This window comes from Gigantopelta aegis, chromosome 2 (assembly GCF_016097555.1).
Source record: "Gigantopelta aegis isolate Gae_Host chromosome 2, Gae_host_genome, whole genome shotgun sequence".
Taxonomy (NCBI): domain Eukaryota; kingdom Metazoa; phylum Mollusca; class Gastropoda; order Neomphalida; family Peltospiridae; genus Gigantopelta; species Gigantopelta aegis.
Window position 1 is genome coordinate 52,476,313 of NC_054700.1, and position 72,089 is coordinate 52,548,401.

Here is a 72,089-nt window from a genome sequence, read left to right on the forward strand (position 1 = left end):
TACAACCCATGACTTGACAGTTTATTTGTTTTTGTCCATGTGAAAAAGTTTCTGATTAATAAATTTTACATAGACTAAAATGATGTCCTTAATATTTACTTACAACATTTACTATAATAAGTCGGCAACTATTTTTACTTTTATGTCAAGTACAAATTGGTTATGTAAAGTAGGTGGCTATGCTAAATAGGTTTCTAAACAGCGTAATTAACCAGTATACGCGTACGAGACGGGGGAGGGGGGCGGGTAGGGGGAGCAACTGCCCCCACCCCAGTGTTGGAGAAAATCCCCAAATTCGAGCAAAAAAGAAAAAAAAATCTGGGCAAAAATTAGCTGGCCTGAACACTTTTCACCATGTATTTCCACCATTTTGCTTTCAATATTAGTTGCAATCAATGTACAAATACATAGTGATTCGTTCAAAAACCCTATATAGCTGTGTGGTAGTAATGCTAATATGAATAAATGTTGTTATCAGATTCGGGCATTTTTGTTCAATTCGGGCAAACATGAGCCTGCCACCCCAACCCACCCCCCACCCCCACCCATCACCCCCCGACAGAAATGGGAACCCGTACGCCTACGAACACCGATGCATAAATTTAGGGCCTACTTTTATTTTATTATAATAAAATTACTATTAAAAAACGAAAATATAAGGCATATGGATCTTGAACACTGTACTGTAAAATAGCAAGGGATCTTTCATATGCAATTCCCATAGACAACTATCAATGCTTACGGTCTACCAGTCGTGCGAAAACAACGAGTCCATAGAAGGCAAAACAACAAGTCTATAGAGGACATTCAATTTTCATTTCAAATTATTTTCGTGCTTACATCCAATTAAAGTTCAAGCACGCTGTCCTGGGCATACACACACACACACACACAGACACACACACACACACACACACACCTCAACAATACTGTCTGTCTGTCCAGGAGAGTAGATTAGTGGTTACATGTAGTTGCACCGCGAATCAAAACCTTAACTTAGTCTATCACTGATATCCAGTACCAAAATTCGAATCACGAATTCGAAATTTCTCACCCCGCTGTTAACAAAATCACGAATTATTAAGTGTGAACTGTAAATATGTGTCATTGATCTGTCACAGTACATACTCGGTAATGTCTAAATATAGATACGGTCCCAGCAGATAGATAGATAACTATTTAACGTGCCCATATACCACTAGGGTTTCGAACATGCCGACCTCCGATAAGATTGGTGGCCTGACTCGGGATGGGGGGGGGGGTAGGGGGGAGGGGTAGGGGGAGGGGTAGAGTTGAAAATGGGCAGAATTTTGAAAATAGCAATTAGGGGGGGGGGGGGGGGAGGAGTTAATAGAATTAAAAATAAATAAATAAAAAGTTACAAGCCAAAAATAAAAAGAATTGACTGCTCGGTCGAATATTTATATAATTTGGAGCATTTTAAAAGGACAGTCCAAAAATAAATAAGAGAAAGGAGAGAGAATCGGACTATTTAATAATATTTGTAAAAAAAAAAGAAATAATTTCGACATAAAATTTTGAACGAAGGTCTAAAAGTTTAAAGTCCGATGAACTGCTTGCCGTTGAAGTGTGGCACAAGTTTCCTCCACCTGTGACCTAGCAGGGTTTTTGCTAGCTCAACGATGCGCCGGCGATGATCTTGAGTACTCTGTGGACGGTGTTGTTGTCCATATCCCTGAAAAGGATTCCTTGTCTGTACAGACCCTCCCGGCGCGTCGTCACCACTAGGCAGAGCGTCCCATCTCGTAAGTCCGTATCGTGGATGGCCACCTCACTGCCGTCGGGGAAGCGCTTGAAACTTCCCTCTTGGATACCTCCCGGCAGTGAGCCCACGTGTGGTGTATCACCAACCAAGTACTGGCTCTTGATCTTGCTGACAGCGAGACTCCATGCGGCAAAGTAGCTGCCTCGGCCAGAGGCGGAAGGCCGTGCCTTGGCTGGCTGGTCTCTCGGGGGAATGACGACCTTTCGTTTCGCAACACCAACTTCCTTGTTCGTCTCAACGGAGTTCCCCGTGGGTGGGGGTCTCGACGGAGTCGAACGTGAAGGTGCAGGAACGGGAGACGCCGGCCGTGGAGTCTCGCACATGGCAATGTTCAGCTCCTCTCCTGGCGTCGACTCGTCAGACTTCGTTTGCTGGGTTTCCATCAGCTGGCTTGTCCGGTCGGGCTGGGGGCGACGACACAGAAGGGACCGCCGCTGGCGGTTGAGCCGCCAGCTTTGTTCCCCCCTGTGCCACCCCTGGCGCACGTTTCCCCTCCCTCGGTCCGCTTCCCTTCTTTTGTGGAGCGGTACTCTATCGGGGCGGGGGGGGGGGGGGGGACACGAAAGAGCATGTAACAGCGTCCGTCTTCATCGCCAGCTCGAGTAGAAATGTGCGACCCCAGCAGTTACATATTAACGGGACTTTTGTTTTAGTGTATTTTGATACCTCCTCGTGTGGTTCTCTGCGAGTATCCGATGTGGTGGCATGTGGTCGAATTTCTGTAGCAAACCTTTTAATGGGCTTGGGTTGAGGCTAATGACTTTTCGGACAAAAACATAAGTATTATTTTATTTTCGTTGTTGTATCGAATTAAGGTTCAAGTACGCTGTCCTATCACAAAAAACACCCACACAAACAAACAACAACAACAACAATAAAACACAAAAAAAAAAAAAAAAAACCAAACCCCCCCCCCCCCACAAAAACCCTACCAAAACACCAACAACACAGAAAAAAGAAAAAACAACAACCCAAAAAAACAACCACAACCCCCCCCCCCCCCCCCACCAAAACCACCACCCAAACAAACACAAACGACAACAAACAACAAAAACAAACAAAAACAAATAAACAAAATATCTCACTCTCACTTTTAACCGTTGGGCTATTTCTCGTTCCAGCCAATGCATCACGACTGGTATATCAAAAGCTGTGGTATGTGCTATCCTGTCTGTGGGCTGGTGCATATAAAATGTCCCTTGCTGCTAATGAAAACACGTAGTGGGTTTCCTCTCTAAGACTATGTCCGAATTACCAGATGTAAAACATCCAATAGCCGATAATTAATAAATTAATGTGTTCTAGTGGTGTCGTTAAACAAAACAAACTATAACTTTTTCACTTTTGATTCAGTCGGAACAGAGATGCGAACCAAATGTCTCGCCTTTACCATATAACATTTCCATTTACAGTCAAACCTGTCCAAGCGACCACTTGTAATCACGGTCACCTGCCGTAAGCGGCCACTTGTAATCACCGGCCACCTGCCGTAAGCGGCCACTTTTTAGCACTTACCTTTTCTGGCACCCAATAACCGATGTGGAATTTTGTGTCGGGGAGTCGTTAAACATTCATTCATTCATATAGTATAAATTCATTGCTATCTTAAGATATCCGCCATTGGACCCGAGCAGGATAAAGGCGATAACTAAAGACATTAACCGGTTATTATGTTTATCTCGCAATCCTACGTAATGAGGAAAATAAATAAAATTAACCGTTTTATTTCACGGGGCGGGACGTAGCCCAGTGGTAAAGCACTCGCTCGATATGCGGTCGGTCTAGGATCGATCCCCGTCTGTGAGCCCATTGTTCTATTTCTCGTTCCAGCCAGTGCATCACGACTGGTATATCAAAGGCTGTGGTATGTGCTATCCTGTCTGTGGGATGGTGCATAGAAAAGATCCCTTGCAGTTAATTGAAAAGAGTAGCCCATGAAGTGGCGATAGCGGGTTTCCTCTCTCAGTATCTGTATGGTCCTTAACCATATGTCCGACGCCATATAACTGGAAATAAAATGTGTGGAGTGCGTCGTTAAATAAAACATTTCCTTCCTTCGTTTTATTTCACAGAAGTTGTATGGAGTAGTAGGTCAACGCGTATTGATTGACTTAAATTGTTTCCTAGAATATCCATGCCCTAAAACTAAATATTTCTTATTCAAATAATATATTATATATTATTTTTATTTATTTATTTATTTTTTATATTTTTTATATTTGACATCACATCGTTTGTTTACATTGTAAGGTCAAAGGTCAACATTCATTTGGTCACAAATTTGTACGACATGTGGCAGATACCCTTTCTTGTATTTGTGGCCATCCAGTTGAAGATGCAGAATTTTTTTTATGTTTTTGCCCAATATATGTTGCAGCTCGCAATACCCATTTATTGAACTATTATAATCTCAAGTGTCATACTTTGCTATTTGGAGATTCAAATTTAAGTGTCCAAGATAATATCTCTATATTTAAATCTGTTCAGAATTTTCTTATTAATAGTAAGCGTTTCGAGACCAATTATCTGTGTTATCTTTATTGTAATATTGTTCCAGCCATCTTGATGTATAGCAAATATATTTGTTAAATGTAGGGAGAGGCCTTAATATAGGCACTTGCCTGTTGACCAATCCCAAATTTGATTTGCTAATAAATATTGTTTAAACCAACATTCATTTGCTGATTATAACTCCTTATAGTTCTATCCCACAAAATGTGTTTCTTGTTTTACTTTGTGTATGTTGTTGTTTGTTTGTTTGTTTGTTGTTGTTTTGTTAGTTTTGTTGTTGGTTTGTTTTGGGGAGTAATTACGGCACACCCTATATGTACCAACACACTCAGTAATTTTCGTAAAAGTCCGCTTTTCTTCAAATTGTGCTTCTCTGGCCATGTACTTAAGTTCGTATACATACTTGTTTTCGGTTTCAGCCAGTGCAGGTTCACATAACAATGTAGGTAGTTGTTTATGACGTGGTCTAATATCATATCGATCTGCTTATGCTAGAAAACAAGAATATTAACTTCACGTGTACCTGTTATCGTGGAAATCTAATCACTATGAACCGTTATTTACCAAGTCCTTCCCACGCAACGCCCATGAAACAACCTAGCAATACTGAGAGAAACACTATATTGCCCCTTGCCACGGTGGATTCAGTATTTTAAAAGTGTTTTTGAAGATAAAGGCTGATAAATATAGTAGGTTTGCAATTGGAGTGTGTTTGGGTCCCCTTTTCATAATTAATTAATTAAATTTACATTATGTTATAGCGATTGTCATAAATGTTTATTTATATTGGTGATTCTCTCTCTCTCTCTCTCTCTCTCTCTCTCTCTCTCTCTCTCTCTCTCTCTCTCTCTCTCTCTCTCTCTCTCTGTATCTAACTCTAACTCACCTTTGCGCTCTCTCTCTCTCTCTCTCTCTCTCTCTCTCTCTCTCTCTCTCTCTCTCTCTCTCTCTCTCTCTCTCTCTCTCTCTCTCTCTCTCTCTCTCTCTCTCTCTCTCTCTCTCTCTCTCTCTCTCTCTCTCTCTCATATACACACATAGCTAACTAGAGTGTCCTCTATCCCCCCCCTTTATAACATATACACAGAGCAGGGCTATAGGACATGTGTCTGAATGTTTGTGTTTAATTTGTCCAACAATCGATATTCAATATAATATTCTTTATCTTATCATCTATGACTAAGCACAGTGTGTATTATGAGATGTGTTCCCGACTGGAACTAAGTCTCGCTTTGTCTTGTCATTTCAGCGGAAATACACGAACTTGATTCACGAGTAGAAGCGGACCCAGCTGAACACGGCGATGACGCCTGGGAAATGGGTAAGTTTAAATCATCATCATCATCAGCAGCAGCAACAGCAGCAGCAGCAGTAATAGTAGTGGTGGTAGTAATGGTAGTGGGGTATCCAAGGCTTTTTATCTTCCTATTGTCATCATCATCAGCAGCAGCAGTAGTGGTAGTGGTAGTAGCAGCAGAAGTAGAAGCAGTAGTAGTAGTAGCAGTAGTAGTAGTAGTAGTAGTTTTTATCTTGCTTTTGTTGTCGTCGTCGTCATCATCATCATCGTAAGTAGTAGTATCAGTAATAGCAATAGTAGAAGTAGTAGGTGTTGTAGTAGCAGTAGAGGTGGTAGTGGTAGTAGTAGTGGCAGTGACAGTGGCAGTGACAGTGGTAGTGGTAGTGGTAGTGGTAGTGGTAGTGGTAGTAGTAGTAGTTCCAGTAGTAGCAGTAGTAGTGGTAGTACAATGTTATTAAATGTAGTAGTAGGTGTTGTAGTAGCAGTAGAGGTGGTGGTGGTGGGTGGTGGTGGTGGTGGTGGTGGTGGTGGTAGTAGTAGTAGCAGTAGTAGTGGTAGTACAATGTTATTAAATGTCATCAAATACTTAGAAGAAAAATCCAATTGTGCCATTTCGGATGTTTTCGTAAACTCATTTATTCGACCGTTTCTGACTGACATGACATGTCGTGCAACACGATTTTGTTCAAGAGGCAAGCAAGCGGGTTAATTACTGCATAACCGACACCTGGCCCTAATATCTCGACAGGTGTTCACTGAAAATCAAGAATAAAGCCGTCCAGTCACTAACGCCGTGTTTTCGATTACCATTCACACACGTTTCGCACAGTGAAGTAAAACAAAAATCAATCAAAATCCTAAGTTAGCAGACGAGAGCAGGTAGGTGACAATGTTATCTATAGTTTCATACTTAAAGGGACATTCCTGAGTTTGCTGCAATTTTAAAGATGTTATCGACTAATAAAATGTTTCTACGATTAAACTTAAATATTAAATATATTTTCTTGTTTAGAATATTAGTGGCTGTATATTATACGTTTTTCTGATCGTTCTAATATTTATACTAGGTTAATTTTGCTGTTAGATACACATGTAATAGTGGAACTAATTTTAATTAGATTGCGTTCCATGGGACTACAAGCCAATGCATACGTGGGTAACGTGCTAACGTTAGTTATCGCGTTGAAATGTCATATATACAGATGTTGGACAAGATATGGAAGAACAGCCGTCGAGCCGGGATGCTGTATGCTCTTAATTTGGGCAGTCGTTAGCAACTAATGGTTGGTTGGTTCAAACCGTTTTCGGGAGAGCGCTGGATTGTCGTTCTTGTATACCGATCCTGCGCAACTGACGTAACTCGTGATTTACCATTACAAGGACACGTCATTGGTGGATCCGTTGTCGTTTAGTCGACTGACAGTGGATCTTGTGAAATAAAAAAACACAAAACAAATAATAATAATAAAAACGACTGGCAAACTTACCGATACTGATGCCTGCTTGAAGCATTCCTATTGCTCTCTCATCTCATTTGGGTTTAGAGTGTAGAATTGTTGTTATTTGTAGAACAGAATGGACGTTATTATTGTTATTATTTTAATGTGTTGTACCCACGTGACGATTCAAGAAAGACAACGCCTCATACCAATCCCCAGGGACCTTCAACTGTTTTGGATTGCTGCCATGACACTTACAGGCGTCAAACCGTCTTAGAGCTTCCGTAAAAAAGGACGTATTGTGCTATGGAATTTTGAAGGAGCAAAGTAAATGCCAAATGGAAAAGGTGCGCAATTTTGATTTAAGGAAATTTGGCGCAATTTTGAACGGTTGGTCGAAAATAAAAATCGAGAGCTGACATAGGTTTTGATTTTAGTGAGTCGAGAGTAGCTCGTTAATTAGACCTATATGAGCCAGCAACTGTGAAACTTTTACAGATATACTGCTCAAATTAGTTTGAAGGCGAGGTGTCTGTAATGATTGTTAGCACTTATTTAACAGTTCTATATAATCTTAACAGCTCTATATAATCTTAACAGCTCTGTATGGACCTTATAATTGTTAGTGAAATGTTTATCTTCAGAATCTGCGTAGTTGAGTAGCAATCTAAATCGGGTGGAGATTTCTGGGGATTTGTATAGAGCGTACATGTACCTGCTCTTAAGGGTACGGTTTTGGATGTGTATGCCTGGATATTATTTTTAATCTCCCCTTTGAGATCCCTAGGTTCAAGTTCTTAATCTTGCATATAATAATAGCATACTAATGAACTGTTTGCAAGTCCGATTGGTCATATCTTACTGATTAGGATTGGAAGTCCTTATTATTATATCACACAAAAAAACAACGTTATCCGGTGACCAGATGACCTATCACTCGGCCAATCAAAAGACGGCTGCCATAAATGTATCAGCAGCTTAACGCCGTTGACAGCACTGTGCACGACAAAAGGTCACATGGATATGAACATTTGCAAGTAAACGATACCTGCAGGGCAGAATTCTCAGCACGATTTGATTTCAGATTGGTAGTTTTTATAATAAATAGAAAGAAACACTTTATTATCATTTCTAACCATCTTTTTTAATCCCACTGCCCCCTTTCCTTTTAATCCTTTGAATTCCATCTCATTTCTTCCCGATCTGGCATCTCCTATCTTTCAACTTCTTTTCCTGTCCACCTCCACATCCCAGTCCTTGTCTCTCCAACCGCGACAGGTGTTCGTCTCTTGTGGTTATCCGTGCCACACACCTGTCATTTCCCATCATCTTTTGGCTATGGGGTTAGTCTAATCACTTCGGAGAGTGTTCAGTAGTTACTTCTGGCATTGTTAAGAGGCACTTGTAACTACCTACTATACTCCCCATCTATCTTGATACTGAGGGCGATTTGTAAATAATACTACTTCACATTTATCTTTTCCAGATGTCCTGACAACAATTGCGATCTGTCTGGCTGTGTCTCTGAGTATGCTCTTAGTTGCGTGCGTCGCCTGCTTTCGAGTGGTAAGAAAACGTATGCGCAGGAAGCGGGAAAATGACACCATCCCTGTGATAATCCTTCCGGATCCGTTTGAAAACAAGACAGTATCGCGAGAACTCTTTAAAGATGAATCTTCGGAAGTCGAAAGCTACAAAGCATTGGTCGTCGTTCCACAGAAGTCTCAGATCGACATACACAGGGCCAACGAGGTCGCATCCGTACAGACGAAGATTCCACGTACGCAAAGCATGAGCTGTCTAGAAAGCTTAAATGTACCGCCAGATTTCAGAAAAGTGTCTGAACATTCATCGCACAGGTTGAATCAGACCGTCCCGTCACACGAAGATCTATCACGACTAGGCAGCTGCAACAGCACCACCTTGCACGTCCCGACCTTTGAAGACTTGGACAGAATCGCGTCTCACAATTATTCTCAAGAAGCCTTTCTGAGAGCTCAGTCGACTTTGGATCTCCGCAAACCGTCTTCCTGCTCCATGACTCGGAGTGCGTCTTCCATAGACGTGTCCTCCTCTTCTTCCTCACTCGTCAGCCACGATTGCGAAACCTACGTCATGTTCAGTCTGAACTATAACAGTAACAAAGAGTTACTGACCATGCAGCTGAACGCCATTGCCGGTGTCCCGAGTAAACTGGAGGGGAGTTATATCACGGTGGTCACGTATCTCTTCCCGAAGGAGACCACAGGAATCCAGTGCAAGGCGGCCGCGGCAGAGGAGACCGTTCTACTGCACGTGACCTACACTTTCTCGAACGTGACCAGCGAGGAGCTCGAATCGTGCACGCTGCGGGTCAGCGTCTTCTACTACAACAAGAAGAAACACGTCAAGAGTCACCTGATCGGAGAAGCGTTCCTCGAGGTCGGCGCCGTAGACTGGTCGATGGCGCAGGACCAGCACTTCAACCTCCAGCTTCAGACAAAAAGAGTCAAACGGGTAATTAAATGTCTTAAGCTTGTCACACACCTACCGATTAAAACGCCGACTCGACACAGTCGCGTCTAATTTCCAGTTTTCCCCCGATGAACACACATACACGCGCATTTATGTCCGCCAATGGTATATTTTAAATTGATAAGAAGCTTTTTTTTCCAGCGTTCAACACCTGAGAAATATTTGGCACAAAGTCTTGGTGAGCTTTTCGTTCTCCTGCAATATCAGGCTGCTGCCAACAGACTGAAGGTTCTCATTCGAAAAGCAGCAAACTTGCCGAAATCCGACAAAATTCTCGGACAGCCAGGTAATATCAACGTGAATATTACATAAGTCGATGCAGGGATTTTATAGAGAGTTAAAGTTAAAGATTGTTTTGTTTAATGACACCACTAGAGAACATTGATTTATTATTCATAGACTATTAGATGTTTAACGATACCACTAGAGCACATTGATTGATTAATTAATTAATTATCGGCTATTGGATGTCAAACAGCTTAACGCTGAACGACAACACCGTAATACGTGGTCAGAGCCGTATCTCTACACAATGCAGAGTCGAATGGGCATTTGACAAAATAATGGTTGATTCTATGAATCTCTATCTTAGTGCTTCGTCTATAGGAGGACAGCCACTGCCGAGGAGATCCTTTAGAGATTTCATCCCTCTTGCACTGCAAACATATTTTAAGCTCCTCATTTTACTTTCAGTACATTACGTTCAGATAAATCTTAAGCGAGACCAAGAGACCCTGACGTCCCAGGAAACTAAACCACAGAGCGGAACCTCACCTGTCTGGAACCAGCCATTTCTCTTTGACATTCCCTCCAGTCTCGTGGATTCCATCACCCTAGAGTTCGTCATCATGCGCGGCAAACTGCATACCAAAGATGGCGTCGTTGGTCACGTGGTCATCGGACCATACGGCCCCAGGAGCGGCGTCAACCATTGGAAGGACATTTTGAAATCCTGGGGTCTGGAGACCGCTAGATGGCACAACGTTATGCCAGTGTTCAAATATGTTGATGTCCCTACACGACGCTCTTCGTCTGAGTGGAAAGAAATCCAAGATGATCTTAGACTTAGTTAACCCAGTTAACTCAGAATGTTCCATTTATATGATGAGGGGTGTTGCATAAATGACTACATGGCGGGGGAACAGACCTGAATTTAGCCGGGGCATTTTTTTTTTTTTTTTTTTTTAAACATGTGTAGTTGTGTTTGTCAAGGTTTCCACACATCACGTTAATTATAAGGATGCTATATTAAAAATCGTAAATCAGTGTATTTGTAACACCCATCACCCCTCCATAGAATGTAATCAAACAGTTTCACATTTATTTTCATACATAACCTGATCTCTCTTTCTTAGTCTAATAGGTATGACTATACGAAATAAAATCCCATAGGCGACAATGTTAACGTTTGCGTTTAAAAATACTATATGTAATATATCAACCAAAACTATGACCCATAAATATCAGTACTATAACCCCTACCTCAAAATATTAACTGAAGAAAATGGTATCTTTCATGGCTCATTTTCGATATAACCAGATGTTTTTACAACACTCCTAATTTCGCAAAAAAAATTAGTACTTTTTATTTTTTTACAGGTACTCCATACATGTTCCAAGCACAAGGCTACTTGACACAATGGTACTAGATGAAATAAAATTGCATACATTTTTAGCCCAGATGAAACTTTTTTTTTTTTTTTTTTACAGCCAACACACTCACATTTATAACCAATCACAGGACTTGTGGTGTTAACTTCTCCATCAAACATTGACCCAGCCGGAAATTATTTGGTTTAGTGCTACCATTACAGCCCCGCCCCCTCTCCACGACCTGATAGACTATCTCGACATGGTTACAATGTCAGAACTTTCCACCAACATGTGGTCATTAAAAACAAAACCCCGCCGATATCCATATTGATCGGTCTCCATCGTGTATATAGGTTACTGTTGTAAAATAATTCACTAATACTGTTATAAATGTTCTACGATGATTAAATATGCTTAAAACAAATTCAGGTGCTTTTCGTGTTTATTTTAGTTTTACAATGATAACAGCGATGCAGCACCTCTTCTGGCTGTGCAGAATATCTTAAAGGCACTCAGTCACGGGTGGTTGACCTAATTAATGACCGAACGAAGTATTATCTGAAAATATGAACATTTGATTTGTATCTAAAAGTACTTTATTGAACCATCCACATAACCACCATACCCCACTTATTATAAAAAGAATTGAATTGTGTCGACGGTCTATAATTCAGAGAAAAATAACGGCCATTTGGAGAGCAGATGTGTGACGTATTATTTTTGAGTTACGTGACGGGCATCCCCCGAATTACCGCAGTGTCAAAACGATTTACCAAGATCATGTAACGAGAACACTTGACGGTCTCCTGCGACGTAGGGTAAATAGAAAAAATCCCAATGAAAATGTACTGAATGATAATAAGCTTATACATTAAGGTATGAGTATGTGACGGCAGAACGTGTCGCCCACTGTACAAACATGATATTTCTTTTAATTGTGCCTAATGGTCGTATCAAGCTCGATTGTATTTCTCACACATCCTTTATTAGAGACAACACGGTAATATCCCACCTATGTTGGAGATTTATTTAAAGGCATCTCAATGCCCTAATTTCTTTTAAACCTTTTCATTAAGTTTTTAGACCTATATGATGATGATGATGATTTTTTAGAACTGTGATTTACTAATTATCAAATTATAATTTCGTTTTAAAAGTATTATGCGATTAATAGTTTGCTACTTTTTGTTTTTTAAAATGTAAAATATCAATATAACACTGCTGATAAGATGTAGGGCTTCTGAAAATCTGTCAAGCTTGTTGTTTTCAAGTGCCTGGAGGACAGAGAGAGCATCCATCAGGAAGACGACGTGTGAGCAGCTCTCCTCTCTGGTGCTTATGATGTGGGCAGCACGAATGAGAGCCTCGACCTCTGCAGTATAGTTTGTGCAGTATGTACCTGTAGGAAAATGTGCCTCCTCACGGTAGCCACTAGGGTCCATGATGTATATTCCAGCCCCTCCGTTTTCCACTGCATTTGTTGCAGATCCATCAGTATATACCTGTGTCCATGATGTCTCTGGGTTCTGTTCATCAATCATGGCCAGTGTCAGGGCTCGTTTATATGGTTCACCGTGTTCCTCTCCAGGAATGAGGTGTTGGACCACTGTGCAGATCTTTACATTGTCCAGTTGTGGTTCCCATGGTGGGATGTAACTGACAGTACTAACTTGATGGATTTTATCTGGGAGTTGTCCCTTATGTTGCCTCAGGAGTGATTTGCTGTTTATGAAAGCTAGTTCTTTTGAGTCTGTTGCAGGGATAGTCATTCATTCTCTTGTTCATTGGGCGTTGTGGCAAAGACTTGAACTTACTGGCTTGTATCATGAGCTTTGAGTCCCGACGTTTGCTGAGGGATACGATGCCAGTGAGCTGTTCCATTTTCTTAATAGGGGTTGACCTCATGGCTCCAATTATTATCCTGAATGCTTGGTTTTGAACCCTGTCTAGTTTTTGTTGATGTGACTTTACTGCTGTTGACCATGCACTGGATCCGTACTCAAGATGTGGTCTGATTGCTCCTTGGTAGACACTTTTCAGTATGTTATGATCAGCACCCCACTTGGTGCCAGCTAGTTTTCTCATTATGGCAAGTTTTCTCCGAGCTTTGGCCTCGGCTTTCTCCAAATGTGCTTTCCAGGTCTGTCTCTTGTCAAAAGTGAACCCAGGTATGTCTGTTGGTCCTCATACTGGAGAGGTGTGTCATCAAGTTTGAGGTTGCCTGCTTCCTGTTTTGTGGAGAGTGAGAAAAGAGTGGCAGCTGACTTGTCTTTGTTGATTGTCATGCACCAGTCTCGAGTCCAAGATGTAACATTGTCAAGGGCAAGCTGCATGCGATATGTTGCTGTTGTTGCATACTCCTCCGAGCACCACAAAACTAGGTCATCTGCATATAGTGCTGCATGTATCCCTTTGGGTAGTTGTGTGACGAGGTCATTGATGAAGATCATGAAGAGAGTAGGTGATAGTACTCCTCCCTGAGGTACTCCATGGTGTATGAGTACTTTCATGCTGTGTTGGCCATCTACCATTAATCTCGCCCTTCGGTTGTGAAGATAAAGACTTGGTCCACCTGTACATGTTGCCACATATATCATTTTTTGTAGCTTTGCTAAAAGGCCATCTTTCAGGCCTTTTGCAGATCAATGAAGGAGGCAAGAACAGCCTTCTGTGCTCGGAAAGCATCTTCGATTACTTGTGATAGGTAGGTGGCCTTCTGTGCTGCGGAATTGTCTAAATCCTGCCTGCTCTTGAGTGATGATGTTCTCAGTGTTAAGGAACGGTTGAAGCCGATGGTTGATAATGCGCTCTAGGGTCTTGCAGACTCAGCAAGTTAGGCTGATTGGTCTGTAGCTGCTTGCCTTTTGTTTGGTTTTTTTACCTTTTTTCAGTATGGGTATCATCACCGCCTCTTTCCAGATTTGTGGCACCTTGCCTTCAGACCAGCTTAGGTTGAAAATTTCCAACAGTTTGGATCACGCAGTATTGCCTAAGTGTTTCAGCATTTCATTAGTAATACCATCCAGTCCTGGAAATTTCTAATTTTTTAGATGTTTGAGGGCATTTTCATGTTCTGGTAGAGTTATACTATTTATCATGGAATCTTGCTGGGTAGCTCTACTTACCGTTTCTTTTTGTTCCCTTCGTGCTTCTTTCATCTGAGTTGTTGTGATGGTAATGCCACTTTCCTTGGCATAGGTCTTTGCTAAAAGGTCAGCAGATGTCTTACCTGTGAGTATATTTCCATCCTCCATTAGAGTGATTTTCTGTCCATGGGATTCTTCCTCATTCAGTTGTTTTGTAAGTTTCCATAATCTGGTGCTGTCCTTTTCAAGGTTGAGTGCAGCAGTTTTGTCTCTCCGACTTTTTCTTTTGAATTCAGTCTTGGTTCTGAGGTAGCTTTTGAATTCAGTCTTGGTTCTGAGGTATATGGCTTTAGCATGCTGGAGCTTTTGGATTCAATCTTGGTTCTGAGGTATATGGCTTTAGCATGCTGGAGCTTTAGGTTTCACTCTTGATTCTGAGGTATATGGCTTTAGCATGCTGGAGCTTTAGGTTTCACTCTTGGTTCTGAGGTATATGGCTTTTACATGCTGGAGCTTTTGAATTCAGTCTTGGTTCGGAGGTATATGGCTTTAGCATGCTGGAGCTTTTGGATTCAGTCTTGGTTCTGAGGTATATGGCTTTAACATGCTGGAGCTTTTGAATTCAGTCTTGGTTCTGAGGTATATGGCTTTAACATGCTGGAGCTTTAGGTTGTTGTTTTCGCTCGGGTTACGACTCTGCTTCTTCCATTACCCGGGTCAGTTCATCATATACCATTTGAAGTTTTTTATACCAGCAAGGAGCATATACTTTCCTGACTCCTCTTGGGATATTTTGCAAGGCATCTCTTGTATGCACCATCCCACAGACAGGATAGCACATACCACAGCCTTTGATATACCAGTTGCCATGCACTGGCTGGAATGACAAATAGCCCAATGGGCTTACAAATCGGGATCATGGGCTACATCCCACCCCAATCTTCTATGTATTCCAACTCACTAAAATAATGGTATTTAAGGCCTCGCATGTGTCCATTTTGACCTCGCATGTCATCATTTAAAAGAAGAAAAAATAATTTCCTGCTATTACATCATTTTCTTTTGAGCTTTTCTTGCTAGGACATAACTCCGTTTATATGCTGGCTTGGGACCATTAGCCTTCTTTAATTTCTCTCTAAAACAGGTCCTGTTGTTCTGAATGATTAGCATGGCTTGTTTTAAAAACATTTGCAGCCAAAGTCAAAGTAATAAAAATTGCATTGGCTGTATGGAAAATATTTAGGGTACTAAGGTAAGGGAGGGGGCACCAAGGAGAACGTAAAAACCTTAAATATACCCATCTTTTCTGTGCAATCCATGCTTAACAAAAACAGAAAAGAAAGAAGACAAAAACCCTAAACTCATCAAGGCATCAATTCTGGAACTTGGGTCTGACCAGAGATCAAATGTCTGTCTTTACCTGTCTGTCTGTCTACACCTACCTGTCTGTCTCTGTCTGTCTGTCTCTCTCTCTCCCCCTCTACCCCCCTCTCTTATATATATACTCTTCAAAAGAAGAAACGCAAAACCACATTGTCGTAACATTTGGAGAATTGATTTAATTATTGAATGGTAAGTCCGATAATTACCAAATGTTGCAGGATTGTTCACAATTCACTCTAGTCCATTGTGAGTAAGTGATAGGACACACCACCAAGGTCAAGGTCATCTGGAGTCAATACCGGGTGTGGCCTTCGCGTGTGTTGACAACTGCCTGGCACCGCCTGCCCATTGAAGCAACCAGAGTACGGATGACGTCCCGGGGGATGGTGGCCCACTCGGCCTGCAAGGCTGCTGCCAGCTCGGGCAGGGTCTGGGGCTGTGGTTGTCGCTGTCGGAGGCGTCGGTCCAACTCGTCCCATATATGCTCAATTGGGTTCAAATCTGGTGATATCGATGGCCAAGGAAGGACATTAATGTTGTTGTTCTGTAGGAAAGCCGTTGTGAGACGTGCTGTGTGAGGCCTGGCGTTGTCATGTTGGAACACTGCGTTGGCGTTGGCCATAACTGGAACGATGTGTGGCCGGAGGATCTGGTCAATGTAGCCCTGTGCATTCAGGTTGCCCTGCACGTGGGACAGGTCAGTTCTGCCAGTGTGTGAGATGGCTGCCCACACCATGACACTACCCCCGCCGAATCTGTCCACTTCCTGCACGCAGTTTGCCGCATAACGTTCACCACGACGCCTATACACGCGACATCTTCCATCATGACGTCGGAGCAGAAATCGGGACTCGTCACTGAACCACACCTGTCTCCATCGCAGTTGAGGCCATTGTCGATGAATCTGGGCACCACTGCAGTCGGAGTCGACGGTGTTGTGGTGTTAAGATGACACCTCGAACTGGACGTCTGGCACGAATTCCTACCTCACGTAGGCGGTTCCGTACGGTCTGGTCGGATATCCTGCGCAAACCTGGTATTGCTGCGGCTGTGGAGGTGGCAGTAGTCAATCGTTCCTGAAGGTGGCGTACCCGGATGTAGCGGTCCTGCCCGGGGGTAGTGACCCGTGGTCGACCGGATCTAGGGAGGTCACGTGTTGATCCATGTTGCTGGTAACGGTCCCAGTCTGGAGATGGTGCTTGGGGACACATGGAATGCCCTGGCAACGGCCGTTCTGGATTCGCCTGCGTCTAGTCGGCCGATGGCATTGTTTCTCTGCGGTTCACCGAGACGTGGCATGTCCTGGATTGTCAACTGTCGGCCAGATACAGAGGCCAGGCAAGCGAACACCCTGCACTTTTATACTGTCGGTGTTCATGTTGCACGTGCAGACAACGCACGTGCAGTGGTGACATGGTTTGCACGTGGCTGCGTTTTTATGAATATTCACATTTTGGAACTTTATTGTACAGTAGCTGCATTTTATCGAATGTAACCGTGGGAATGTGTTTGGGACATGCAATGACCTTATATTCACAAAGCATGAACCGGTAGGAAACATAAAATCGGAGTTATAACCCATTTGTACCCTTTTGCGTTTCTTTTTTTGAAGAGTATATATATATTTATGATCAAAAAATTTAAAAAATCACACACTAACAAAATAGTATCTTTTTATTGTAGAAAAATAAATAACAATCATTAGGTAATGGAAATGACTTGTTGTGTCATAATATCAACCATTAACTTGGTATCATGTCCATGGCAAAAAAACATGCCATTGAAAATAAATCCTGAATAGTCCACAGCAAAAAGGTGTTGTGGAGAATTAAAAAGTTCCATGGCAATCTGCACAGCATTGCCGATTGCTGTGGGCAATCTCCACAGCATTGCCGATTGCTGTGGGCAATTGCAGGGGTTGAGTAATAGTGGGAAAGTGTCCTATTGTTAATGAAGATTACTGGTACACTGATCAGCAGTAACAGATGGTTGTAATAATAGCATCCTGTTCTAAGGGCTAAAATACTTGTCATACATTCAAGGTAACATATTTGCTAAAAGTCGCAAGATAGTCTGTGAGAATTAGCTTATGTTGGACAGGTTCATCAAGTTTTTAGAGGTTTTTTTTAGAACCATCTTGAAATTAAATATTTTTTCCCTTAGTAACAAAAACTACATGTAGCTTGATAAAAGAGAAGTAAGAATAGTTTCCCATGATACCACATACTGTCATGCTGGGTTGCTTCCCTTGATTTTCAGAACACTATTTCACTCTTAAATATTGCTTCCCTTACTGCTGAGAAGCACATGAATTAAGAGTTATTTCCCTTGCTGTTGAGAAACTCTTGAATTGAGTAATTTCTCTTGGTTCCAATTAATAACTCTCTGAGCTGATTTCTTTGAGAGTTACACTGAACTGGACATTTGGTGTTTCAGTTAGAAATCACGGCAACAACAGCTTGGCCACGATTCTTACTCCTTGACAGTTGAGATCCTAATCCTACGAATCATGACATCAAAACACAAGTTTCTTGGCAAGGCCACCTGAAAAAGAAAGCAAATGATCTGTTTAAACACCGGCCTCGTTGGCGTCATGGTTAATCCATCAGACACAAGGCTGGTAGGTACTAGGTTCGCAGCCCGGTACCGGCTCCAACCCAGAGAGAGTTTTAACGACTCAATGTGTAGGTGTAAGGTTTCGCCGCCTGATACCGGTTCCCAACCAGAGCGAGTTTTAACGACTCAATTGGTAGGTGTAACCTCACTACACCCTCTTATCTCTTACTAACCACTAATAATTAACAACTAACCCACTGTCCTGGACAGACAGCCCAGATAGCTACGGTTTCTTGCCCAGGACAATGTGCTTGGACCTTAATTGGATATAAGCACGAAAATAAGTTGAAATTAAATCAATAAACACAAGTTAGCAAATAATATAAATAAAATGAGGAAGCACTCCAACTTATCATTTATGCTTCCCCCTTCTTTCTCCAGAACTCGTTCTCTCCCAAAAGACCATGAAAAGTTTTTCAAACTTGTTAAGTCCATTGTGACTATGACTTCTGTTACGGTCAACAGGTCACTTGTTTGTTAAAAGTTTCTTTACACTGTGCTCAACGGATGGTGATACTGATATAGTAATACTAAGTCTATATCATTAACCGATATCATCATCTTCCACCCCAATCAAAAACCAGAAAAGTAAACCCATGTATCCACAGATTAAAAATATGGACAACTTTGCAGGGTCAAGATTATTTATGATCTATACACAAAAGCACAACAACATGATTTGGTGTGACAATAAAACATAGATTTCGGGAAATCTCTGGAAGTGTTTCATACCTGTGTAGAGCCTCTTAGAAAAATACTAATAAATATTAAGATTAGTTATGGTACTAAAGTTAGAAAAAACCCCCCCAAAACAATGACAATTTCAGTGGTATTTTAGTGTTGTTATACAGATTTATAAGATGGACCCCAAAAATTATTAATAATTAGACAAATCTGATCATTTAACCTGTAGCAAACTTCAAGTTTTAGTTAGGCAAAAGGCATGACATTTTCAAATCAGCTTTTTCGCAAATTAATAATGAAATAAATAAGCTAAATCCAACTTTCATTCACTAATTTTGGTGAACATGTACCTATATCTGTCTGGGATTGTTTTCTCTTCAACCCGGCTTTCTGAAGTTCTTTGCTAGCCCCGGGGCGAGGCAACTTGTGTCCTGGTGTTGGCGGGGGTTTGTTACTAAAGTATTCCATCTGTAAAGCCTGTACAAAAAGAAGTCAGTAATAGGAATAGTAGTTTTAGAAGTATTTTGGCACCAATGTGCTGTGGACAAATTTATTGAAATTTTAGAGGTGTCGTAATTTTAGAGAAAATATGGTATGCTGATGTTAAAAAAAAAACCCACATACCAACTAGAAATACTAAAGACAATAATGACATGCCCAAGACAAGTAAAACAAACAAACTATTACAACAAATTAAATATGTCGCCTATCATAAATTTATTTGTTTGCTCATAGTTGCATTCACAGATATTTGTCTCAATGTGTGTTTAAAAATAAATAAAATTAATTACGTTTTTTAAGAAATAATTTGTGATATAAAATTAATTAGTGAATCTAATTGTTTAAAGAAATGGAGCTGATCATCAAAATATAATACTGAGCTAAATGCAAACGTTGACACTGTCGCACTGTAAGCCAATGAGTGGGATTTGGTTAGATACGTGTAAAGCCATCTGTCACGGGGATTCTATAATTCCCGTAACTGAATAAAACACGATTATCAAAATATCTCTCCTAACTGTATATCTATTAGATCTCTCTGTAACAGGCTGTTAAACCCTAGTATGGCTCGTCTCTAGGTATGATCAGAGATACGATCTTATATAAAGTATATGTAATATAGCACGTTTAGTTCACTAGAAACACAACAAAACACAATACACTTTGGAATCTGTATTAACCTACGCTGACAAATGTACAGCCGTAGTAGTTAATTAATAACAACACTAATAACAACCCAGAACTGATCACTTAATTAGTTAATCTCTAGGTGTCTAGTTACACAATATGCGAATCACTTCACCGTGACACAACACCCACACGTGTGATAATTGAGAACCGCTTCCAGGAGAAGTTAATTAATAAGGGAATTACAACACCATTCCTAACTGGTTAATTTTTAATTAACCCTTACTACTCGTTCAGTAACGTGTGATAATTTAGAGACGCTTCTTGGGGAACTTAATTAATAAAGGAATTACAGCTCTATTCCTAACGGGTTAATTTTTAATTAACCCTAACTACTCATTCAGTAACCTTGTAACACAGAATTAATACTGGTACCTATCACAATAAAGACAATAACCTACAGTTTACCTAGGTCTTCTAGGATGACTGGCTAAGCTTTATATTACCAAATACTCGTATAAAATATAGAACAGTAAGACTACGATTTACTTCGTCAGATGACCGAAGACACTGTCTAAAGAATATTGGTATAATACAGTATTAAAATATTTAAAGTCACATCAATCACATCAAGGTTATACACAGAGCAGAAATAATATTTACCAAGTCCTAACGGACTACGTTCCCGGGAAGCTTCCTTTTTCGTTCCCCTCATAACTCAAAAAAACTAGCTATTTATTATAAAATCAGAAATTCGCCTGGGGGTACAAGGCGGTACCTCCCCCTATCATCTGATATTTCCACCGCGACCAAGCGGTATTATTTCTCTCTGATCGTCAGACTTACTGACGCCATCGTCGCCAAATCACGGTTGTAAAAACCGCACTCGCAAAGGTATTATGTAACTACTCGCCACATGGCCTCCGCACCTGGCTAAGGGTGTGTATTAGGCGTACCGATCGAGGACCGTCGCGCAGAAGTATTACGTAACAAGTGCACACGACCCTCTAAAACAATTAATATCGCCACAGGCGAAAAGAAATTAAGAGCATGTACCGTCACACCATCCATTGACAAAATTTAAACAAAAGCCTATTTGCCAATAAGGAAATAGAAAGAAAATGTTTTATTCAACAACGCACTCAACACATTTTATTTATGGTTATTTGCCAATAAGTTTGTTTGTTTTAACGACACCACTGGAATGTTTTTTTAACAACACCACTAGAGCACATTGATTAAATATTAATCGGCTATTGATGTCAAACATTTGATAATTCTGACATATATAGTCATCAGAGATACCCGCTACATTATTCCACTATCAGCAAGGGATCTTTTATATGCACTTTCCCACAGACAGGAAAGCACATACCACGGCCTTTGACCAGTTGTGATGCACTGGTTGGAATGAGAAAAAAACCCAATCAGTTAAGTGAATCCACCGAGGTGGTTCAACCCTGCGATGCAAGCACCTCAGGTGAGTACATAATAGACTGAGCTAAATCCTGGCCCCTATTTGCCAATAAAGGGCCAAAAATAAAAGCATAAGACCCATCCATTACCTGGACATTGCTTAGTGACAACTAGTAAAAAACATTTGATTATTTTTTATATGTAGTCTCGTTTCAGCCAGCGCACCATGACTGGAACAATTTAGCAGGGTTCTAGTCATGGTGCGCTGGCTGAAACGAGAAATAACCCAGTGGGCCCACCGACGGGGATTGATCCCAAACCGACCATGCATCAAGTGAGCGCTTTACCACTCGGCTGCGTCCCACCCCTTGACTAGTATGAATATGGTACAAAAGGTACAACTGGTATATCAAAGGCTGTGGTATGTGCTGTCCTGTCTGTGGGATGGTCTCTCAGATGAGAAAGAGAAGAAACCCCTCACATGTAGGTATCTTCTTCCAATAAAAGAGCAAGGGATCTTCATAAGGATCCTTCTTTAAAACAGGACAGTACATACCACAGCCTTTCATGTACTAGTTGTGGGACACTGGTAGGAACATTGAGGCTGATCAGTACCAACTATATCCCACCGGTGCGTGCAGGACAGTACATACCATGACCTTTGCTGTACCAGTAATGTGGTACTGGTATGGATTGAATGAAAAGACACCAGCCCCAAGTTCTGCCAGCAAACATTTATCGCTAACGTTCGCAAATTATTTGATTGGTTCCCGACGTGGCCATATGGTTTACCGTGAAGTGCATAAACCAGTCCAGTGGACATTTTTTCTGCTCGGTCTGGCTGAACTCAACCCAGAGTTTACAGTGAATTACCAATTCTGCGACTCATCACATCTCTGGCAAGAGCTTTATCACCAACTACATTCAGCCACCCAGGTCAGTACATACGATAATCTTTGATTACCATTCATGGGGCACTGGTATCAACTGAAAAAAATAGAGTCCACCAAGGGTTATCAGTCCTACATGCCATCACGCATCTATTACAAGCGCTTTTATCACCGACTACCTCCAGACTCACAATACGCTGAGACAGGCCTACCTCTGTGACATGTTTGGAAGGAAAGAAAGACCTGCCTGTGTTGCGGTGCACCGTTTCAACGGGTCCATAGCGAGAAGTTTGCCCATCAGTTCCAGCAGGTCATCGTTAGCTGCAATGAATATCTCCCGCAGTGGCTGGCCGGGGTAGCTTTTGAAAGCGATGTAATCGGGAAGATGCTGCATGGCCTGTGAGAGACACAAAAATAGTATCAACATCTCAAAATAAGGCAACATGGCTTAATTAAAAGAAACACACACCAGGTAACCAAGCAATTACCTTATATAGGTAGAATTATTGGCTTTGTATTTTAGCATGTCATCTATATACATGTATGTATGCAAGAGTGTGTCCAATTCGTGATATATTAGATGTGTTAAAGTTTGTTAATAACTATCATATGAAGCACACGTGTAATAACAAATGTTATTATCCATATGGTTCAACATAACCGAGTTAATAATAATCATACGAAGCACACGTGTAATAACAAGTGTGATGACGTAATTTTGGGAAGCGACGTCATAATGTGACATTGCTTCTCCAGTCCTAGTCCAGACTGTGCATTTGAAATATGATATCATTCTGTTGTCTTCTTCTAGCTGTGGCTGAAACATTTTGAGTTGGGTCTTGTTGTTCATAAAGAAACCAACAATAATAATGTGGATAATAAAGAAATTATTACACTCGTGTGAGACGCTCTCGCTCGGGCAATATAAAAATCGTGACACTCGATTCGTAAAATCCGTACGACACACAAGCTCGTATAATAATCTCTATTTATTACACAGTCCACCACAATCATGATTACCTCCCTCTGCAAAACCCTGCACACACGTCTGTATACAGCATATTTTCACACAGACTCCTAACTCCTAACATAGAGTACTCACAGGCCAGTCTTTCTCTGCTGGCGTGCCTAGAACCTGGAATATTCTACTCAGTTGATCCAAGTCTGAGTCTCCTGGCAACAGAGGTACCTAAAAAAAAAAAAAAACAAACAAAACAATAATAATGATGGTAATCATTTTGAAAACTACAAGTACATCTGCTATTTCTAAAACTTCATGATGTTGCAGAGAACATTTTGTTTTCAAAATCTTATTTAGCAATATTTCTACAGTCGACGATAGTCACTTAATATTTTGTTCAGAATTATTAAAAATAAAAACATACAGATGTGTCTGCTTGTTATAGAATTTTGACAGGGGTCAAGGTTAGTAGACCAGTTTTTATTTTGATGTGGTGAAGCATTGTAATAATATAGATAATTTTGAATTTTTGAATGACGTCACTTTGCATCACCTTACAGTGACCATAAATTGAATACATGATGTTTCCATTTTAAGAATGCCAAATTGCTATTATTTTTTTTTTTTTAATATTACTAATGCACCTGAATGTGTTTGAAGAAAATCTTGTGATTAAAAAATTGTACCTTTTACAAAATATGGATTTCAAGTGAAATTACGGCAAGATATGGTATATTTATTGTGTACGAAGCCAAAACAAGGGTGCGAAAAGTGACTATCATTGACCGTAGTCAATTAAAAATTGATTAGCAACTACTGTTTAATGTTTTAAAATTGTGTAGCGATTTTTGTAACATGTATAGCAAATCATGACACATTACTGTACAAAATGTCATGTTATAACATTGCTTCCCAAAATGACACCATTAAACTTGTCATTACGTGTGTGCTTCATGTAATTATTATTAACTCGGTTATGTTGAACCATGTGGATAATACAGAAAGTGACCGTGTACTCACCCTGATGAGGAGCTCGGCTAGAATACACCCAATCGCCCACATGTCGACCCCAGTGCTGTAGTAGCGTGCTCCAAACAACAGCTCCGGACACCGGTACCATCTGAAAAATTAAACATGTTAATGTGGTTAGAGTTGTTCCATTATTGACCACAGGGGTGTGGCTCTGTACAGATTAGGGTTGTTCCATTATTGATCACAGGGGTGTAGCTCTACACAGTGGTACCATCTGAAAAATTAAACATGTTAATGTGGTTAGAGTTGTTCCATTATTGACCACAGGGGTGTAGCTCTATACAGGTTAGGGTTGTTCTTTTCTTGATCACAGGGGTGTAGCTCTATACAATGGTACCATCTGAAAGATTAAACATGCTAATATGGTTAGAGTTGTTCCATTATTGACCACAGGGGTGTAGCTCTATATACCGGTACCATCTGCAAGATTAAACAGTTGAAATGGTTAGGATTATTGCATTTTGTTTGTTTGTTTTGTTTAACGACACCACTAGATCGCATTGATTTAATAATTGGCTGCTATTGGAAGTCAAACATATCAGATAGTCTTAGAGGAAATCTGCTACATTTTTTCCAACAGTAGCAAAGGATCTTTTATACGCACCATCCCACAGACAGGATGACACATACCACAGCCTTTGATATACCAGTTGTGGTGCACTGTCTGGAACATTATGAATCAGGGGGATGTAGCGCTATACAATGGTAGTTTGAAAGATTTTTAAAAATGTTTTTAAAACATGTACATGATAGATAGATAGATAGATAGATAACTAGTTTAACGTGCCCATATACCACTAGGGTTTCGAACACACCCATGTAGCTCTGGTTCCACTAGTCTGCCCATCAGTGATGCCGGATCCAAGGTGTCCTCCTGCACGAACTTCAGGAAGCCGGACCTGATTTTCCCGATCTGAACTTTTCAGATGGCTTCCGAGTCGGAGGGGGATGGTGCTGGTGAAGGAGGAGGCCTTGCCTTATCAGGCTGGTCGCTCGACTGAGTGACGGCGTTCCTCTTCGCAACGGCTCCTGCCCGGACCGCCGCCTTCCCGAACTGGCAAGACTGGTGACAGTGGCCAGTTACATGTAGGCTGTGGCGTAGAGGGAGATGGAGCTCCGTCTGTGGGCGTCTCGCACATCAGCGTGTTGAGAGCATCCCTCTGTGTTGACGGTGGGTCCGGATGAGCTGGTCATTTTGTCTTGGGTTGTGTCAGGGGTAGCGACGCAGAAGGGACCGCCGCTAGCACACTTTTGGCCCCTCCCCCCATATCACCCCTGGCACACTTTTCTTCTTCCTCCACCTCCTCTTTGTCTTCTCGACCTCGTCACCGTACACCAAGCACAGTTGCCCCGTAACCCAGTGTATGTGATGCAGTACTTAAGCAAATCCCTGTAGTTTTGTATTAGTCCCCCAGGTGTGTGTGTGTGTGGGGGGGTAATGCGAGAGAAACTGACGACACGTCTAATTTCATTGTGAGTCAAGCTGAGAGTGGCATGTACATGAAAAAAATTATTGGCCACAAAAACAAGCAACACTATAAAAATATGGCACTGCAGCAAAAATAATGGATATTTAAGTAAAACTTTTATGAACTGAGATTTACCTTGTTACAACTTGGTGAGAGTAGGGCCGGCTTGGTGAACCAAAAAACTTGGCTAGACCGAAATCTCCAATTTTTAAAACTCCCATATCATTTACAAGCAAATTATTCGGCTTCATGTCCTGAAATATAGAATAAAATATACACACAAGGTACATACATGTCATCAGTGCCGGATGTATAAGGGGGCAAAGGGGGCAATTGCCCCGAGGCCCCCCAGACTAAGGACTTCCTTTATAAAAAATGTAATAATTATAAAATTAGTTCATTTTTTTATTTGTCATGTAATTTAATTTCTATGTTGAGGGGCCCTCGAACCTGAAGTGCCCCGGGCCCCCCAAGGTCTAAATCCAGCCCTGCGTGTAATATACCTGCCTTCAATATACCACACATGGAATACTTGTGAATTTTATCAATGGTATCTGAAACAAAACAAAGAGAACCTGGGCCCATATTTTTTCGAAGCTATCTTAGTGCTACGACATCATAAGACCATCTTAAGCTATGAATCGTATGATGTCACTATGGCATTTGCTGTAATAATGTCACAGCCTACAATGGTTTTACAATTTCATAACACTAAAATAACTTCGAAACTCCCTAGAGAGGCTACAATAACAGTATTCTGGGTTTCTAGAATTTTTTTATAAAAACACACTATTCATGGGATCAGTGATTTAAAACATTTACTAGCCACAATCAAAAATTCACTAGAGCTACTTTACTTTAAGTTACTACAATATTTACTAAATACAGGTAATAGTAATAATCAGATATGTCACCTAAAGAGGGAGATGGAGCTTAAAAATACTAACGTTGGGGGGGTTGGGGTCGGGGCAGGACATTCATATTTACAAAATAGACTTAAACTGCAAGATTTGACCAAAAAAAAATTCACTAGCCATCGGGCATGGTAATTTATTAGCCCAACATTGAATATCACTAGCCATGGGAGTGGGGCTACCATAATCATGAAGCCCTGGTATTGATAATTAAATACTGGCATTATAAGTATCATATCACTAATCATGTTTAACACGTTTCACCAACTGATTGCAGATAAATATATTTTAAACATTCCTGTAAGGTTGATGAAAAGGACAGCCTTGTTACAACAGGTGTCTGAAGATTGGTCAGTTCCGTGGCCAGTAAAACAAAAACAATATACTTACATGTATAAGGCCAAATTTACAAAGCCTTTTTTATGTCTTACATGCTTGTACATGTAATTACATACATTTACTATGCTTAAATACCTACATGTATCTGTGTTTAAGAAAAACAGACTGCATAACTTCAGCCCATATACTCTATTAAACTTTAATATTGACATTTAATTGTAAAATAAATTTCAGCTTACAAACATGCAGTAATAAAAAGAAGCAGAATTTTTTCACTAGTTCACTAGACAAGTACATGTACCTCTAGAAATCTACTTCTCCGACAGTATTTTCATTTGTCTTACCAATATTTTCAATTGACCAAATAAATGGTTTTTAGTTTCTCGAAATGAAACAATATTATACATTTTTACTGGTCCACCATACATGTATAACCACTGCACCAATGTACAATGTGTTTGTTTAAGCATATTTCCACATATCATTACAAACGGACAAGTGCTTATTTTCACATATCATTACAAACGGACAAGTGCTTATTTTCACATATCATTACAAACGGACAAGTGCTTATTTTCAGAGCTGGTATGGTGAAGTGTCAGGGCTTCTAGATTATGGTAGCCCCACTCCCATGGCTAGTGATATTCAATGTTAGTAAATAACTACTATTGCCATGCCGATGGCTAGTGACTTTTGTGTGTCCAATGCTGCATTTAAGTCGGTTTTATAAATGTGAATATTCTGCCCCTTCCTCCCCTCAAGTCTAATGGTTTTTAAACTCAATCTCCTCCTTTAGGTGACATATCCAATTATTCCTATTAGTAATATTGTATTTAATTAAAGTAGGGCTAGTGAAATTTTAATCAAGGCTAGTAATTTTTTTTAATCACTGATCCCATGGCTAGTGGATTTTTATGACAATTCTAGAAGCCGTGAGTGTAGAATTACCCTGTGCAGGATCCAGTGTGAGTGAAGGTATTCCAAGCCAAGCAGTGTCTGCAGGAGGTACGACTTAATGTGAGCCGGTGTCAGAACGGTCGTGGTGTCCTTTATTATTATCTGAAATATAACGAAAATTATCAAATGAATGAAATGAACTGATGAATAGTGGAACAGACAGATATAGATGGGTGAACAAACGAACATTGAACAAACAAGTGAATGAAGAAGGAAATGTTTTATTTAATGACGCACTCAACACATTTCATTTACGGTTATATGGCATTGGACATATGGTTAAGGACCACACAGATATTGAGATATTGAGGGAGGAAACCCGCTGTCGCCACTTCATGGGCTACTCTATTCGATTAGCAGCAAGGGATCTTTTATATGCACCATCGCATAGACAGGATAGCACATACCATGGCCTTTAATGTACCAGTCAATGGGCCCACCGACTGGGATCGATCCCAGACCGACTACGCATCAAAAACAAGTGAATGAATGCTTAATGACTCTTTTTGGGGGTGCGGGACGTAGCCTAGGGGTAACACACTTGCCAGATTCACGGTCGGTCTAGGATTGATCCCTTTTGGTAGGGCGATTGGGCTATTTCTTTTCTTCTTTTTTTCCCTTTTTTTTTTTAGGGAGAAATAGAACGTGAGAAAGACGAGAGAGAGAGAGAGAGAGAGAGAGAGAGAGAGAGAGAGAGAGAGAGAGAGAGAGAGAGAGAGAGAGAGAGAGAGAGAGAGAGAGAGAGACAGACAGACAGACAGACAGACAGACAAAGAGAGATTGGGCTATTTCTCCTATCAGGCAGTGCACCACTACTGGTATATCAATGACATTGGTATGTGCTATCCTGTCTGTGGGATGGTGTATAAAAAAAATCCCTTCTAACTAACGGAAAAATGTAGCAGTTTTTGTCTCTAAGACAATATGTAAAAATGACCCGATGTTTGACATCCAATAGCTGATGATTAATAAATCCATGTGCTCTAGTGGTTTACGGCCACCATAGTCCATCTAAACTGTCCTGTGCTTATCACGAGTTACATCTAGGAAATATACAGATGGAAAGAAATAAGGCAACACATCAAACTGTAGACCAAATGTAATTCATTACTAGCGTAGTAATGTCTGTATTTCATACCAAGTTGTAATGTGGGATTGAATGTCTGTAGTGTTGAATGTGCTGCCTATATGTTCCCAGTCAACGTCTGACAATATGAATTGATTTTTGATGCAGTCATTATTTCGTGTTTCTTTCCTTCAGTATATCATATATTTACCTCCAGGTCTGTTTCCATGAAGTCAAACACCAGGCTGACATTGGATTTGTGCCCAAAAACGTCCAGCAACTGAAAAAAAGAAGTTTTAGTATTTAATTAGAGTTGTCATGAAGATAATATGTACTGAAAAGATTATTCTTTGTAATAATAATTATTAAATACTACACTGTTTTCCAGTTTCATACCACATACATGTACATATTTTAATTTATAAACCAAAAAATTACACCAAGTCCTTGCAACTTACATTGTATCACAAGTTTCACGAGGGTGGGTCACAGATAGCATTGAAATGCATGTTTGAAATGAGTGTTGTACATGTGTATATTGAATATAGAAAATTACATTGTATCACAAGTTTAACGAGGGTGGGTCACAGATAGCATTGAAATGCATGTTTGAAATGAGTGTTGTACATGTGTATATTGAATATAGAAACTTACATTGTATCACAAGTTTAACGAGGGTGGGTCACAGATAGCATTGAAATGCATGTTTGAAATGAGTGTTGTACATGTGTATATTGAATATAGAAAATTACATTGTATCACAAGTTTCACGAGGGTGGGTCACAGATAGCATTGAAATGCATGTTTGAAATGAGTGTTGTACATGTGTATATTGAATATAGAAAATTACATTGTATCACAAGTTTCACGAGGGTGGGTCACAGATAGCATTGAAATGCATGTTTGAAATGAGTGTTGTACATGTGTATATTGAATATAGAAAATTACATTGTATCACAAGTTTCACGAGGGTGGGTCACAGATAGCATTGAAATGCATGTTTGAAATGAGTGTTGTACATGTGTATATTGAATATAGAAAATTACATTGTATCACAAGTTTAACGAGGGTGGGTCACAGATAGCATTGAAATGCATGTTTGAAATGAGTGTTGTACATGTGTATATTGAATATAGAAAATTACATTGTATCACAAGTTTAAAGAGGGTGGGTCACAGATAGCATTGAAATGCATGTTTGAAATGAGTGTTGTACATGTGTATATTGAATATAGAAACTTACATTGTATCACAAGTTTAACAAGGGTGGGTCACAGATAGCATTGAAATGCATGTTTGAAATGAGTGTTGTACATGTGTATATTGAATATAGAAACTTACATTGTATCACAAGTTTAACGAGGGTGGGTCACAGATAGCATTGAAATGCATGTTTGAAATGAGTGTTGTACATGTGTATATTGAATATAGAAAATTACATTGTATCACAAGTTTAACGAGGGTGGGTCACAGATAGCATTGAAATGCATGTTTGAAATGAGTGTTGTACATGTGTATATTGAATATAGAAAATTACATTGTATCACAAGTTTAACGAGGGTGGGTCACAGATAGCATTGAAGTGCATGTTTGAAATGAGTGTTGTACATGTGTATATTGAATATAGAAAATTACATTGTATCACAAGTTTAACGAGGGTGGGTCACAGATAGCATTGAAGTGCATGTTTGAAATGAGTGTTGTACATGTGTATATTGAATATAGAAAATTACATTGTATCACAAGTTTAACGAGGGTGGGTCACAGATAGCATTGAAGTGCATGTTTGAAATGAGTGTTGTACATGTGTATATTGAATATAGAATAATTCTGTATGTTATATAGGTACTAGTGGAGTTCGGTTGATGGATTTTAAATGAAAACGGGCCAGTTGGGTAACAGGTTCCAGCCATTTAATAAAATCCAAAATCAATTGTTGTGGACTCTATCTATTCCTATAGTCTAGATAATAAATACATGTTGGATCTGTTGGGGTTTGTTTTCATACGAATGAAGACAACTGATATTGATAGACATTAAATGGAAAATTAGCAAAATATTTAGGGTTTATTTTGATGAACATGATTTAGTAAACTGTACATAGTTTAATACCGTACAGGTAATTCACATTGTTCCTTTATTTAAGTACCTAATATCTTCTACCCGATTGTCTAGTGGAATGTTTCAAGAATGGAAGGAAGAAAATGTTTTATTAAACGACACACTCAACACATTTTATTTTCAGTTATATGGCGTTGGACATATAGTTAAAGACCACACAGATATTGAGGGAGGAAACCCGCTGTCGCCACTTCATGGGCTACTCTTTTCAATAAGCAGCAAGGGATCTTTTATATGTACACCATCCCATAGACAGGATAGCACATACCATGGCCTTTGATGTACAAGTTGTGGTGCACTGGCTTGAATGAGTTTCAAGAATGGTTGGTGCAAACTGATTATAACCCATGAGCTACAATTATGTTGGAATTCCAACCAATTCTCTGTGGTAACGTGGATATAAAACTATATATATATATATATACAATGTAGCAAACCCCAATAATGTTGTGGTGACTAAGTTCCTGAAGTAATTTGATTTCTCGCAGCGCTGTCCGGTTGATGCCATCAGCTGCTTCTGCTCTCGTTCCAACTTTTATCTAAAAAAACAAACAAAAACCCCCATCATTTTCAAGATATAAAACAGGCCTTCTAGATTATAATAGCTCCACTCCCATGACAAGGGATATGCAGTGTTGGACTAGTAAATAACTACTATTGCCATGCCTGACGGCTAGTGAAAAACATTTGTCAAATGTTGCAGTTAAGTCTATTTTGTAAATATGATACTGAATATCTTGCCCCTACCCCAACCTCCCAATGTTAGTGTTTTTAATCTGTATCTCCCTCTTTAGGTGGCATATATGATTATTTAGTAAAATTGTATTAACTTAAAATAAAGTAGGGCTAGTGAATTTTTAATTTTGGCTAGTAAATTAAAACAAATTACTGATCCCATGTGGCCAGTGGATTTTATAAAAAGTCTAGAAGCTCTGTAAAAGCATTACAATTAACTAAAGCATGCGTGTTTAACTACATGAACATGTAGAAATCTAAACTGTGTCTTTAGTTCTGGTTTGTTTAATGACATCACTAGAGGACAATTAACTCAAGCATGCGTGTTTAACTACATGAACATGTAGAAATCTAAACTGTGTCTTTAGTTCTGGTTTGTTTAATGACATCACTAGAGGACAATTAACTGAACCATGCGTGTTTAACTACATGAACATGTAGAAATCTAAACTGTGTCTTTAGTTCTGGTTTGTTTAATGACATCACTAGAGGACAATTAACTAAAGCATGCGTGTTTAACTACATGAACATGTAGAAATCTAAACTGTGTCTTTAGTTCTGGTTTGTTTAATGACATCACTAGAGGACAATTAACTCAAGCATGCGTGTTTAACTACATGAACATGTAGAAATCTAAACTGTGTCTTTAGTTCTGGTTTGTTTAATGACATCACTAGAGGACAATTAACTGAACCATGCGTGTTTAACTACATGAACATGTAGAAATCTAAACTGTGTCTTTAGTTCTGGTTTGTTTAATGACATCACTAGAGGACAATTAACTAAAGCATGCGTGTTTAACTACATGAACATGTAGAAATCTAAACTGTGTCTTTAGTTCTGGTTTGTTTAATGACATCACTAGAGGACAATTAACTGAACCATGCGTGTTTAACTACATGAACATGTAGAAATCTAAACTGTGTCTTTAGTTCTGGTTTGTTTAATGACATCACTAGAGGACAATTAACTAAAGCATGCGTGTTTAACTACATGAACATGTAGAAATCTAAACTGTGTCTTTAGTTCTGGTTTGTTTAATGACATCACTAGAGGACAATTAACTAAAGCATGCGTGTTTAACTACATGAACATGTAGAAATCTAAACTGTGTCTTTAGTTCTGGTTTGTTTAATGACATCACTAGAGGACAATTAACTAAAGCATGCGTGTTTAACTACATGAACATGTAGAAATCTAAACTGTGTCTTTAGTTCTGGTTTGTTTAATGACATCACTAGAGGACAATTAACTAAAGCATGCGTGTTTAACTACATGAACATGTAGAAATCTAAACTGTGTCTTTAGTTCTGGTTTGTTTAATGACATCACTAGAGGACAATTAACTAAAGCATGCGTGTTTAACTACATGAACATGTAGAAATCTAAACTGTGTCTTTAGTTCTGGTTTGTTTAATGACATCACTAGAGGACAATTAACTAAAGCATGCGTGTTTAACTACATGAACATGTAGTAGGAAATCTAAACTGTGTCTTTAGTTCTGGTTTGTTTAATGACATCACTAGAGGACAATTAACTAAAGCATGCGTGTTTAACTACATGAACATGTAGAAATCTAAACTGTGTCTTTAGTTCTGGTTTGTTTAATGACATCACTAGAGGACAATTAACTAAAGCATGCGTGTTTAACTACATGAACATGTAGAAATCTAAACTGTGTCTTTAGTTCTGGTTTGTTTAATGACATCACTAGAGGACAATTAACTAAAGCATGCGTGTTTAACTACATGAACATGTAGAAATCTAAACTGTGTCTTTAGTTCTGGTTTGTTTAATGACATCACTAGAGGACAATTAACTAAAGCATGCGTGTTTAACTACATGAACATGTAGAAATCTAAACTGTGTCTTTAGTTCTGGTTTGTTTAATGACATCACTAGAGGACAATTAACTAAAGCATGCGTGTTTAACTACATGAACATGTAGAAATCTAAACTGTGTCTTTAGTTCTGGTTTGTTTAATGACATCACTAGAGGACAATTAACTAAAGCATGCGTGTTTAACTACATGAACATGTAGAAATCTAAACTGTGTCTTTAGTTCTGGTTTGTTTAATGACATCACTAGAGGACAATTAACTAAAGCATGCGTGTTTAACTACATGAACATGTAGAAATCTAAACTGTGTCTTTAGTTCTGGTTTGTTTAATGACATCACTAGAGGACATTAATTAATTAATCATTGGTTATATTGGATGTCACTCATGCAGGGCTTATAGAATTTTGATAAAATCCACTAGCCAAGGGATCAGTGATTTTAAAAATGAACTAGCCACAATTAAAAATTCACTAGCCTTCTTTACTAAATAATAGTAACAATCAGATGTCACCTAAAGAGGTAGATAGAGCTTAGAAAACACTAACATTGGGGGGGTTGAGGTAGGGACAGGATATTCATATTAACATGTAACTGTAACATTTGACCTCTTTTTTTCACTAGACGTTGGGCACGGCAATAGTAGTTATTTACTAGCCCAACATTAAATATCACTAGTCATGGGAGTAGGGCTACTATAACCTAGAAGCCCTGCTCATGTTTGCAGGAAACTGTATGTACAATGCAAGCACCTCAGGTCATGACACATTTATTTCTGTTTTGTCTTGTGTGTCCCACATTATTAAACTAAAGTAATATTTCAAAGGGAGGCCACTTGCATTAATTTCATGTCACATTTTAGTCTGCCCTCCATCACTCGCATTAATTTACGGACACGTTACTTTCAGGATCTACAGTATTTTTGCATTAGTTTCCAGGGGTCTTTTATATGCACTGGTCATTCCACAGTCAGGATATCACATAATTTAATACATTTGAAATACCAGTCGTGGTGCATTGAGTGGAATGAGAAATAGGCCAGTGGGCCCACGGACAGGGATCAATCCCAGACAGACCGTGCATCAAGCGACCGCTTTACCACAGAGCTACATCTCACCCCATTCAAAGTAAAAAGAAACGGTGAATTGGAAATGCTGGGGGGGGGGGGGTTAAAACTGAAAGAAGTGCACCACATCAATTTTAACTATTCACATTTAAATACCCAAATACATATTCCATTTTCCCAAAATATTTTGTTTTTGATACCATAACATCTTATCTTGGCGTCATGTGTTTTCAATACAATACATTTTAAGCAAAACATTTAAATATAATAAAAACAAAGTATTATTGTAGAAGTAAATACAGTAATACTTTACCTCAGATCTCAAGTCACATTAGTTTAATAATTTACTTCAAATTCTTCTTTTGAAAATAAAATCATAAAATGTTTGTAACTCATAAAAACATATTGAATAATTTTCAAATCAATAAACAGTGTTCACTGATAAATTATTTACATTATGTTTTTGTCATAGGTTAATGTCTAATCCTCTTGTTCTAAGTATCAAGGGAACCAAAATTTGTATTGTCACCTTAAGTACTCTGACATACATGTACATGTACCTGTAGAGAAGTATATATTTTCATAAAATCTAACTCCACCAAACCACCTTGATTTGTACTGAATGTAAATGTACCTGTATGTAAACAGGCCCCCACCAGAAATTACTGAATAGAACTTTGCTATGAATGACATAAGAGGTAATCCAACTAGTCGACCACAACTTTTATTGTTCACGGTCCACTGTAAGAATCATTAGCCGATGATCAATAAATCAATGTGCTCCAGTGTTGTTGTTAAACAAAACAAACTTTAACTTTGTTGTTTCTGTTCAATCTGATAGTAATGTAATATCTCGCATAATCTCATGCAGTTACAAATAAAGTATCGAAAACATGTCGATCGAAATTGTATGACTGTACGATAAATGATAAATTGTCAGTTTTCTGGATTTCAATAAAAAGAATGTACACCAACCTTCTTGACTGCAACAATTCTGTCCACTTTTGTATCTCTGGCTTTGTAAACTGTCGCAAACTACAAAAGAAGAACAAATTCTATATGTGATGTGATGTGTAAATCTTTATGTAACTCAAGTTCAACTTCATGATCATGATGTAGTGTTATGTCAATATTTTTCTTAACATGCACAATGAGTTGCTTCCCTCTATGTAGCATATTTAAAATGATGGGGGACTTTTGTTGTTGGCAAATTTATTTTGTTAATAATGACACAAGTATCAATTTTGAAGTACTTCAATCGGGATTTAGCGAGTTCGGTAGGTTATACATTTTTCGTTTCTGTGTCCATTTATTGCACTATTTCGGTTGAGAAATGATTGAAACATGGTGCCACAAGTTTTGAATACCAGAAACATATAGGGTATGTAACAAGGTTTGGATGTAGACGACCCACACATTCTATGTCCCTTCGGACTCCCGACTACAGGGGTTGAATTTTACGCTATTCCACAAATAGTAAATTTCGAAATGGAATTGTAAAACAATTCTTCCAATATTCCATCATGAAAGTGAAAATAAAGCACGGAATACCGAAAATCGCCTGCGACTTTTCCACTTACGCTTTTTGTTTAGCTACATTTTTCTGCAGAACAAACCATTGTGCTACTAAGACCTTTCTCGTGCACTTACCGGTACAAAATAAATGTCTTTTTGATCGAGACTAAAGTCTGGAGTGAGTTCGTTTGTAATTCCAGCTAGTACGCAGTAATCATGTAATGCATAGAGTGGTATATAAACAATTGTTCTTTACGCAATGTTGTACAGGGCGACGTAGCAGTCAGGAAAACTAGTGGTACATTAATAATTGAACCCCTGCGTGTGCTGTAACCTCACCATGGTACAGGGGTGTAATATTCTCTTTGAGAATGGCCAATACAGCACAAAATTGAAATTTTGAGTAAAAGTCAGTATCTATCTGTGATATTTGTATTTTTGCAGTTCTTTACACTGTTTTTATTTCAATCTTGAATTCTTATATTGATGTTGATCATCACTTTATTTGTTTGTATTACCATAGTTTGACACCCAATAGCCGATATATTTTTTGTGGAATGCCAGACAACTCGGCCCACGTCGAGACAACTCGGCCCAGAGTTCTGAGACAACCCGGCCCACCGCGAGACAACTCGGCCCGGAGTCCAGAGATAACTTGTTGTACAAGTGTTGTTTTTTAAATTAAAGTATTCTCACTGAAATAAAAGAATGTGTTTTTGTTAGTTTTGAATTAGTCCCACCTTAACCTAAACGTCCCGAAACGATTTTGAGACAGGTATTTATATTTTAGAGGATTAAACATTTAAAATACATTTCTTGAATTTGTAGCAGACTTTGAGACACGTGACTATGCGAATATGTGGATCTTTAAACTTATGTTTATATTTGTTATGCCGGTTTGTCTCGGAGAGGAAGATGCGACGGTGACAAAGGAAGGCCTTCAGGAATCTACAGGGGAAAATTTTTGAACTGTGGGGACGCTACACAGATGGTGACGTGTCCACTTCTAGATTCCTGTCGGCTTGTGGAAAGCTCTACGCCCCTTTTGCGCACTGACTTTTATCTTTTGCTGGACGTTTTATTTCTATGTTCTTTTGGTGATTGGTGTTTTATTTCATTATTATAACTATTTATGTATATGTGTTCTGTTGGTCTTTTACGTATATATGTGTGTTTAATGTAATAAATGTGAGAATTTGGCAAATGATGTTTTTTGCGTTATTTCTATAGTACAATACTTCTAGAAACCCATCCGACACTACGATATGCGCGTACGACATGCACAATTGTCATTCTTAATGGTGACCATATAGTTAGCGGTATCTATCAGTATAATGTATTATTATTACTATAGTACAATACTATGACATGGCCAACTATCATACTATCCCACAGGGCCGAGTTGTCTCAAACACAGGGCCGAGTTGTCTCAAACACGGGGCCGAGTTGTCCCTGGCCAAGTTGACTGGTCCCCTTTTTTGTGCTGGGGTGTCGTTAAACATTCATTCATTCGTTAATAATTGAAGGGATAGTACATTTTTAGACGGAATAGTGTTTTTTGAAATTCACTATTCCTTTGGGATAGTGGTAAAAAAATTAAATTTCAACCCCTGGACTAGCTAATGATGGTCATCATCACGATCATGGTGACCGATTCATTCAGTAAGAAAGAGCTTTGCTTTTAAAATGTCTCAAACCTGTCCTTCGCCTAAGAATTCTATTTTCTCATATCGTTTTGCTCTATCATCGGATGACATTCTAACAACTTTAAACTAAAGAATGTATTGAATTCAAAGGGAAAATAAAGTATCCATGCCGTTTTCACAAACCAAAATGTGAAATCGGAAGTGATGATTATTTCTATTTTTCCAAAAGCAAAGAGTCAGATTATCGATGTGAGTTATGTCCCTTACCTTAAACAAACTCCACTAGTCAACACCACGGACGTACGGCACCGGCTTCGGTGGCGCAGTGGTTAAGCGTATGCATTAACTGTTGACCGATCCATATATATATATATATATAGCGTATGTATTAACTGTTGACAGATCCATATATATATATATAGCGTATGCATTGACTGTTGACCGATCCATATATATAATATAGCGTATGTATTAACTGTTGACCGATCCATCATATATATAGCGTATACATTAACTGTTGACCGATCCAGCTTCATACATGTCGCCGACTGCCGTACGTCCATTTCATTTCATATATATATATATATATATATATATATATATATATATATATATATATATATATATATATATATATATATATATATATATATATATATATATATAAAACAGTTAATGCATATATATATATTGACTGTACGACGGCATGTAGGTACCTAATTGGCATCCCGGTACTATTTCTCGACTATAATGAGTTTTACCAGCTCAGTGGTGCTCCAGGAATAGGCCTATAGGTCCATGTACCAAGCACCTCCCCACTCCCGTCATTATCTAGCTAGTGTGTGTGTGTGTGAGTGCATGCGTACCTACGTGTGTATGTGGTCATGTCTGATTGATAGATACACAGACAGACAGCCAGACAGAGACAGAGACAAAAAAAATTCATATAAAATTATGTCTGTCAAACCTAGTAGGCCTATCATTGCCGTCTTCTCAGGATCTCACATATGTATATCAATGTTTGGGTGTTTTGTTTGTTTTTTCATACGACCATAAAACCGTTTATAGTTTTAAAAAATTGCTGTTAATGCAGGTGCGAGTGCAAGGGTGGGGTTTGAGGGTCGAAACATCTCTCTTCTCCAAGCGAATTAAAACATTTTTTTTCTTCTGGATAGCAATACTCGATCCCTATCCCTAAAAACGTCACTCGCCACACTGCACGATTTCTTGCACGCGCCTGTAACACTTATGCTCGAACACACCCCTTTCAAAATTTCTGGGATTGATGACTTAATGCATCATGCTTGTGTCTCATCAAAGGCCGTGGTATGTACTGTCCTGTCTTTGGGGAAAATACATAAATCCCTTGCTATTTTTTGGTAGTATATAGCTTTCGTGGATGCAGTTAGTTTAGTACGTATTACTATTGCTACTGCTGCTGCTGCTACTATTGTTATTACTACTAACACCACCACCACCAATACTCTCTCTCTCTCTCTCTCTCTCTCTCTCTCTCTCTCTCTCTCTCTCTCTCTCTCTCTCTCTCTCTCTCTCTCTCTCTCTCTCTCTCTCTCTCTCTCTCTCTCTCTCTCTCTCTCTCTCTCTCTCTCTCTCTCTCTCTCGCTCGCTCGCTCGCTCGCTCGCTCTCAAAAATGTCAAACTAGCAGTAATTTAAAATCCCTCGAAATGTCATTAAAGAAATATACTATTTTTTTCCCATAAATAACGACATCGAAGTATTAGTCTCAATAATGCTGATGAGAGTCGCAGATGTTGTTATTTAAATGTTGATTCATATCGGGTTAGACTCCAATATCGATTAGCCTACGCATTTAGCCGTGGATATTATATCTCCAAAACAGTATATTAATGTTTTTTCTTTCAATACAATATTATTATGTCTGCAGATGCTGACGCATTCTCTCTGATTAATTTCAAAGTTTTAGCCGATTACTATTACTTATAGTCAGTTGTATACTATATGACAAAGATGTTTTAAGTGACGAGCCCATACGTACACACGCATGCTCACTCACGCGCAGACAGCACGGTACACATAACAACGGGTTATGCATATAATTAGATATAGCATTTATTTCATTTGAACTTATATCCAATTAAGGTTCAAGCACGCTGTCCTGGGCAAACACCTCAGCTATCTGGGTTGTCTGTCCAGGACAGTGGGTTAGTTGTTAGTGGTTACTGGTTAGTGAAATAGAAGAGAGTGTAGTGGTCTTACACCTACCCAATGAGTCGTTATAACTCGCTCTAGGTGGAAGCCGGTACCGGGCTACGAACCCTGTACCTACCAGCCTTATGTTCGACACCACCGAGGCCGTGTATATTTATTTTAAGTTTTATATCTTAATAACACACAATCTCTAAATTGTGCATTAAATACATTTTCTTCCTTAGGATATTATTTTTAAAAATTTGTTGTTTTTGTAATAAGAAAGGTATTTCTGGTAGTTCTAATGGTTGTAATTAAATTACTTTCTACTCCGTAATATCTTTTTTATTTTGTTTTTCTTCCACGTAGAATGTTATAGCGGTAGAAGTGGGTGGGTAAATTCAATTTGGGATACTAAAAACATTAGGATGACCAGACAGACATATTTTAATCGATGTATAGACATTGACATTCTAATCAGGAACATATAATTTGTTGAACACGAAAGGAATACGCAAATATTTTTTTCAGCTGTAACATTAAACAAAATTTTTAAAACATTTTTCCGGGGTGGGTGGGTGTTGTTGTTTTCATAAGGGATTAACCATGACACCACCGAGGCCGGTTGATATAGCGAAGTACTTAAATAAAGAGTTGAAGATAACCCTTCGTTTTATACGTTTTTCTTATTCCAAAATGAAGACATATTCAATACTTGCGAATTTGGTTTTTCTCTCTCTCTCTCTCTCTTTTTTTTCTTCTTCTTGTTTTGAGTGGAAGGCTTTTCGTTTTAAGATAGAAGCAAATGCCAGACAACGAGGAACAGATCTAGAAATTGGTGTCGAAAGCAGACTCATAATTAAACTTGTGGTGTAACGTTTTAACAGTCAGGAGCGAGACGTAGTCCAGTGGTAAAGCGTACGCCTAATGCGCGGTCTTTCTAGGATCGAACTCCGTCGGTGGGCCCATTGAGCTATTTTTCGTTCCAACCAATGCACCACGAGTGGTATATCAAAGGCCGTGGTATGTGCTACCCTGTCTGTGGGATGGTGCATATAAAAGATCCCTAGTTACTAAAAAAAAAAAAGAAATGTCGCGGAATTTCCTTTTTAAATCTATACATCAAAATTACCAAATGTATGAAATCCAATAGCCGATTATTAATAAATCAATGTGCTCTAGTGGTGTCGTTAAACAAAACAACCTTTAACATTTTTAACAGGGTTAGGGTTTAACAGCCATGTGGAAGACTTGAGACAAGGAAAATATTTATATTATGGTTCTTGAAATTGGGGAATTGTCGACATGTCTGAAATACTATTAAAATTAGGAAATAAAGTAAAAGCTGCTTTTGAAAGTGATTATTAGACAGCATATTGGGCCTTTTGAGAGGCGTTTATTAGACAGCATATTGGGCCTTTTGAGAGGCGTTTATTAGACAGCATATTGGGCCTTTTGAGAGGCGTTTATTGCCTGCCTTCTGTAAATGTTGAGCCTTGCATATCGCCTCTATCGGGGCTTTTTAATATTTTTATATACTTACCTTTTGTGACACCCAATAGCCGATATGTATTTTTGTGCTGGGGTGTCGTTAAACATTCATTCATTCTGTCAGGGCTTTAGATTGCACTAAACTAAAGGTAGTACTAAACCAAATAACTTTTGGCTGGGACAAAGTGCGAGGTGCACCCACTTTTGATAGAGCAGACCGGCCTTGGTGGTGTCGTGGTTAGGCCATCGGACTACAGGCTGGTAGGTACAAGATTCGCAGTCCGGTACCGGCTCAGTGGGTAGTTGTAAAACCACTACATCCTCTTCTCTCTCACTAACCACTCACCACTAACCACTAATAACTAACTCACTGTCCTGGACTGACATCCCAGATAGCTGAGGTGTGTGCCGAGGACAGCGTGCTTGAACATAAATTGGATATAAGCACGAAAATAAGTTGAAATGAAATAAAATGAATAATGATAGAGCAGTTTATACAATACATTGTGTAGTTTCATCTGTGCCAAAAATGTATTCAATTTTGTTTCATCTAGTACCACTGTGTCAAGTAGCCTTGTGCTTGAAACATGTATGGGGTACCTGTAAAACAAAGTACTAAAATGTTGTGCGGAACTAGGGTAGTCATAGACGCTACCCGTTATCTCAGAAACAAGCAGCTTGACCCCCAATTTGTTTCAGATTTACTTTTAGGGTGAGGGGTGATAGTATTTATATCTGTGGTGTATTTGTCGATTAAAACGCTACAGGTAGGAGTTTTAGCCACATAATGTTAATATTGTCGTCTATGGGATTTGACTTGGTGGTATATACCCTATAGTAACGGCAACAAACGTTGTGCGAAAAATAATCACGCTCAAATTAAGTAGAAACATGCTGACCTCAAAACGCTCTATCTCCAAACCACAGACATTTTAAGCTGTAGTAAAATTAAGATAATTTAATCTTAAAGAGACATTCCCGAGTTTGCTGTAATTTTTAAGATGTTATCGGCTGACAGAGGCTTTCCAAAGATTGTAATTACATATCAAATATATGTTTCTGCATAAAATATTAGTGGCTCTATATTAAACGTGTTTCTGATCGTTCTAATATTTTTACTAGGTTAATTTTATTTTTTCGTACGTACGAAATTATTTGAAAACAAAATCCAGTTTAGGCTTCTTACAAATATTAAGACGACCAGAAAAACATTGAATATACAGACACTGATATTCTAAATAAGAAAATATATTTAATATGTAAGTTTAATCGAAGAAATATTTTATTAATCGGAAACATCTTACAATGCAGCAAACTCGGGAATGTCCGTGTAATGTTAATAACATTACCGCGCTAATATGTCTTGCTGTGAACAGAACAGACAAAAGTCCCCGTTGCGCTCAAATTAGTGAGATCTAGAGCCCTGTCTATAGCAGTCACAGAACACATTGGGTAATAAATAGAGGATATTTAATATTTTTTTTGTCAAATATGATCTATATCTCATCGAGTTAAGTTTGCAATCATATCTCACGAGTTGCGCTTGCGCGACGAGTGTGATATGATTGCAAACTTCACGAGATGAGATATAAATCATATTTGACCCAAAAAACCCCCACCATGAAATGTTCTAATTTTTTATATCACTTTTGGCAATTTACCTTTATTTTTAAAATGCCAGCAGCAAAATAGTTCTGGCTTTCGTACAGTGAAGATAACACTTTCTACAGTGACGATAACACATTTTAAAGTGAAATAGTGAAATGTTCACACTAAAATGTGTTATCGTCACTGATAACACTTTTATCTCACTAATATTTTAAAGATATTTTAAGATATAAAGGCGTTGGGAATCTAGACTGCAGCGAGAGCTGTTTCTAGGGGTCCTGATCATGGTCCTGATCATTCTCTCTCTCTCTCCTCTTCTCTTCTCTCCTTCTCTCTCCCCCTCTCTCTCTCTCCCCCTCTCTCTCTCCCCCTCTCTCTCTCCCCTCTCTCTCTCTCTCTCTCTCTCTCTCTCTCTCTCTCTCTCTCTCTCTCTCTCTCTCTCTCTCTCTCTCTCTCTCTCTCTATGTATATGTATATGTATATATATAATTCGCTTTGAGACCCCTGCTCCCTCTGCTCCCCCGACCCTTCTGTGCACACACCTGTTTCCCCTATATATACTCTTCAAAAGAAGAAACGCAAAACCACATTGTCGTAACATTTGGAGAATTGATTTAATTATTGAATGGTGAGTCCGATAATTACCACATGTTGCAGGATTGTTCACAATTCACTCTAGTCCATTGTGAGTAAGTGATAGGATACACCACCAAGGTCAAGGTCATCTGGAGTCAATACCGGGTGTGGCCTCCGCGTGTGTTGACAACTGCCTGGCACCGCCTGCCCATTGAAGCAACCAGAGTACGGATGACGTCCCGGGGGATGGTGGCCCACTCGGCCTGCAAGGCTGCTGCCAGCTCGGGCAGGGTCTGGGGCTGTGGTTGTCGCTGTCGGAGGCGTCGGTCCAACTCGTCCCATAGATGCTCAATTGGGTTCAAATCCGGTGATATCGATGGCCAAGGAAGGACATTAATGTTGTTGTTCTGTAGGAAAGCCGTTGTGAGACGTGCTGTGTGAGGCCTGGCGTTGTCATGTTGGAACACTGCGTTGGCGTTGGCCATAACTGGAACGATGTGTGGCCGGAGGATCTGGTCAATGTAGCCCTGTGCATTCAGGTTGCCCTGCACGTGGACTAGGTCAGTTCTGCCAGTGTGTGAGATGGCTGCCCACACCATGACACTACCCCCGCCGAATCTGTCCACTTCCTGCACGCAGTTTGCCGCATAACGTTCACCACGACGCCTATACACGCGACATCTTCCATCATGACGTCGGAGCAGAAATCGGGACTCGTCACTGAACCACACCTGTCTCCATCGCAGTTGAGGCCATTGTCGATGAATCTGGCACCACTGCAGTCGGAGTCGACGGTGTTGTGGTGTTAAGATGACACCTCGAAATGGACGTCTGGCACGAATTCCTACCACACGTAGGCGGTTCCGTACGGTCTGGTCGGATATCCTGCGCAAACCTGGTATTGCTGCGGCTGTGGAGGTGGCAGTAGTCAATCGTTCCCGAAGGTGGCGTACCCGGATGTAGCGGTCCTGCCCGGGGGTAGTGACCCGTGGTCGACCGGATCTAGGGAGGTCACGTGTTGATCCATGTTGCTGGTAACGGTCCCACAGTCTGGAGATGGTGCTTGGGGACACATGGAATGCCCTGGCAACGGCCGTTCTGGATTCGCCTGCGTCTAGTCGGCCGATGGCATTGTTTCTCTGCGGTTCACTGAGACGTGGCATGTCCTGGATTGTCAACTGTCGGCCAGATACAGAGGCCAGGCAAGCGAACACCCTGCACTTTTATACTGTCGGTGTTCATGTTGCACGTGCAGACAACGCACGTGCAGTGGTGACATGGTTTGCACGTGGCTGCGTTTTTGCGAATATTCACATTTTGAAACTTTATTTTACAGTAGCTGCGTTTTATCGAATGTAACCGTGGGAATGTGTTTGGGACATGCAATGACCTTATATTCACAAAGCATGAACCGGTAGGAAACATAACATCGGAGTTATAACCCATTTGTACCCTTTTGCGTTTCTTTTTTTGAAGAGTATATTAGTTTAGCGTTGTTTTTTTTTCTTCTAATTTTACAATCGAAGATATATTTTGTGTCACCACCCGTCTAAAATATATAATGCTATCAACTGACTTTTCGGAGTGAAATATTTGTTTGATTGACGTAAATTAGGCTATTTTCAGATCACCATCTGACCAAACTGGAATCTTATTATAATGAAAGCCGAGTTGAAAGAACACAGATTAGATGTGGGGCTTCTGCACGCAATCTGTTGTCTGTAAAGTCAATTAATCGCCAGCGATAGATGTCTTTGATTTTATAGACACACACACAGACAGACAGATAGTTTATTAATGTCTCACCTCATTACAACAAAATAAAAAATACAACATATACATACAATCAATAAAAGTAATAAAATTGTAATGAGCCACTCTATACTGAGTTACGAGAGACTATTGAATAAAAACATCTAAAGAAAAAGAAAAAAAAACCCCAACTAATATACAGCTAACATATGGGAGAGCGCGAGGCCACTTACAATCGATCGCGTTCAGTAGACATGAATTTAGTTATAAAACAAAACAAAACAAAGCAAAACAAAACAAGATAAACAGTAGTATATATTGCGGTAGAGGATCCGCCGTCTGTCTGTCTGTCTGTTTCTCTGTCTGTCTGTTTGCCTCTCTCTCTCTCTCTCTCTCTCTCTCTCTCTCTCTCTCTCTCTCTCTCTCTCTCTCTCTCTCTCTCTCTCTCTCTCTCTCTCTCGCTCGCTCTCTCTCTCTCGCTCTCTCTCTCTCTCTCTCTCTCTCTCTCTCTCTCTCTCTCTCTCTCTCTCTCTCTCTCTCTCTCTCCCCTCTTTCGCTGTCTCTCTCCCTCCCTCCCTCTCTCTTTCTCTCTCTCTCTGCCCCCTCTCTCCCTCTCTGAAATCTGTGTTTGTATCTAACTCTAACTTATCTTGATCTCACCCCCCCTCTCTCACCCCCCTCTCTCTCTCTCTCTCTCTCTCTCTCTCTCTCTCTCTCTCTCTCTCTCTCTCTCTCTCTCTCTCTCTCTCGCTCGCTCGCTCTCTCTCTCTCTCTCTCTCTCTCTCTCTCTCTCTCTCTCTCTCTCTCTCTCCCCTCTTTCGCTGTCTCTCTCCCTCCCTCCCTCTCTCTTTCTCTCTCTCTCTGCCCCCTCTCTCTCCCTCTCTGAAATCTGTGTTTGTATCTAACTCTAACTTATCTTGATCTCACCCCCCCCCTCTCTCTCTCTCTCTCTCTCTCTCTCTCTCTCTCTCTCTCTCTCTCTCTCTCTCTCTCTCTCTCTCTCTCTCTCTCTCTCTCTCTCTCTCTCTCTCTCTCTCTGTGTGTGTATCTAACTCTAACTCACCTTTGCTCTCGCGAATTACGGTTGATGGAGATTGTTTGGAGCACATACCTCATCTACATAACGGTGACGTGACCTAATTGTAAGACAAGTCGGTGCTATGACATTACATTGTCCACGTGCATTGGTTTTGAAAGCAGGTGCGTGTGCCGGTAGGGGTGGTAGCGAAGTCAGGTTGAATCCCCCTGCTAAAGCAGATTTTTTTCAATATATTTTTCGGAATAGCATAACTCGACCTCGCTATAAACTTCGCTCGTCACAGTCTAGACATCCCCTAAAATTCCTTATACATTTCTCTCAACTGTTTTGTTGTTTGTTTACTTCAAATAATAAAGTATCAGTTTTTGGCAAATCCAATGCGTTTCTTGTTATCCTGGTGTTTGTTGTATATCAATATTCAAAATTAAAAGTAACAGACCCTAATTTTTAAAAGCTAAGGCATGTTTTTCACTAGTCGTTTTAGACATTCATTCTATTGTACCTTTGAGAAGCAACGGTTATGGAGACGAGCTCTAGTCTATTTTTAGTGTGTTTTTAGTTTCAAGGTAAAGTTAAAGTGTTTAACGACACCACTAGAGCACATTGATTTATTAATCAACGGCTATTGGATGTCAAACATTTGGTAATTTTGACATATAACATTAGAAAAGAAACCCGCTAAATTATTCCATTATTTGCATGGCATCTTTCATATGCACCAACTCACAGATAGGATAGCACATACCACGGTCTTTGTACTGAGCTAAATCCCGCATTGGACTCTTGTTTGACTATGTAACTTTATTCAGATCTGTAGATTAAAGGGACAATAAACTCAAACATGAGCCTTATGCGTCGGAAAGATGTATACCCGGTCCACTAACACATACTGACACTTTAAGAAAGATAATGTTGATTTTAACGGGTTGAAGCTAAGGTCTGCGATTTTAATTTTATGCGAAATAAACAACCAAAGAGGATATTTACTCGTACCTCAGAAACTAAGGTCAATGACTTTAATAATGCATACTTTGACTACGGGTCGCAAATCTAAGCCAGTGCGAAATGACAGGCGACACCCATACTGATATACAAATCCGGTACCTACGAGTCTTTATGCTTGTAGACGACTTCGAGTCTACAGGTAGTATTAAAGCAAATAACTCCCGGCTGGGTCAAAGTTCGAGGTACATCCAACTTTTGATAGAGAAGTGAATACCACAAGTTCTGTGATTGGTGATAAATGTGAGTGTGTTGGTTGTAAAAAAAAGAAGAAGCTTCATCTGGGCAAAAAATGTATGCAAATTTATTTCATCTAGTAACACTGTGTCAAGTAGCCTTGTGCTTGAAACATGTATGGGATACCTGTAAAAAAAATTCGAATTGTGTGCGAAACTAGGGTAGTCATAGGCGCTACCCGTTATCTCAGAAATGAGTAGCTTGACCCCTAGTTTTTCCGATTCACTTTAAGGGTGAGGGGTGGTAGTATTTAAGTCCATGGCGTTTATGTCGATTGATACGCTGCAGGTAGTTTTAGCCACATATGTTACTATTGTCGTCGATGGGATTTGATTTGGTAGCATACATCCTACAGTTCAACACCTGGGTAGCTTCATCCGTCTGCACTTAGAACATAATCCTATATATCGTCTGCTCATTGATCACGACAGTAGCCTAATAGGTGACACTGGTAGCCGACAAAAACTAATTATCTAAGAGGAAAAAACACGCATTTGACAATAAATCATGTGTATGGTTTTCCATCTGCTGTCTGGTTAAGATTCGTGGCGTGTTCAGGAGACTGAGCGCTCGCGAACAATTTGACTGGTACCATCGTTTTCTTCCGTATAACATGCATCTAACGTTTTATATGAACGAAAACCAGTCTCACCCTCCTGAACATGCATGCGTAATATCAAATACCTGGGGATGATACAACTCAGAATCATATAAGTATATATGCGTATGAACCCGCGGGATATTTCCAGCTTCTATTTAATTTAATTTCAAAAGCGACATATTTATTTCCACTGGTTTTCGAACCACTGTTTGTAATTTTGTGTATCGCTTTGATTGCTTTTGCCGTGGCAATGGAAAACGTGGAGGTGGCATTTTGACAAAATTAGTACGGCCATTTTGAAAATGGCGGACATTTTGGATTCATCATTTGGAACAGGTAGAATTTCAGATTTTTATCCATAAAGGGAACAACTGAAGATCACAGGAAATCTCTACATACAGATAAATAAATAAATTCCGAATAAGACCTTATTACTGTGCCCTGTTTGTGGGTGGTTGGGTGTGTTTTTTCTTTTGTACTACCCTAGGCTAGGCGCACAGGCACAGCCCTTTAAGCATACGGATCTAAAGTGAAAACACATGCACTATTATCCTGTTCAATTATTTAGACCCAAAGTTTTTTTGCAAATGTTACGTTTATTTCCTATTCGATATTTGTTTGCTTTGCATTTACATGAAAACAAACCCAAACCCCGACAGGTTTTATATACAAATCATCATATAAAATGCACGAAGCTGACTTAATTCCACTTTTTAAAAATCTCTGTGTCGTTTGAATGCACGTTATTTCGCCTATAAATAACTAAGGTCATTTGCATATCAAAACATTGGGATCTGAGGCTACGTGAAGACCATTATAGCTTGTTTCACTAAATCAAGGTTATTATTGTTTTGCAGTGTGTAACAGCATTGTCTAATCTTTCCGTTAAACATAGATGTAAACAAACAGAACATGTAACCCTTTCTTGTAGGTGCATTATATTTAATAAATTTAGCTAATGTATTATGTATTTTTATTTTATTATATCAATTATATATTAGCATACCATACCTAACCTAACACAACTGAGGTGTAGCACAGTAATAAACACAAATCACCTCACACACCGCAGGAATGTGCTTTCCAAATTTATAAATAAATTTAATGCAGGGCCGGACTCAGAAGACCAGGGGGTGGGGGGGGATAAAATGTCAAAGGCCACCAACATCAAATAATAATAAAAATGTTATTTAATTTGCCTCTAATTTGGGAACTCATACGTGTATATATATATATATATATATATATATATATATATATATATATATAGGGTAGTATTTAGGGTGGTGCTAGGGGCTGGGGTTTGGGGGTGGGGTGTTACATTTGTAATGCGAAAAACCAAAGGGCTATTGTTCGGACTCGTATGGGTTCAACCACTTTTTCATCCCGCAGACACAGCCCTGAATGTTCAAAATACGATAGCATTGCTTGGTCAATAACATCATTATTTCGATCTATGACTGCACGTGCTATTGTGGCAATGTGTAAACTACGTAAAAACAAGTTAGGTAGGGTATATAAATTCACTGAAAATGTATTAGTCGACATTCTTGTTATTGTTATTTGAGGAAAAATATGGGTAAATCGAAAAACACTTCAGCTGATGTAAAATCGTGTATTAAGAACGTTTTCGATTATTTTGAAGATGAATATCAGCGCGGTAGACCTAGGTATGCTTCTTATCGAATTGTCGATCGAGTTTCCGCTGCACTTAAAGTTTCGGTTTCAACAGTAAAAAAGAACTGTGAAAAATCTAAGCTCTACGAATCCAAGCACAGAAATCACTGTTAAAAAACGCGACCGCGACCGAAAACAGATAAAGATGTTATTAGACGACGAGTATACAGATTTTATAGAGAGGGCGAATTACCTACATTACATAAGATTAACGTGGCTTTAAGGGAGGAATGTGGAATCAACATATCCATATCAACTTTACGAAGAACACTCCATGACCTCGATTTTAAATACCAACATATGTCTACAACCGGAAAAAGTGATTTTTGAGGACGCCAATACATCAGACAGGAGACTGTCCTATCTCCATGAAATATCCAGTTTACGAGAACAGGGGTATTTAATAGTGTATCAAGATGAGACCTGGGTGAATGTCAACCACACAACATCCCACCACTGGACAGATATCCACCCGGGCACAAGTACCGCCAATCACCTGCCGAAATCAGACGCTGCTGATCGAGTTCCTAAACTCTGTTCGGTGACTGGGAAGGGAAAAAGACTTATTATTTGTCATGCTGGCTGTGATAAATATGGATTGATAGATGGCTGTGAATTGATCTTTGAGGCTAAAAAAACAGACGGAGACTATCATGGTGAGATGCATCATGACAATTTCATCAAATGGTTTGAAGAACAACTTATGCCTTCTCTACCAGAACCTTCTGTTATCGTCATGGATAACGCAAGCTACCACAGCAAATTAACTGAGATTACACGAGGTCCTGCACTAAAAAGGAAGAAATTCAGTCGTGGCTACGAAACAAAAATATACCTTTTGAGAGTAACATGACAAAGCCAGTTCTTTATGAACTTGTGAAAAGTAACAAATGTGCAAAGCAATTTGTTACTGATGATATTGCTGAACGCCATGGGCACTTGTGTCTAAGACTGCCGCCAAGACATTCTGAACTCAATCCGATAGAACTGATCTGGAGTCAAGTCAAAGGGCACATAGCTCGTCATAATGATGGTAAAATGACCACGGTGCGGAGAGAACTTGCACATGCATTAAACTCTGTCACACCTACACACTTCTCTGACGCAGTTAAACATGTAATAAAGATCGAAGAAGATTTTTAGAAAACAAAATAGTTTTATAAGAAATAAAATACCCCCTGTGATAGTCCCCCTTAACGAAGATAGTGATGAAGAAATGAGTTCGTCGACTGATTAAGTTATTTCTCCATATCCATCAGGTATTACTTTAATGTATGCATGAACTCTTTAACACCAAAAACAATTTATTTCCATATCATTCACTATCAAACAACCTAACAACCTATAAACTAATCGACTAAAAATGCATATAGACTACACATACATACGAGAGAAATGTTTATTTAACGACACACTCAATGCATTTGATATACGTTTATGTGGCGTCAGACAAAACGGTTAAGGAGCATTATGACAGTGAGAAAGAAACTCGCTACCGCCACATGGGTCACTGTTTCCGATAAGCAATTTTGATAAGCAATAAGGGACGTTTTATATGCACCATCCCATAGACAGGATAGCACATACCACAACCTTTATACATCAGTTGTGGTGCACAGACTGGAACTAGACACAACCCAATGGGTCCACCATGTGGGATCGATCAGTCGACCTACCATGAGCGAACGCTTTACCTCTGAGCTACGTCCCGCTCCATATACAAAAGAAGCCTTAAGTGGGGTTGGGGTTGTTAAATAACCTCCAACAATCGCATGCATACCATATTCTTCTCTCTCTCTCCCTATAACCATATAACCATAGATTAAAATATGTTGAGTGCGTCGTTACATAAATGACGTCTCTCTCTCTCTCTCTCTCTCTCTCTCCTCTCTCTCTCTCTCTCTCTCTCTCTCTCTCTCTCTCTCTCTCTCTCTCTCTCTCTCTCCCTTCAGCGCGCGCGCTTGTGTATTCCACAATATAATTATAATATTTGATACATTTTTTTTTTTCAAACAGGTTTTGTCACTTGAATTCCCCACCTGAATCCGCGCCTGCTTCATGTTTACAGATATTTTCTTAAATATAGGTCATACTACTATTTGTGCGGACAGGACGATAGAACCGAACATTAGTTTGAAACACACTATAGAATGATGCTTTTGATATGCAAATGACCTTAGTTATTTATAGGCGAAATAACGTGCATTCATACGACACAGAGATTTTTAAAAATTGGAATTAAGTCAACTTCATGCATTTTATATGATGATTTGTATATAAAACCTGTCGGGGTTTGGGTTTGTTTTCATGTAAATGCAAATCTACATCAGTCTAGATTCATTGAACAACGCCTAGACACATCAAGGTGAGTAGTAAGAGAACAATAATATAACGTACACGGTGAGAACACACATTAACACATGAGCAATTAATAAAGAACACCGGGTGCGTTATAATATAAACAATACTAAAAAAAAACCCCAACCTTACCCACCCCCTCAAAAAAAAAACACCCCACAAAAACCACCCAACAAAAACGAAAAATAATTTTTTCAATGAAACTAACACAGTGGAACCTGCTTTATTGCTGTATTGAACAGACTCCTGTCTTAAAAGGCCACGTTTTAATAATGCCTTTGGTGATTGCTTTTACATATAAAACACTATTTGACTGTAATTTTTAAAATTATCATTATTATTATTTTATTTGTTTTGCTAAATAAGTTAACTAAAACATTTTCATTTTCATTTTCAAAATGCTGGGTTCAGTGTAATAATAATTTGGTACAGTTCCATATATTTTTTCTTCTCAAGTGTACTTAAATTATATATTTTGTCTATAACATTTTTATTACAAAGTTTTCATAATTTGCTTGGTTTACAAACCATAGACCGTCTGTCGATTAGTATATTATATATCTGAATATACATTTTGTGATATTAGAAACACCAGGATGACCAAAAACACTTCGAATGTACGGAAATGGATCATCTAAGCAATAAAATATAAGTAAAGTATTAATTCAGTTATAAAAAAACGTCTCTAATAGTAAAAACTATGTCTTAGTGTTTAAAAACTAGTATATGACCCTTTAATTTTTAACCAAGATTATAACATGATGTCTTTCATTCGTCATTAGCAGAACATTTCAGTTGCACACGCCACTGTATGAAAAGTTAAAGTTTGTTTTGTTTAACGATACCACTAGAGCACATTGATTTATTAATCAATGGCTATGGATGTCAAACATTTGGTAATTTTGACATATAACATTAGAAAAGAAACCACGGTCTTTGAAAAAATACCAGCTGTTGTGCACTGGCTACAACGAGAAATATCCTAATGGGTCCACCGACTGGGATCGATCCCAGACCTACAGCGCATCAACGGAGCACTTTACCACTGGGCTATATGCCGCCCAAAATAAATCATTAATAATAAGTGGATGCTCAATGCTAATCAAACGGCCTCGGCGGTGTAGTGTTTAATCAGTGGGTCGAGCGTAAGGTACCGGGTTCGCATACCGGTACCGGCTTCTACTCAGATTGAATCATAAAGACATAATACTATTAGGTAGGTTGTAAGATAACCACACAGACTTCTCTCTCATTGATTTAGCTAACAACTAAACCGTTAATCCACTGTACTGGACAAATATTCTAAATATCTGAGGTGTGTGTGTTGTGGACAGCGTGCTTAATTGGAAATAAGAACAAGATTTTAAAAAAGAACATGTTACAAATATACCAACCCAAACCTAGCTATATAAATAGAGAATAATACATGAGTGGCCGTTAGATTCCATTTATCTCACAACGAGTTGTTTTAAAATGTATCTAACGAGCGAATGCCAGTTTGATACGTTTTTAAACAACGAGTTGTGAGATAAATGTTATTTAAGGGACACGAATGTATTATTCTATTTCTTAAATACCCTTAAAAAAAACTGGTTTTAAGCAAATTTTAACATCTTTTTCGACTAAAAGTTATTTACAGCCGTTGCACTTGTAGCTAACGTACGCGTCACAGACCCATGGTCGTCAGGTTAACTATACGTCACAATGTAATCGATTTCCATCGTGTAGTTTTTCATTGGATGTATGGCAGTGGCGACCTGGTCATCACCTAGGAGCAGCCAGTTGTATGTCTTGAAATTGTTAACACACGTACATGTGTAAACAACCATGTGTTATTGAAACTAACGCATGGTGTTATCATCAACGGGTGTGTAACAAAATAAAATATATACACTTTCAGTTCCTAACTGTGTATAATATACTTTTCGGTAAGTAAGATCGATGTAAGCACGTACATATGTCCATGGTCCGGGAATAGTGACGATACGTACAAAATGCGTACATGGGAACTACGTACTAAACGTCATCAGAGTTAAAATTAAAGTTTGTTTTGTTTAACGACACCACTAGAGTACACTGATTAATTTAGCGTCGGTTATTGGATGTCAAACATTTGGTCATTCTTAGAGAGGAAACCCTTTACATTTTCTTCATTAGTAGCAAGGGATATTTTATATGCATTATCCCACAGAAAGGATAGCACATACCACGACCTTTGTTTTACCGCTAGCCCGAACGAGAAATAGCCCAACTGGCCCACTGACGGGAATCGATCCTGAAGCGACCGCTCATCAGACTAGCTCTTTACCACTGGCCCCCATCATCAGACATTATGAATGGTAGCAATATACAATGCTGGATCCGGTCAAATAATTTTAAGGAACAATAGTACAAGCCAATTAAATAATTCGTGACAGTCACAATCGCCAGTATTATGAATATTAATATGAACAAGTGTGTTTTCTGAGTAATGAATTTAAAAACAAAAAACAAATTGCTAGTGGTCTAAGCACATCATTCCAGTAACGGCACGCTATCCTAAAGTTTTGTGTGGTTCTTAACCATATGTCTGACGCCATATAACTGTAAATAAAATGTGTTGAGTGCGTCGTTAAATAAAACATTTCCTTCCTTCCTATCCTTGTTGAAAATGGGCAGAATTTTGAAAATCGCAATTAGTAAAAAGGTTAATAGAAAGGTAAATTTCAATGGCATTTCGACATATTCCGTTAAATTACGAAAATTGCAGAAAACCATAACAACGTTAACATTCCTCTGACGTGACGTCAACAATGCTTTTACGTTTTAATATTCTTATAGATGTCAAAGCGATACTACGTAATTTTTTCTGAGTATAGTTTTGATCTCAGAAATGTGCGAACAGAATCACTGTTTGACATTTTTATAAGCATATTTATTTTAAATGTGTATACATTGTAAATGTAAAATGTGCACGGATCTAATACAACCCGTGTTCAACCAGTGATGATCTGCTGCAAGATTATCTACATGTGTTGAGTGCATATATCGATTGAGGTAAGTGTTTGATCATTGTTTCTTTATCAGGACGTCGAAGTCGTAGATGGGGGTGGGTCAGAGGCGTGCCCTCCCCCCTAAATTTTGCCACAGTTATAATTTTAGTATATATTAATTTTCATTTTGTTTACGATCCCCCTCCAAACCTCTCCCACCGACAGGGACACTAAAAGATGTCAGCAGCTGGCGATGCATAATCTTCAAATTTGCCTATACTAATTTCTGAGACATATATGCACCAGTGATATTCGAACTAGTAGTCTTCTCTCTCTTTTTTTTAATGTTTTCATGTCATTGGGGCTCCGTAAATGGATTTTCTGGTGGGTGGTTAGTCACTGCTGGGTTCAGATTTTATATTAGGGCTGCACCCACATTTGGGGTGGGGGTAGGGCACGCAATGAGTCGTGTTGTGGCGCGATGGGCAAATGCTATATAAACTATGGTGAAACAAAATGTGTGTATAGAGTTCATCGCCTCAACATATTTCGAGAAATTTGAATATGCATTAAAAAAAAAATCATGTTAACACTCGCATAGCCAGGATGTCATAGCGAAAGGAAACCAAGGAAACTGCCACTCTAGTAAAAGTTTGTTTTGTTTAACGACACCACTAGAGCACATATGCAATAATATTATATCAACCAAACTATGCCCCATAAACATTAATACTACAGGTACAGGTACCCCACACATGTTTTAAGCACAAGGTTACTTGACACAGTGGTACTAGAAAAAATAAAATTGCATACATTTTTGCCCAGATGAAAGTTTTATATACAAAACATACACAACAAACACAGTCACAACATACACAACAAACACAGTCACAACATACACAACAAACACAGTCACATTTATCACCAATGGCAGGACTTGTGGTATTAACTGCTCTATCAAAAGTTAGGTGCACCTCGAACTTTGACCCAGCCTATCTACAGGGAAATACACACACATGTAGGTCAACCTACACTGGCTGATTAGGCACTGAAAGAAGGAAGGAAGAAAATGTTTTATTTAACGACGCACTCAACACATTTTATTTACGGTTATATGGCGTCGGACATATGGTTAAAGACCACACAGATATTAGGGGAGGAAACCCGCTGTCGCCACTTCATGGGCTACTCTTTTCGATTAGCAGCAAGGGATCTTTTATATGCACCATCCCACAGACAGGATAACACATACCACGGCCTTTGATATAGTCGTGGTGCACTGGCTGGAACGAGAAATAGCCCAATGGGCCCACCGACAGGGACACTGAAAGATGTCAGCAGCTGGCGATGCATAATCTTCAAATTTGCCTATACTAATTTCTGAGACATATATGCACCAGTGATATTCGAACTAGTAGTCTTCTTCTCTCTCTTTTTTTAAAAATATTTTCTGTTTAAATGTGTCAAAACATGATGAATGAACCTAATTCTGTGGTCGATGGTTTGCGCCAAGTGTCACAAAATAATTGATCCTAGAAAAGGGTAATTGCAAACACACAAAAAAAGAAGTTTTTCCTTTACGTTTTAATTTACCGCATTGTTCCACTTTCCTTTGTAAGAAAGCGTCGATTTACATTGTGAGAGATTCTAAAACGGAAGGGCGGGATGTAGCCCAGTGGTAAAAGCGCTCGCCTGATGCGCGGTCGGTTTAGGATCGATATCCGTCAGTGGACCTTTTGAACAATAGCCAGTGCACCACGGCTGGTAAATCAAAGGACGTAGTTTAGTGGTAAAGCACTCGTCTGATGCGCGGTCGGTTTAGGGTCGATACCCGTCGGTGGGCCTATTAGACTATTTCTCGCTCTAGCCAGTGCACAACGAATGGTATACCAAAGACCGTGGTATGTGCTATCCTGTTTGTGTAATGGTGCATATACAAAATATACTATTGGAAAAACGTGGCGGGTTTTCTCTCTGACTATATATAAAAAATAAATTACCAAATGTTTGACATACAATAGCCGATGATTAAAAACTCAATGTGCTCTAGTGATGTCGTTAAGCAAAATAAACTTTTTCTTCTTGTTTTTTCAATGGAAACAGGTTTCGATACACAGAAACTTAGTCCCATTGAAAAACATGTTTTAATCAACTTAAGTCACAGTAATCTAGTCGGCGCTAATGTTTCAAACTCTCTCAAAGGTAATTTAAATCTTCATTTCTTTCTTTTTCTTTTTTAAATCTACCTTTACATCTCAGTTTTCACTAGCTGACTGGCAATGACCTCAACAGGCGTATAGATACAGTGTTTATTACAAAAATTGTAGGTAGCACTCACGCAGGGCATGTGCCACTCTATAAATAAGATATCTAGACCTCCCCACCTCACACACATACACTCAACAACAAAAAAATAATTAATAAAAACAATAACAACACTCACTGGCAAAATGTGGTGGAAAAACATAATTTGTTTAATAGAGACGAACTGAACAGTGGAAAGTTAAACAGAATCAGACAACTGTCGTTATAATATGTGATACTTTTAACTATGGCGTGTTTACATGTATACCACATTTTAAAAAAACATTGAAGTAAACATTGAAATAAAAAAATAAAAAAAATAGCGAAAGGAAGGAGGGAAAAGACCCTGCGAATAGAAAAGGGATAATGACGAAGAAAATAAAACGAAGAAGGAAATGATCAAAGCCGAGGAAAGAGAAGGGACGCTTTTAAATGATCAAAATGTCCAAAAATAACAGTTCAGAAAAAAATATTCTTTAAGTCAGTAACATTTAAAAGGCTGGGTAAATTTATGAAAGCTTAATGACCCCATAGGAGAATAATAACATTTGCCATTGGTTGTCCACCAATGGATGGTATACGCTGTTGTATTATAATCAATACTACATATCATGTTTACATACATTCAGCGTACGTCACAGTACAGTAAGTATACTGCGTTCAGTACACTGGCTTTTTCAGCGAGTACTCGACAACGATGTAACTGGCGTTCAGTATATAGCCTTTAACCGCGAGCACTCGACAACGATGTAACTTGCGTTCAGTACATTGGCGTTTACCGCGAACGGTCGACAACGATTTGACTGGTTTTCATCCTGTCACATTCACTTAACACGAAGTGCCAAAACAAGGCTAGCGAATGTTACGTGTTTCCACAGAGCACTCGCAAAGTATACCATTAATATATAAAAACAGCTGTTTAAAAACAGAAATCCCTCGTTCAATTTAACTTGCTTCTATCCATGTTCGATTCAAGCATGCTCTGTTGTGTTTTCCAGGCAGGTATCTGGGCTGTTTATCCAGGGTAACTGGTTAACGCTTAGTGACAGGGTAGTTGGTGCAGTGGCTTTACACTGTCACCTCCTGACTGAGTTGTTAACATTTCCTCTGGGTGGCATCCGGTATCTGGATGCGAACCCAAGACCTACCAGTCTTAATCCAGATGGCTTAAATGACTGGTCATTTCCTCGGCGTATAGTCCATGTTAATATCACATAACATGTAACACTAACTGTTGTCTCGCGTTTTCTCCATAATATAATGCCACTTGGTGTGTTCACAACCAGGGGTGCACAATGTGTCGTTCCAATGAGAGATCTCGCTCTCTTCCGTGGCTCCGTAACCGAGCCGAACTTGCCCGATCACTTCATCCGAACGAAGCCGATCATGGTCGAAGACCGTTAGTACGACAGCGGTACATTTCATATCTTGAATATCCGAAGAAACGGTAAACGTGAATACTTCGTTAAACATCGGCTGGGCGGTGTTCTTGAGGGTCCGCGTGTGTATTCGGTTAATTCCTTTACCGGTCTGCATCACTTCAACTCGAACATAAGGATCTACAAAAGAGAAGCAAAATAAAAGTTTTGATTCCATAGCACCATCACCCCCTCCTCCGCCTGTTACAGACCATGGTAACACAGGAGATATCATTTCTCATATAATGCAAAAAAACAAACAAAGCCCACTGAATATCTTTGTATTCACATTGAAAAAAAATCTAACACGAATAAATAAATAAATAAATAGACTGATGGACAGAGAGTCATGTAGGTCGACATGTAGGCACGTATATGAATAAATGAATGAATGAATGGATGTATGGATGGATGGATGGATGGATGCATGAATGAATGGATGAATGAATAAATGGATGGATGGATGGATGGATGGATGGATGAATAAAATGTAACAAAGAATAAATAAATAAATAGACTGACGGACAGTCAGACATGTAGGTCAACATGTAGGCAGGTATATAAATAAATGAATGAATGAATGAATGGATGGATGGATGAATGAATGGATGACTGGATGAATGAATGAATGGATATATGGATGGATGGATGAATGGGTGAATGAATGGATGGATGAATGGATGGATGATGGATGGATGGATGAATGAATGGATGACTGGATGAATGAATGAATGGATATATGGATGGATGGATGAATGGGTGAATGAATGGATGGATGAATGGATGGATGATGGATGGATGGATGGATGGATGGATGGATGAATGAATGAATGAATGAATGAATGAATGAAACAATGAATAAAATGTAACAAAGAACAAACAAAAATGGTATTTAATGTAACTATTAAGTGAAAAGAAATACAATATTGATGGTGATGGTTATAATGATGATTGTGACGGCGAAGGCAACGACGATGGCGATGATGATGATGATGTTAATGCGATATTGATAATAACATTAATAATACTATTCAAGAACATTCTGAGAGTACCGTTAAAGCTATCATATGCATTTCCTGTACCGGACCCAACACATTTTCATGTATCTTAATTTTAAGGACCATGAACGTCAACATTGATCTATAACTCTACATGATAGAGCTCAGTGGCGAATCCAGAAAATCCATTTGGGGGAGGGGGCATTGACATGAGGCAGAATGCAAAGGGAACTTTGGGGGAGATTTGGAGGGTGTGTGTGTGAAAATTAATATATAATAAAATTATAACTGTCGCAACATTTAGGGGAGTCCTGGCCCCTGCCCTCCCCCTAGATCCACCTCTGAAGCTACACACAAAATGTCAGCCCAATATAATAAAACACGTCCGAAAACCCATGTGTTGGACAGATGGACCGGTAGGGAACTAATGAAACCTTCCGCAAAAGCTGAGGTCCACTTTTTAAAATCCTTTTTCTTTTTTTAATATTGCACAAATACTTGACTGTGACTTTTGCAACTCTCTCATAAAACTATATTTGCTTGTCTTCGTTATTTAACACTCCCCTTACCAAAGCTGCAGTGTACATGATTCAGAATTTTAACTAATCTGGTAAAATCAAAACAGACGAACCTACATTTTAATGCTACTTTCTGCTATATTGACGATCTCGTAGCATTCGATAATTACATGAGAACGACAACAGTTCATATCACCTTCCACTGATTTATCAACCAAAGTTAGAAATAAAAGGTTAACAATAGAAAGTAATCCTGTTCATGCCTTGGTCTCTATATAGAGATTCAAATCTACACTGGCTTCTATATATACTATCACAGTGTGATTTACCACCCCAAGGCAGACCTGCACAAAACACGTAACGCTGACAATACAGTGCAGCAATAAACAGAGTAAGACATCAATTAACTAATTCTAATTAATGCACATGTAAAAATAAAGATATAATCCGTATTGTTATAAAGTTGAAGTTTAGCACTGTGACAGTTATCCACCGCCCGAAAGAAATGACACGTCCTCGTGTCTAGAGAATAAACTTGTTACGGTAGTTTGTATACAGTGTTTGTAATAGTGGTCCCGTGTCCGAAATGTGGTATCACAAATAAACTGTTTCATCTATTAGACAAGTTTTTCGCTTGTATCGTAACCTCGTTGAGTCAGTTGGTTAACATTGACGTCGTCTGAAGCAGTTGTAGTTGACAGGCTGTTTATCTCGAGTTCGAATCCAGGCACTGATGCTGACGGTATTGTCGTTTTTTTTTATAAACGTATACATGGTTTTGGCTATGTGAATGTCAAGCTTACTTTCTAATATCAGTTTAGGTATCTCAAAATTATGAATTTATTGAAAATTAATACGTTTACTGTTTATATTATTTATTCCGAAAAATATTTAATAATCAAATGAGTCGTTATTTACTGTCGGTGATATTTGTCTCGTCTTGAATACTGTTGCTGATAAGTTGTATTACTCAATGTATTTAGTCTTTGAACTAGTTCATAATTTTCCCGTCTAAGATTTTCTAACTCAGTGTTTTGTTGAACAAGCTTATCGTAATAACTGGTTGATTGTTGATGTAAAGCATCAATGTCTGTTTGCATTTTATGACACACAATTTTGTTAAACTCTTCATTATTTGCATTACTGTTACGAGAATCTTTTAAGTCTTCTGTCAATTTATTTATTATACTTTGTAACAACGCTACATCTTTTTTTTAGACTTTTGGAGTTCTTTTGTATTTGTACAGGTTTGTTCTAGCTGTGCTTTTAGTGAACTGATTTCCTGAGATTGGTTCTGGATGGTTAGTTGTGCTTCTGTCAAATCGTTGGTTGTTTTGATAAAATGATTTCTGGCTTGGTTTATTTCTCTACTGGACTTCTGTTTTGCTTTAAGAGCATTGAGTTCTTGTTTTAGTGGGTTATTTAAGTTGACAACGCTAGTGAAGGTCTTAGGACCTAAGTTAGAAAATGGTAGTTGTTTATCCGATTTGTGTTTAGGTTTAGAAATGTTGTTGACTTTGGCATCATGTTTGGAGTATTTATGACAATTTATGTGGTTTACATCTGAGTGAGCATTTAGATTAGAACATTTTAAACAGAACATTTGTAATGGACATAGATTTGCATGACATTCACAAATTCTTTTGCCAAATAACCATTTACCGTTTTGACAGACCGTGTCGCTTGGGAAGTTCCGCTGTGTAGAATTCCGTGTTAAGCTAGTCGTCCGGATTTTGGGTTTTCGTTGACACGAATATTGATGCATTTCTGTTGGTCCAACAGCTCTGTAAGTTCTATTTCTGTCAAATCTTGATTAGAAAAAGTTCATTTTCGCAAGACTGTGCTCGTTCTATTATTCATGTATGTATTTAGTTAGTATTGAAATGTATATAATTATAGTATGTATGTATGTATGTATGTATGTATGTATGTATGTATGTAAGTATGCATCTTTATGTTTAGATGTATACTAGTATGTTCTTTCATTATTAATAACTTATTTTGGCTTTTGCGGACAAAAGCTATATGCAGCACGGGGGTACTATTACAGTGTCATTTACCACCCCAAGGCAGACCTGCACAAAACACGTAACGCTGACAATACAGTGCAGCAATAAACAGAGTAAGACTTATCAATTAACAACCGGCGGCTAATTACGCCAGCAACGTCAATCAGCAATGAATACAGTAAACAAATTAACAGGGATAAACTTAAAGACGGCAGCTAGGTACGCCAATCAACTATACATTAATTAAACAAAATGAAGGGCGACACACACACACAAAGCATTACCTAGACAGTATGTCGCCATTAGCAATATAACCTTTAATCAAGAAATAAGACGTTTACGTAACCATATGAATCGAGCTATATTTAAGCAAGACGCAAATGTGCTTCAGATCCTGTCATGGACGGAGGAGCCGGCCAAGGCCGGCTCTTGTGCCCACGACAGGCGTGCGCTACAACAGCTTGTTCTGAATGTGCACGTAAAACCCTATGACATGACATGACATATGCTTCAGACACACACATCTGATTCCGCAATAAAGACGATATACGCTCGATTCATTCTCTCTTCATTTTATAACTAGGTAAGTCATTTTAACTATATATTTCGTACAATGTTTATTTTTATGCAATTATTATCTATGTCGATCTCACATTCATGTTTATATTATTTATGTGCTGTAACACATACCTTAGAACATAACATGTGTTAATGGTTACACGCATTATGCGTTAGTTACACGCACGTATTAATGGTAACATGCCTTATATACACAGATGTTACTTATTATCTATTCATACTACTTATTATTACAATGAATAAGCATTTATTATTACATTTCATGGCAAATGTAATATTTCTATTTGTTAGTCAAAACGTATGTATTGCAATGTAGACTACACACATCTGATTCCGCAATAAAGACGATATACGCTCGATTCATTCTCTCTTCATTTTATAACTAGGCTGACTCCAGTTGCTCCCTACTACATCCCCCAGAGTAGTTATTACAAACAAAGGTAACCTGAAAAAAAGACGGTTACAATATCAAGCAATATTCTTCTGTCATTTTGGCATAAAAGTTGCTTTATCATGCCGGTTATTTCCAAATATTTCAAAATGTTTTACAGCTAACATGTAGATGCCATTTTGATGATATGACGCATCAATGACAAACATGAAATGGGATGTAATACCTTATGCAATACCTTTTGCTAAAAACATCCGAGGACGACACCTGTATTCTTAACAAGGCCTGCATGTGTTGGCGATACAATGTTTAAGAAGGTGATGTGTTTCGTTTTTCATAAATATGTTCATTGTTAAAGGAACTGATCAATAGTTCTGAGGTACACATACCTTTTCTGTTACTAAGGTTATAATATGGAATTGCCGAAAATATTTAACATATACCTCGGGTCAATACCCTTAACTCCTGTTGTGTGCTAGAATTTCATTATCTTTTTTTGTTAATTTAATAACAAAAATACAATCTATAAAATAGTCGAGAATCATTGTTTTAAAATATAAAAATTTTAAAGGGACATTCCTGAGTTTGCTTCATTGTAAGATGTTTCCGACCAATAAAATCTGGATTTTGTCTTCAAATAATCTCATACATACGAAAAAATAACCTAGTACGATCAGAAACACGTTTAATATACAGCCACTAATATTCGAAACAAGAAAATATATTTAATATGTAAGTTTAATTGTAGAAACATTTTATTATTCGATAACATCTTAAAAATTGCAGCAAACTCAGGAATGCCCCTTTAGGTTCCAGATACCAAGGAAACGCATTTTAGGCTTTAAGAGATTTCAAAATTTCCGTGAGAGTATGCCCCTGGATCCCATTTCCACAAGGCACCAGCAAATACCTAGTGGAACCCTCCTACTCAAAATGCTGGCCACGAGCTTGAAACAACACGAACGCCATACATTCAGTCATAGACATAACGTACAATAATTATTCATTCAACTCATTTCAACTTATTTTCGTGCTTATATCCAATTAAGGTTCACGCACGTTGTCCTCAACACACACCTCTTTAGCCGGTCCAGGACAGAGGGTTAGCTGTTAGCGAGAGAGAAGAGGATGTAGTGGTCTTACACCTACCCAGTGAATCGTTAAAACTCGCTCTGGGTGGGAGCCTTACGTCTCAAATCTTTTTATTCAGAATATGAACATAGAACATATATATTGGTATATCTGTCCGATGGCTTAACCACGACACCACCGAGGCCGGTTCGCAGTAATTATCATTACAGAGAGTAATTATTGAATCACGTGATGTATAGTACAACACGACCGAATACTACAGAAAAAAGGCCCTTGGGAGTTTGGACGCTCGTCGAATGGGTTAAATTTGCCGCTGTTCTCAACAACGTGCTATAATTTAAATTCAACGAATCATGCCCTCTAGCGGACATCACCGATAAGCGCTTTACTAATCATGTGACTGAGATCGACAATTTGTACTTCTTTTCAATAACCAAAATTTTAAAGCTGGGATCGATAAACACTTTGCCCTTGGCTGTAGGACTCGTGTTTCTTGAGAATGAATCGATATTATGTGTGATTAATCTTACAACACGCCACTAATCAACTGCTTCCCCCCACTGAACAGTTTTGTACGTTTAGCTTGCGGAAAGACACGAGCGCCGCCGGAAAACGTTAAAGTTGTATGACAATTTTATGAGATTCTTTCGTGGCGAATAAATGTCTGTCGGTTCCGTATTCAGGAGGGTTGTAGAGATCGCAAAATATTTGACTGGTTTTCAATCCTATCATATCCATTTAACGTTAGGCGCAAAACTCCAGACTTACGACAGACTCCAGGTTAACAACTAATGGGTTATACGAAGAGAATCTCGAGGTATAAGAGCGCTCAGACTAGCAACTGGACAGTCGTAGAAGTCGTCACAGCAGAAGGTTGGCCAACTTTGAGCTGGCAGTTGGTAGTCTGAGCATAGCATTAGGAAACGCTCGCAAGTCAAGTTTTCTGATCTTTACGTTAAATAGAAAGACCACACGGGGACCCAATGCAATCTAATCGTTCGTGAACCTTTGCGTTATGCATTGCGGCTGAACGCATATAAGCTATCTTTCATTGACACAATGACGTCGAGATCACGAATTGTAAAAGCTAAACATGTTCAATATCTTGAACTGTCAGACAGTTATTAAATGGTGGGAAATGTCTAAAAACAACAACAAACAAACACCATATAATTTGACATATTACATTTAACGTTGTAATTCATAGAATAGCTTTGATAACGTAATGGAATGATATATGCGACAATATTATATAATGATGATAACGTTGAATTAAAATTAAAGTACCTAACTTGACATTTAGTGTCCGCAATTTCAAATTAATAAACGACTGTTTTTTTAAAGCTACAATACCGCCACAATATATTGGAACTATAACTTAATTTACTATTGCAAAATACAAAAACAACAACAATAACCTTGGGAAATATTTAATTCGAGCAAATGATTTAAGAACTAATTTGATTTAATGTAGTTTTAGATTGCATATTTGTATTGTGTATTTTCCAATTGCCATAGTATGAGAAAATCGCTCCCCACCATTATACTGTACATATTGTATATAGACATGTATTTATTACGTATGCTGATGAACTGTAACTCTGAAGACAATAAGTACATTTGAAACTTGAAACAATATCAACGGTTATTGTTTGTAGAGGGTTTTTTCTTCTTTCTTTAGCTTTAGCATGGATGTCTGGATAGCTTAGAGCGCATCGTGGTTAGTCTGCAAATTTGCGGGCGATTCGGTGCCATAGGTTCGTGTCCCAGAGACGGCATGGGACAATTTATGAGGTCAGAAAGGATATAATTATCCCCTGCGCCAGTGCATTAATATCTACGTATGTAACAGTCAACCTCAACATACATACAATATATAGATAGCCATACATCAATACATACATAAGGTTGCGGTATAGACGGCCAATATTTGCGGAATTCAAAATAATCCCTACGGAGCCAATTTATATTGAATTACTGTAACCTAGTAACCAAGTGCTTGACATATTAACACAATGCCATAGCTGCGACTTGAATGGTCTACAGGGAAGGTGATGACCTATGACCTTGTGACAAGCACATGGTTGGATGTTAGGATAGTGTGCTGACTGTATTATTAAACCTAAATCATATATACTAAACTTATATGAGGGCACAACAACAGGGGGAATGTTGATATATTAGACAGTTTCAGATGTCCCTACGTGATCTCCCGCGGTACCGGCCTCATACGTGTGACGTGTATCTAGGTCAGGGAAATACGTTTGCACGGGCGTGTGGTTCGCGTTATTGCGTGTAGAAGACGATCCATACGTAAGTTGATACATGTGTTCTATCGTCAAATTCCATGTAGTAAGTGTACATTTAATTAACAATGAAGTTAATGTGTCAAAGAACATAATGAAACCAAAAGCTACTTTCGTTTCTCATAGATTTATATGGAATCATTAATTCAAAGCAGGCATATTTTTAACCCACGTAATGGCCTAAATCTACCTCGGTTTCATACAACAGCAATACAATTTTCATCAAATCAAATAGTCCAATATTTTCCTGTTGAAACTAACAAATTAAACGGACATTCCTGAGGTTGCTGCATTGCAAGATGTTTCCGACTAATAAAATATTTCTACGATTAAACTTACATATTAAATATATTTTCTTGTTTAGAATATCAGTGTCTGTATATTCAGTGTGTTTCTGGTCGTCTTAATTTTTGCAGGAAGCCCAGACTGGAAATAAAATGAAATTTAACCTAGTACAAATATTAGAGCGATCAGAAAAACGTTAATATACAGCCACTAATATTTTATGCAGAACAAATATATTTTATATGTAATTACAATCATTAAACAGTCTCTGTTGGTCGATAACATCTTTAAAATTGCAGCAAACTCAGGAATATCCCTTTAAAAGAAATTTACATAACATTTAAGAATACAGTACTCACAAATGTCTTGTGTGCATTTGTAATAACACACGTCAACGTCAGAAAAATTAAAATCTTGAACTATTCTTTTTTGTTTTGTTAACTACGTGTACCCAATACGTCTGAGATGTGCGCCTCTCACACATAGGCTTATGGGCTCTCATATTTTTATAATTTAATTTAATATAATTAAATTTTCTTTGCGTCTATACACTTTACGGCAATCTGATTGGTCCAGAGGTGCTTTTTTTCCCGTTCATATCTCGATGAACCCAAAAATATTAAGTCACGCCTACTATCCCCCTACTATACTGCCACTTTTGTATGGCCTTCTACGCGGGATCATACAGTGTGCAAATCGTTTTTTCGGTTCATACTTGCATGAACCAAAAAATAATTGCGGTCAATTCTTAAATTAATTTTATTTATTTATTTTATTATTATTATTTTTTATTATTATTATTATTATATTTTTTTTTTTTGGGGGGGGGGGGGGCAGGCTGTTTTTTGCCGAATCTATATAATAACATATATTCATATTAATATTATTGCGAAACAACTATATAGTGTTACAAATGAATCACTACGCATTTTTATATGGTTTACAACTAATTTTGAGGGTAGAATGATGGAAATACATGGTACAAAGGTCTCAGGTTAGCACATTTTGCCCGAATATCTCTTATAATTTTTTTTATTTTTTTTACCGAAATTGAAGTTTTGCTCCAGCACTAGGGAGGCAGTCAGCACCCCCCCCCCCCCCTCCCCCTCCTGTCCCTGTCTCGTACGCTTAAGAGAAATCTTAAATTCCATTATTACGCAGCCAAGTGTCGTGGGAGTGGCGATACCGGGTCTCCCTTCCTAAATCCCATCTATACCATGCCAGCACAGCCAAAACAAATGGCACTCCTGAAAGATATTTGGCTCTGAACCTTTAACTGTTTTTGTCAATGATAGTTTTTTCCCCCTCAAGGTATGGGGATGGAGAGTGGAGGATGGTGATTTTAAAGTCAATGATTAATATGATTTCCTGAAGCCAGTGTACATCGGCGTTAACAAAAACAAGAAAAGCTACAATGAAGCAGACTTACACTGTGACAAAATCATATGCTAAATAACCGGGGTTTTTAAAAAGATGAAATGCTATACGCATATTCATGATACCAGTCATTTGTTTTCAATCAAGGGTGGTGGTGATGTAGCTTATTGGCAGAACGTTTGCCAGAGGTGCGACCCCTTTAAAAGTCGATGATAACTAGCACAACAGCGCAGAAGCCAAATTGGACGATTTTAACTGTTGTCAGGTTCCTGTACATTGTAAATTGATATGCCTTAAATATGCCATCCAACCAAATTGTATGAAAATGGACAGACATGAAATCACTTTAAAACAAAATCAAGATGTATTGCATTTCCTAGCCTAATTGCTTTGCAAATGGCAGACACTACTCTTTTAGCAAACGATCAATTTCCCGCCTCTGCTATTAGAAAGATGCACTTCTGTTGGTTATGAATATGCTATTTCATTTTAGGAAAACAAAATGGATAGAAAACGTTCAATGTGATACAACTGTGTGTTCATCCAACTGTAATACCGTAGGTGCAATAGTATTTATTTTGAAACCTTGTAATTCGCGAAGATTTGTTTTTTATACCTCTCTCGTTGACATACAGATAGTATTTGAAAATAAAACACGAAAAAGCTTCTATTTCCCTTATAGAATAATGTCTCTTATTATTAAAACAGCACACACAGATACATTTCTCCAAACCACTTCCTGTACAGTTCTAATAATGAGTTCAGTATTTATTGCAACCAGAGTGGGCGTGCTTTAACCTTTGTTAAATGAAGGCTACATTGAATGTTTCAATTCTTGTATATACATTTTGTGTCTCGAATTATCTTCTTAGGATGATCAGGTAAAAATCGTGCACTTTGTGATACAAGTATAACATTTGGCACACAGTTACTCTGGCACATACGAGTACATTTTAAAACTGGAGCCCAACCAAATAAAGTCTGTTTTCAAAATGGCCGACAAGCGAATTTTCAATGTCTCATATTTCGGCTAATAATAAAGATTTGAATTTGGCCTTGGTGTCTAAATCTATGGTTTCAAGGCCAAGGAATCCAAATAGGACAACACTGTAACATTATATTGTGTCGGCCATTTTATTTTCAATATGGCCACCATTTACGTTATCATTTATTGATATATATTTTTTTAATATCTCGGCTCGCAATAATCCAATGGATTCCACTTTTGTGTTTATACCTGTGATTTCATGGCCAAAGAATACAATAATAAGAATAGTTTGCATTGTATTTTGTGTTTTTCATGTTGTTTAGGCAATGATATAATACTTTAACAAGGTAATAAACATGTCTGACTTGTTAGAGTGATTTCCCCTTCCATTCAGGAACACGCAGATGCATTGCTTAATTGTTTTCGCTTCCACGGTAATATTAGCAGTCCATTGTCCGGCCTACAGGCTGGTAGGTACAGGGTGGTTCGCAGCCCGGTACTGGCTCCAACCCAGAGCGAGTTCTTAAGGGCTCAATACGTAGGTGTAAGGTCACTACACCCTCTTCTCTCTCACTAACAACACATAACTAACCCACTGTCCTGGACAAACAGCCCAGATAGCTGAGGTATGTGTCCAGGACAGCGTGCTTGAACCTTAATTGAATATAAGCACGAAAATAAGTTGACATGGAATGAAATGATGCATTGCTTGATTGTTTTCGCTTACACGATAATATTAGCAGTCCATTATCAATTCGAGCCGCACGATGCTTTCAAAACCATTCATCCTAGAAGCAGCTATTATAAATAATAGACCAATCAGAAACAATTTCCCGGCCCCTTTTGATTGGTCTGTTATGTAAAGGAGATGGCTTGTACGACTTCACTTGAAAGGAAGCGCAACAACGAACAAAAACGGTTAGTTGATATTACTGAATATCACATCTAATAATAATAATAGGTTTGGTTGGTTTTTTGTTTTGTTTTTTTGTTTTTGTTTTTTTAAAGAAAAAAAAAGAAAATGATCAGATATAGATTCAATCTGAATTTGAATGTGATTGACGTCAGGTATAACTGTACATCAAACAGAATTTCACCACATTAAAGTTCGAAGAGCACTTAACTTAGAAGGTCGCATTAAATAAGTCATGCCTGACATTTATGACAACTTTTGTTTTAAAATGTTCTTTCATTTGGCCAGTAAATGTTTGTGTAATTCAATATGAAATACTATCAAAAAACCATCTAAAGATTTGCTTGAAACATGTGGGTTCTATTAAAACTAGCATTATAATTGTCTTTAACGGATCTAGCGAAAATACGTGTTATGTTATCTCTGAAACTAACAGCTTACCCCCCACCCCACCCCCAACCATTTAACTCGTGCTTACATCCACTAAAGATTCAAGCACGACTATCTTGGGGGCACATTCTCTGACATTTTTCTGATTTACCTACGAACACCTACTGCTCGCGCATTTTGTTTTTCAAAAATTTAAATATTCATACAAATATTAATTACTTTTAAAATAAAATTCTGGGGTAAAACAAAAAGCCTTTCTATTCCCTTAATACTAATATATTCCCCCCAACCCCACCCAAGCATCCACTCTGCGATATTTTACCGCCGCTGGAAATGAAGCACGACAATAAACTCTACTGTTCAATAAAGCACAATGAAACACCTTGCATTCTTTGTTCTCAGTCAAAGTACTCAATTACTACCAACGCCGTTATATGTAGCGACTGTGCGGAATTTACCTAACTGATTATGGTAAATATTGTTCGACAATGGTTTCTGTTGGCACTGCCGAGTTAGTCAAACATGTTGCACAGCTTTCCAGTCCCGCTTGGCCCATGCAATCACAGCAAAAACAAATAACCAGTGTTCTGGTGTTGTTAAATATTCTTTCATTCTTTTGATCAAACAAAATTTGATCTAGCGAAACCTGTAAAAATCAACCGATTGGCGTAAACACACATTTTAGAATTAATTGTTTGTGGTGGGCTTTAGCACAATCGGTAAAGCGCTAGCCTGATGTGCTTGCGTCGTAGGATCGAACCACCTCAGTGCACCCATTCTCTGATTGACCCACTCCCCCCCCCCCCCCCCCCCTCCCCGTCCTAATCAGTACAAAGGCCGTGCTGTCTTGTCTGTGGAAAAGTCGAGGGATTCAGCTCAGTCGGTCGAGTGCACGCCTGAGGTGCTTACATAATAGGATCGAGTCACCTTGGTGGATCCATTCAACTGATTCGGTTTTTTCTCGTTCTAACCTGTGCAACACAAGTAAGGCCGTGGTGTGTGCTTTCCTGTATGAGAGAAAGTGCATATAAAAGATCC

The 72,089-nt window shown here is 38.7% G+C and overlaps 3 protein-coding genes across 3 annotated transcripts in view; 1 reads left to right on the forward strand and 2 right to left on the reverse strand.

Annotated features, from left to right (window-relative positions):
- Positions 1-2,107: 2,107 nt before the first annotated feature.
- On the forward strand, positions 2,108-10,617 carry LOC121388994 (synaptotagmin-4-like). Its single transcript, XM_041520583.1, has 5 exons — positions 2,108-2,243; positions 5,544-5,615; positions 8,517-9,526; positions 9,686-9,830; positions 10,238-10,617. The coding sequence occupies exons 1-5, from the start codon at positions 2,108-2,110 to the stop codon at positions 10,615-10,617; spliced, it is 1,743 nt and encodes a 580-aa protein (XP_041376517.1).
- A 6,645-nt stretch (positions 10,618-17,262) lies between these two features.
- On the reverse strand, positions 17,263-38,175 carry LOC121386941 (cyclin-dependent kinase 7-like). The gene is made up of 11 exons (XM_041517998.1): positions 38,052-38,175; positions 35,815-35,874; positions 31,636-31,737; positions 29,290-29,358; positions 28,004-28,114; positions 25,938-26,056; positions 24,322-24,421; positions 23,443-23,529; positions 22,588-22,737; positions 19,257-19,383; positions 17,263-18,150 (listed from the first exon to the last, which is right to left on the reverse strand). The coding sequence occupies exons 1-11, from the start codon at positions 38,109-38,111 to the stop codon at positions 18,122-18,124; spliced, it is 1,014 nt and encodes a 337-aa protein (XP_041373932.1). The 5' UTR covers positions 38,112-38,175; the 3' UTR covers positions 17,263-18,121.
- A 19,634-nt stretch (positions 38,176-57,809) lies between these two features.
- Positions 57,810-72,089, reverse strand: part of LOC121389003 (synaptotagmin-7-like) — a 42,435-nt gene continuing 28,155 nt past the window's right edge. Inside the window, exon 3 of the mRNA XM_041520594.1 lies at positions 57,810-59,346. Within this exon, the coding sequence (XP_041376528.1) occupies positions 59,015-59,346 (332 nt within the window). The 3' untranslated portion in view covers positions 57,810-59,014. The remainder of the gene's footprint in view (positions 59,347-72,089) is intronic.

Excerpts from the sequence above, each read along its gene's own strand:
- LOC121388994 (XM_041520583.1), top strand. The coding sequence starts at position 2,108 with ATGGCAATGTTCAGCTCCTCTCCTGGCGTCGACTCGTCAGACTTCGTT. Across the intron at positions 2,244-5,543 it reads GCGGTTGAGCCGCCAGCTTT|CGGAAATACACGAACTTGAT; the intron begins GTTCCCCCCTGT and ends TTGTCATTTCAG. Across the intron at positions 9,831-10,237 it reads CAAAATTCTCGGACAGCCAG|TACATTACGTTCAGATAAAT; the intron begins GTAATATCAACG and ends TTTTACTTTCAG.
- LOC121386941 (XM_041517998.1), bottom strand. The coding sequence starts at position 38,111 with ATGTCATCCGATGATAGAGCAAAACGATATGAGAAAATAGAATTCTTA. Across the intron at positions 28,115-29,289 it reads TCATGGAAACAGACCTGGAG|ATAATAATAAAGGACACCAC; the intron begins GTAAATATATGA and ends GTTATATTTCAG. Across the intron at positions 22,738-23,442 it reads CAGCAGAGAAAGACTGGCCT|GCCATGCAGCATCTTCCCGA; the intron begins GTGAGTACTCTA and ends TGTCTCTCACAG.